Genomic DNA, 62,913 nt, shown 5'->3' with positions numbered 1-62,913 from the left:
TTACCTTGCAAGCGCAGGCGGCGGCTCTGCCCTGCCCCTCCTACCATGCCCATGTACCACTGGGTCGCGGGTCTGCCCACCTTGCGGGTGCGGGTGGCGGCTCCGCTCTGCCCCCTGTCCAATTGGGGTCACGCGGTCACCACGCTGGCGAGCCGCTGGGCCTGCTCCGGGCGCTGGCGGCGGCCCAGCTCCTCCCCTCTGGCTCGACGACAAATTGAGGAGACTCGGGTGTCTGTGCCTCACCCCCCCTACCAGGAGACCAACTCAGCAATTAGTTTAATTACAAATATATTTACAGTGATAAAAATCAAACAAATTAATTTTGAAATGCATGTTTATAGTATATACTTTTGTCTGTGCAATATAATTATTTTAAAATAAGCAATATGGGAAATTGTTTTAATTGGTCAAACTAAAAAAAATTATGTTATGAATGTTATTGTTTGCATTCAAACCAATATATTATAAATATATTTAATAATAAATTGATCTAAGTGCATTTCTTCAAATTATTTCATCATGTACTATGCAAAACATAAGGATTTTAAGGCCTCATTAAGTAAATTTAATTGTGAAAAGGAATTGTAACTCAAAAAATTTATTTATGTATTACTTATTTGTTTTTGACTCAAGTTTTATGAAGTACTAAGTGAAATGCTCTTCATTCCTTTCAACTGTTGGTGAAACTAATAGTTCTATTATTTGTAATTACATTTTATCATTCACATATTTCATAAAGTACATTTTGAAAGTGTAAGATTTTAAATTTTCTTTCTTTCTTTCTTTTATTTAATAAGTATTTTCTGCTGGACACAGTGGTGCATGTCTGTAATCCTTGCTACTTGGGAGGCAGAAGCAGGAGGACGGCAAGTTCAAGGCTAGCCTTAGCAACTCAGGAAGACCCTGTCTGAAAATAAAATAAAAAATTAAAAAGGCTTGAAATGTAGTCAGGGGTAGAGCATCTCTGGCTTCAATCTCCAGAATGGAAAGAAAACACACACACAAAACCCCAAGTGTTTTCTGAATAGTAATTATATGCCAGGAACTCCTCTGAGCATTGAGCTATAATAGCAAACAAAGCAGATGAGGTCTTTCATGAAGCTGCCATTCTTGGGGTGAGGTGTGAAGATAATGATGAATGATTAGACATAAATAAACAGCAGAGTTGTGACCAAAGCACATCCCAGAAATAAAGACATATGATAGAGAACATCTGAGTCATGGAGTGAGGGAGACATTCTTTTTTTGGGTAGGTGACATTTATCCAAATTTTCAGTTTTTTCAAGAGGTGTTGGGATCATTGGAGTCTCATCCTTCCTTTTACATTGCTGAAACACTATGGAGAAAACACAGTAGCTCAACAACTCGAGCACATTGAGAGCCCCCAATGGAGCCTGAACACAGGTAGTAGAAATCTTTTGGCATGTGCAGCTCAGCTCACAGTGACTTCCTATATCATCCCTTCTTCTTTCTTCAGGATTTGGCCCCACAGTCACATTTGTAAACCAAGACATTGAATACCAAGACACTGAGCCCAGTTCCTTAGACAAGACCAAGACAGTTATTCCCTGCTTGTGCTTGCTTAGAAACTGAAGAGGAGAACCAATTTAGACCCACATTTGGACCCACATTGTTAAAGTCAATTTAATAAAAAAAGAAAACTGAAGTAGATGTGCAGAGAGAAGCACTGAAAGAGAGGAAACTCTTTCTGGGTTACTAGATTCTCAATTGCTTTCAGGTGCTCAAATTCAGCCTTTCTTAGCCACTACAGCTACATTCCAACTCTGAAAACTTATCAGGAAGAAAAAGCTTAAAAATTAATTCTAGCTTCCACTGGTTTCTACGATTAAAGGTGACTGAAATATTAATGACAATGCAGACTTCATCTGAATATCCAGTATCAAATAAGCAACAAATCTTCACATGAACATAAAAGTCATGAGTAAGTCACACCTAACCTATTCATCACTTAAAACTACAGAAATATTTGTAGGACTTACAAAATAGCTCTACTTCATATGATTAATGTTGTATTGTTGGATTTTATTTTATTCCCATAAATAAGACTAATCTATCTCCAAGATCAACACATCAGTATATATAAATTATAATGTCTGGTGCAATAATTCCTGATGAATCCCTAAACTGATCTTTAGTTAAACCATATTTTAAAGGTGTGTTTTTTGTTTATTTGTTTGTTTGTTTTTGTACTGGGGATTGAACCCAGGGATGCTTAACCACCAAGCTACAACTCCAGCCCCTTTATGTATTTTTTATTTAGGGACAAGTTCTTTCTAAGTTGTTGAGGCTGGCTTTGAGTTCATAATCCTCTTGTCTCAACTTCCCAAGCCTGGGATTACAGACATGCACCACCATGCCTGTCCATCTTTTAAAGGTTTAACGTATGAATAAGTGAAATTGCTTCCAAATATGTAACATTAAAATCAGAAATTTTGCTTATCATCTATAATGTTCTAAATATCATTGTGATAATATATAAATAATGTAAAATTAACCATGCTACTCATTTTTAAGTGTACATATCGGTGGCATCAAGTACATTCACATTGGTAGTTATATTGAAACTTAACTCATATGCACTACATGCACATAGACTGGTATTATTATTATTACTTTTGTTGAGTATTTTTTAACAAGTAACAATGTTACTCATCTGTAAGAGATAAAATTTTTATTAATGCATCAAACATTGGCTATTTTGTGTATGTTCTTGTGCTAGAAGTTAGAGATATGAAAATAAGTAACACATCCCTAAAAAGGTTTGATACTTGAAGAAATACTTGTACTAAAGTTTAATAAGTGGCAGTTTATACAAGGTACAATAAGTTAAAATAAGCAAAACCTTCACATTGAAGGAAATGCAGAAGCTAAGTTTTAGGGGATGGATAGGAGTTCATTGAGTGGAAAAGGCTGGGGGGAGATTTCCCAGCTAAAATATCATCACAGCAAAGGTGTTAACAGTTGGTAATAGCAAAGTGCCCTGTGGAAAGGCAAGTGAGTGGGCTCTATAGGAAGCATGGTCCTGTTTCCCAAACTTAATCATCTGTGTCTTAGGTTTCTGATTTTTGCCATATTCTTTTCCATATTTGTATGCCATCTATATTTCATAATATTGTTATTAATTTACTCCATCTATTTCTTTTTTTAAAAAAATATTTTTGGTTGTAGATGAACACACAATATCTTTGTTTTATTAATTTATGTTTTATATGGTGCTGATTGAACCCGAGCCTCACACATGCTAGGCAAGCAGTCTGCAATTGAGCTACAGTCCCAGCCCCTTATTCCATCTATTTCTTTTAAGATAAATTTATCTTAAAAGTTCTGCTTCACTGCTCCAAATTTAAAAACAACACTTTTTTAAAAAGTTAAAAGTAATAACATTAAAAAAAAACAAAATTATTAAGTTCTAGCTACATACCATTAGCGGTGAAAGAGTCTAAACAGATATCTGCTAGTATTTGTTTAAAGGACATTAATGCTAAGGACCTTTAAAAATGTGCAAAACAGAGACTTTTCTCCTGAATTAATTAGAAAATATGAAAGAATTAAGGGGAATGTTTTCTCACTATGTGATTTTATGTTGTTTAAGATCATATCTCCCAAATCATTTTAAGTACTATCAGTGGGAAATAATGCTCACTTTATAAAACCTCTATTATACAATTCTGACAGCAGGAATATCAAGTACAGAGGTAAAAATATTTAAAACATTTAAGACCTGTGGAGTCCCACCTACCCTGTGCAGCTGCACTCCTAAGACTGGAAGGAGTCTGCGGGTAAAGTTTAGAGGTACATGAAGCTGTGAAATGACTGCAGACACTTCCACAGTTTGCTGCAAAATTTGGCATTTATGTTTTGATCTTTAAAATATTTATTAAAAGTGGAGAAATTATATTATCCCATACTGAGGCCTGGGGGGTGAAATACCCCTCTCCCTTGAACAGTATAAAGGGGAATACCTGTTCTCTGGGGAATACTATGTAAAACTTCTTGGAATTTCCATATGTGAGTTACTGACCTCAAGTACAGGAGTTCAAATAATATAAATTCAAGAGATTGACTGACACTTTGGGAGTGTGGGCTATGGCAGGACTCCACAGGGCCAGGTGGTTCTCCACATACCCAAGGCTACGGGCTCAGGCTGCAGGCCCTAGAGCTTTGGAAGCCTCACCTGCCAAAACACCTCTAGCATGGATCTTGTTATTGATCACATCTTCCTAACTGAATAGCTCACAAAATACCTTTGTACAAAATTGATTTGTGACTCACCTTTAGCAAGTTAATGGGCCTCATTAACTTCACTCGTTTATGTGGTCTACTTCTGGTTCTAACTTGTCTTGCTATAACACCAGTATTTTCCAGTTGGCTCTTTTCTTCTTTCATTCTTTCTAAAAGACTTACTATAGTTATTTAATCTCTTAGAAGCCACCTTATAACTTGAAAAATTGTGTTGGTGTATAAAAATAAATAGATTTCATTCAATTTACAAAATAAGAATCTGTACTGACTTTCGGTATAAATGTTTTTCTGTATCTCCATATCTGATCAAACAGTAAATATTGCTAATTCTATTCTCTTAGTGTCTTTCCAATCTATTCTTTTTACCTCAACCCACATTTTCTGCATTTATTATGCATTCAGTTTTCTTAAACAAGTTGCTAAAAGAGTTTTCTAACTGGCCAGATGGCCTCTACATATTCCTGCAAGCTTTTCTTCTCAGAGTTTCCAGAGTGAATTATCTTAAAATAAAACAAACAAAACTAACAACTCATGAATATATTACTGTTCTGCTCAATATTATTGAATGACTCAAGATTTCAAAGTCAGGTTTAAACTCTATACCATAACATACAAGGCACCCAAGAATTTGTCTTCTACATTTCAATTTTGAAAGTCACCTTCTACATTTCACTGACTCAGCCTTTGAACTTCTCCAGCTTCATTTCTCATAATAAGCCTCTTAAATACTGTTTTACAGACCCACTGAGCTATTTGTGATTTTTCGCCATACCACACATTCTCAACTCCCTCTAGCTAGACTACTCTTCCAAGGTTGTGCAGAGCCTGGGCAAACTGTCCTTGAACTACTAAAGTATCAGAGGGTTTTATTCATAAAGATTGACCAGTCAAACAGCTCTGTGAACAGGGCCATCTATGAAGGTAAGTGTCAAAATAGATGGATGAGCTGTACCTTGTCTAAGATGCTAAGAAGATATGAGAGAGAACAGCGAGTCTCAACATCTCCTTGTCTCGGTCAAGAGAGTTATTGCAAGTTTGTAATAGAATAACCACTTCTATCACCACTTGCCACTGGATCTTGTAAGTTGTTGGCAGATGGTCTAGTGGTTATCTGAACAACAACATAAATGACTAGAACTGCAGATCAAATGAATATCCTGACTTTCTCAGTCTAAAGATGGTTTTCTTTCATGTAAAGAAGCAATAAGAAATCTTAATTTCTGAAAGCTTTGCAATTTCTATCTAGAGAAAGTTTGTGTAAAAAGAAAAAAAAATTAGGTGGTCCATTCTACCCAAATCTGGGGAGTGCAGCTCAACTGATCTCAAAAGACATAAAGAATATTTATTATGTAAAATAAAGCTCAACATGGTTTGGATAAAAGCTATAAAAACTTATTAATTATTAATATCCAATTGCCTCTTTGCTTTCTGGCATAGAAGACCAACTTTAAATTTCCTTGAGAGAATATATAGATTCTTAAACAGCATTATCAGTGGCAAAAAGAAGAGCAGTAATTATTTTGAAACAAGAAACTGTTCCTTCGACAAAGGAGCGGATGTTGGATTTAAGCAAAGGACTCCATTTGAGAAAAGTGTACCCATTAAAAAATCAATACTTCTAGCTCTAGGGGGGTGACAGTGAATGTTTTTAGATCCAGCCAAAAAAAATATTAAGGACCCAGAAGCATTTCACTAGGCAAACATTTTAAGCTTAATATTTGTCAGACTTTCAAACTTAAGAAGATGTTAAAAAAAAAAACCTCTAAATATCGATTGGCAAAGGATTTTCAGAAACAAAATATCATAAAAATGGTAACTATAGAAACAAGCTGCACAAATTCTATGGTAGAACTGCCCAAGTCAGAAAGGAGGGTGCATATTGTTTACTAGTGCACTTTTCCTCTATATACTAGAGACTAAGAAAAGAAATAAAGTATCCTTAATAATACAGGTTGAATGAGTTCTTATCCTGTATTGGTACTGAGGGTTTTTGTCTTTTGGATTTTTTTTTTTTGCAGGGGTATGGAGTCTCAACATTTTAGAGTGTAATATAAACTACTAGAGGTTTTATCACTCTAGAGGCATATTCGATAATTTGGTTCAAAGTCAGAGATAGTTTAAGCCTTATTAATAAACTTTCAATGTTTCTATCTGAAACACACATAAAGCTGAGCCAACTACAAACAGTAACTTTTGTTCTGAAAATTTTATTTTGAATCCCCAGCTGGAATCATTTTGAGCTAAGATAAGGAATGAAATGTCCAATTCTTCTAAACTTCAACCAAATAGCTCCACATTAGAGATTCATCAATGAAGAAACATATTTGGAATTAGTGAACTTATATTCATTTTCCCCTTTACCCACCATAAATTAATTATCTATCCCTTACAATTCCTTAGAAAGGAACCTTCCACACTCTTTCATCCTGTAATTTTAAGAGTTATAGAAGATAAATGCCAAACAGCTTGTAAACGTGAACTCTGCATAGAAAGTTGAATCACCATGGCAAGCTAGGGGAGGGAATTATACGGAGTTCTTCCCAGAGTGTAAGGATTATTTTATTCTGATTGGACAACTGCCTGATTTATTTGTTCATAAAATATAGGAGGGATTGCTAGCAACCATAATGATATCTTTTGCTCGAGAGTTAAAAAATAAATAAATAAAAACTGTAAGCCACTGATGCTTTTAGTACAGAGAACAATTAGGATGGCAGAGGGAACAAAGAAAGCGTCGGTAGGTGTGGCTGCTTCCGTTGCACACAAAAAAACCTCCTTCAGTCTGTACACTTAATATCTGCTGCTAAATTATCCTAAAAGATTCAGAGCTTTCAATACATTTTCTTTTAGAAATTTCACAATCCTTTCCAAATACTTACAGACATTCAACAAATCTATATCCTTCCAACCATTCTTTCCTTCTTTCAGTACGATTTTTCTTAGAAGCTCATAAATATTAGTGCAAATTCTCACATCTATTTGATTCCTGATTTGGGTCAATTTTTAAAGTCACCTTTGTATTTCTCCTTGACTTTGCTTATCTTTCCTAGACCTTCTTTCCCTAAATCACTCTTTCTTGGATTGTTTTCCAATAAACTGAGCTCTGTATCATTCTGTTGATATAAAGGGCTGCCTTTGGAAGACAGCAAAATGGCAGTTAAATATAGATTTTTTGATACACTGGAACTTTACTACCAGATATCTCACTAATCTCAGACTTCTGGGACATGATGGATTCCAAACTTGTTGATATTGTTTTTATTAAATCAACTCTGCAAATAGTAACACCCACATGTGCCAAACAGTTACAAAGGGCCAATGTACAGATGGGACCTCAAGAGTCATCCACTTGAATCCCTCAGTTCTATAGATGAAGAAATAAACTAAGAGATATTGGGTTACATGCCCAAGAATGAATATTTACTTTGTAGCAATGATAGCCCTTAAACCTGAGTATTATGAATTCTTTTCCAGGAAAGAATACAAAAAATGACTTTCTCAGACCTAAATAACAGCCTACATTTATAATATATTTCCTTTATATGGATTAATCAAGCATTTGTTTGAAAGCAATTCTATTCTTATTAAACCTAAAACCAATATTGAAGAGTATATAGAGAATTAAATATTCGTATTTTCATTGGTGTCTGGAAAAACAGTGACTTGTATTGAAGTCTAAGAAGGACTTAAAAAAATTGCTCAGTGACTTGTACTGAAGTCTAACAGCTTGATTTGAGAAATAGTATCATGTTGTATTCAACTTTCTTATAGTTATTCTCAGGTACATCTCATAACTACTCTATGGGGCAGGTGTACATATTATTTCTATGTTATTTATGGGGTTTAGAAAAACTATCTAACTCACTAAAGATTACACAGCTATTAAAATTGTGTAGTCACTTAGAGCAGGCAAAAGTTAGATTATTCTGCATAATCATCTCAGTCTTGCCCCAGCCTTTAATTCACTGTAAAGGGGAATTGTTCCAAGGAATCATATTAATTTAATTTTTTTTTGTGAAATGTCACTAAGCTGAATTCAGTGACCCTGGATCACATACCTCAGGGCCTGTGTATGGCTAGACAGAGTAAGTCCTGCAAAATGTCAGCGAGAGCCACCACAGAGACACCGCTTGTGATAACCTACCTCTTGGAAGTATAAATTGCAGAAGCCCTACATGGAGGTATGGAGGCAGAAACTACTATGAGATACCATTACTACATTTATTACAGGAAGTTGTTGAATGACTTATTCTCATACAATGAACTATCTTCTTTTTTTAAAAAAATTTTTTTTGAGAAAAATACTTTCCTGAAAACTAGGAAAAGAACTTTTTTTCTAAGGAGTAAGTCTACATTTTCCTCATGGAAAATTTAGATTAGCATTCACCATTTGTGTTTTGACTGCCATGAAGATCAATTTAAGGAATTTGGCAGCACCACAACTAGTATATCAGCAGACTAAACTTTTGCTTAATCTTATTTTTTATTCTATCTTTATATATCCTGGTCTCTCTTGTGTTTCATTTTATATCTCATCCCACTAACCTGAACATGAATATTTGGTGTGCTTATAGTAGAAAACTGGAAGCACAAAGCCCAGATTTGTCTGCAAATGGAATATGTAAAACTAAGCACAGTTTTCAACGATGGGTACTGTGTAAATCTCATCTCATTGCTGAAAGGGATCCATTTTCCTCTGAGCCCTAACACATCAAATACCTTTCAAACTTAAGGGAGTCCCTCTAATTCATAGGTGTTTGTCTTATTCTGTACCTGTTTTCCTCAGATGACCCATGGACCATTTAAAACAGAAAGGAAGACTTCTTTCAGTATTCCTAAGAGAGCTTCAAAAGAACCCAAAGAAGTAAAAAATATAGCAAATTGAGTCAAGAAAACTGGTCCCTTTTATTCTTCCCATCCCCATCATCTCACTAGTCCTATTTTGGATACAGTTCAGAGAGCCTCCAAGGGAACTATATAAGATTAAGTAAAGTGAGAGTTGAAGAGGTTTTTTTTTTCTTTTCCACACACCATATTAGTCATTGTAGAAAGAGTGAAATGAACAAAAAATAATAACTAAATATAAAAATCATACCTTTATATTTTGCCTTAGAATAATATGAAAGTCAAATTTCCAACATGTCTTTCCATTTAGAATACCAAATTATATTTGTTAATAAAAATAATAAGGAACATTCCATTTAACTCATTGTAACTGTGCTTGGAGTAATGGTCTATGTAGTTCCATCATTTTATTACCTGTGGACTCCAAAAATTTCTAGAAGTATTTATATTTTGAAGCTAATAACTTGTGATAAAAATATGAAACCAAAAAACCTATAAATGAATTGAATAATATGATAAAATATCTCAAAATATGTTTGTATAAATAGGACTACAAAAAGCCTCACGTTCTTCTCAAACATAGAGGACCTTTTGATAAAAATTAGCATATAGTAGGATGTAAATAAGTTGTGACAAAATCCAAAGAAACCTTCCAAAAAATCCAAAACCATACTGGCCTCTGGTCAAATACAACCACTACCCATTTTTATAAAAAAAAAAAAAAACTTTATTAGAACAAAGCTACTAGCATTAATTTAAATACTGTATATGGTTGCTTTTGTATTAAAAATGGCAGGATTGAGGAGTTGGATAGAGACCATATGGCTCACAAAGCCCAAAATGTTTACTATCTGGCCATTTACCAAAGTCAAAATCCAATTTGAAAGTTCTAATTATAAAATTGTAGGTTAGAGAAAAGATAATAAAACTGAGCTTGAAAAAGAAATTATAATGGAGAAGGAAAATATTTAAAATTGAACACTAATGAAATCCTGATATGTATCAATGGTTATATATTGAGATGCAGCTAAATATTTCTCAGAGGGAATAGTACTAAATAATTCACTACAAATAATGGATAAAGAAGGAAAGAAAAGAAAGAAGAGAGAGAGGGGGTGGGAGGAAGCCAGGAAGGAAGGAAATACAAAAAGACTTGTTAGATAAAAATCGAGTACCTAATAAAAATGGGAGATATAAAGATATTTTATTTACTACTGGTATTTGCCACATCAGGAAATATTAAACAGAATTTGTCATATAGAAATATAGAGATACACTCAGAAATGAAGAGCCTCGGAATAACAAAAATTAATATACAGAAATAATTTAAAATGCACTAAACAAACAAGAAACAATTTATAACATGGATAACATAGGCAAAATGAAAAATATGAGAAAATGCACATAAGATGGAAGAATTGAAAGTGTATTGTTACATCTTCTTAAGGATACCTGAAGAGGTACTATAATATTTAAAACCGTGTTTTTATAAATTAACAATGTATGCTGTAAACATTTGGGCAAACACAAAGAAATTGTCAAAAATGATAAAATTTATTGCAGTTCCAACACAAAAGTGATGTTATGAATAAGGGAACAAAAAAGAGCACTGGAAATTTAAAATATGGCAATCAATATTTAAAAACTTCCATGGGATGCCAAAGATACTTTCAAATAAACAAAACTGAAAAAATGTACATTTTTTGAACCATTTATTTGAATGCCAATGAAGGATGTCATCCAGACAAATAAGACAATAAACCAAGAAAGAGAAAGACATGGACTCCAGGAAACAGGATTCAAGTACATAAATGCAGAAAGGTAAGTCCTCAAAGGAGCAGCTATGCAGTGGACCTACAGAGAAACCTGTTCAGAGCAGAAGATAAATGTTAGGCTCTTGAGTACATTCTCAAGAAAGAAGAACAAGGAGGAGGAGGAGGGGGAGGAGAAGGAAGAAGAAGAAGGAGGAGGAAGAGGAGGAGGAAGAGGAGAAGAAAATTATTATTATTATTATTATACATGAGTTATCTAACGACGATTAGTTGTCTAAATATTTGGAAAAATATATGAACTGGTTGGTATTCTTAGGAAGAATTAGCAATAAATACATAAAGATAAATAAATGCAAAAGAAAGGGAATTATTAATGTGGAGTATATAAAAGTTAATAAAGGTTAGTCATGATAGGGTACTTGGCTCTACAATGAATTATACCCACACTGGCATAATGTGGTAAGCACCTAGAGTGGATAACCAAATGTTGCACTGTAACTATTTTTAGAAGAATGGTAGAGAGGAAGAATCAATGAGGGACAGGAAAACTAATACAAAATGAAATGTCTAACATATTCAAAAGACTAAGTCAAGTAATAGCAAAATAAGGTTATTATTTACAGGTATCTTTTCTGATATTTGTAAATATCCTAGGGATGATAAATTGGATAAAATTACTGTTTTGTTTTAATCTGACTTTTAAAAAATCTTGATGAAAATCTACTTTATTTTAAAATGCAGACTAAATAAACATTCTTTTTGCAAGTGACCTCAAATTCTTACGGGAATCAGATGCGTGGGAATTATAAATAAATAAATAAATAAATAAGGAGCACCATGCATTCATTTAAACACCATTGGTTATCGATTTACTAGATAATGAATGGTCCTTGAGCCAACAATTATGAAAACGCACATCCCTAATGCTTCTTCAGAGTGATCTAAAAAGGCCACTGTTAATCTGATACAGAATTTCATGAGAAATGCCATCTGTACCGTAAATGTTTTCAAACCTGCTTCTGCTATATCTTTCCATATCTTATGAAATGGTTTTAGTTATCCTTATGAGAGCTGGGTGTTTTGTTTGTTCTCTTTTTAATCAAACAAATGTAGGCATTCCCCTTCATACTGTTGGCATGGACAATTTCTATGAAATGCAACATTGACTGAGTGTACAGCTCATTCTCTCTTGTATTCATCTTCTGCTTCAGCTTTGCAAGAAGTGAAGCTAATTGTGGCAACTTCTCCCCTGCAGTGCTGCTGATTAGCTGGTATACACTGAGTGCCGATATTGCTGCTGCTTGTCCCCTCCTGGCCCCACTGCCCCCGCAATACTTTGTTCTCTGAGTTTGGCTGGAGTATTAGAAAAAGCCTCATTTCTGGAGATTTTATGGCACCACGCTGACATGTAGAGCCTTGATGACCCTAATTAAGCACAAAAGTCAAAGTCAAAAAGTGGTGTGCTTTAAACGTTTGAAGAAGTCAATAGGTCCTCTCTGTCAAACACATGATTACCCTTGGAGGAATTCTGATCTTGAATCCAGCAGGTAACAATACTTGACTCATGCAAACTGTGCTTCATTCCTCTTTCTGTGATTGCTGGCTACCCTGTCTCTACTGTCTATCCCTCCCTCTTGAACTCTGGGCCACTTTATTCAGTGTCTGTCACCCAAGATGCCCAAGAAAGTCAACACTCTCTGCCTCATTTTTTCCTATCTTAATAAATGTTCCATAATCTACGTGAGTCCTTGCTAGTTCTTGAGTGTCTCCTAGTAATTTACTACTCTTATTAATAGAATTATCCATGAAAATTTTTAAAAATGCAGATGCTAAGTTCACACCCATTGAATCAGATTCACCAGGGATGAGTTTTAGCATCTGTAATTTCTAAAAGTGACACACTCCTATATAGGGAACTAAGTTTGAGAAACACTGCATTTCTGTGATCTCTTCTCTCATTCCAGCAATCACTGTCCACCTAAAGTGCCTCTTAATTTCTTGCCTAGATCATTACTGTAATTTCCTGTTTAAATCCCTTTAATATTTTTTGTCCATCTCATTTAACAAATATAGGTTGGTGCTCTTATCAGGCATTGAGTTTTCCTCTACCATATTGCTGAAATCATTCTTCTGAAATACAATCCTCATCATGACATCCTGGAATTTAAAATCCTGTAAGTTCTTTCTTCTCTCTCAACATAAATTACAAAGTCATTACTGGAGCATTGATCTTGCCCCACTTCTCCTAACTCATTATCCATTCAATGCCTTAGTCATGTATTTGCTGCCTTCTAAGAAACTGGAACATCTAATGATATCCAATATTAGAGTCTATGAGCTTATTCATGGAATCATTTAAATCTGATTTCAAAACACCACTCTGGGGCTTACTACCTATGAGTCTATAGCAAATTGTTTAATTTTTTAAGCTTCAATTGTTTTCGGTAAAAGTTACCTTGATTACCTTGTTAAGAATATTAGGCTAAGTAAACTCAATCACTTGTAAAGTAAGTAATACAAAATAGGTACTCTGTAAGTGAGAAGTTTCCCTTTACCACTCTTCATAGGAATTTTGATCTTCCATCCATCACACGGATCACCAAATGATGGTCCATGGAACAATCTTGGCCACCACCTGTTTTTCTACAGTCTATGAATTAAGGGTGTGTTTTACATTTTTAAAATGTTTGGAAAAGAAACCAAAGGCTGATATGTGGAAATTATGTAACATTTAAATCTCATTGTCCCAAAATAAAGTTTTACTGGAACATAGTAATGCCCATTTGCTTTATATTGTCTCTGACTGTTTTAGCCAAACAGCAGACTGGAGTCATTATGAGAGAAACTGTAATGACCCACAAAACCAAAAATATTTACTGTCTGGGCCTTTTCAAAGTTTTGATTTCTACTCTGTGTTACCATTTGTAGCTATCCCCCTGTTTTGCTGTTGCCTTACTTGTCTCCCTACAACCAGTGAACTCTATAAGTCAAAGATCATATTTTGTCCTCACCCTAACATTTAGTACATTGCCTGACAGAAGTAAGTGCTCAGTCTGCCTTTGCTGAGTGAATCAAAGAATTATTTTCCTAAATTACTTTTTTTCTTATCAAATATGGCAACAGTATATGACTAAATATTCTGTAAGAATTTTGTTATAATGAGATGCCTTAATTTCATTTAGGTGCTACCAAGATGGCACCCAAGTTTAAAACAGAACATATTATCTCATAAATAAAACCCCTATGCAGGAACACCTTCACTTTATATATAATAAACCAGAGGTACAAAGAGTTAAAGTAATTTGACCAAGGTCCCAGAATTAGAAAGTAATAAACCCAGGCAGTCTGATTTAGAGCACTTTCCTAAATACAATGTTATATTAGTATCCTAAAATAGAAAAGAAGAGAGGGCTATCAGATGAATAAGGTTTCTACTGAATGTATATTGCTTTCATACCATCATAAAGTCAAACCCTGGTAAGTCAGGGACTATCTGAATGTTGAAAGCACTTGTTTGTACACTAATAGAAAATGACAAAAATGAATAATATCTTCAAACATAGACAAATTGAGATTTTTATTCTGATTGTAACTCACTGAGGATATATTTCAATTCTTTAAGTTTACTGGAAAATTTTACTGTAATGTTTTGATTAAAATTTAAACTCTCTAAACTTATTTCTTATAGCCTTCATTGTATAATTACTACATTTTATGAAATATATAAGTCTGTCTACACTAAAGTAATGAGTATACTATTATCAACTTTTTAGAACTAATGAGAATATTTTTAAAAATTGTAGTGATGAACAAGAATTTGTAGCAAGGAAAAAGTTGCCCAGGAGAGTTGTATTATTCTAGATATTAAGCAGAATTATTAAATTAAAAAATAAGTGTTATTTTCCACTAGAAATAATTTGATCTTAATATGTACATAAAATACAATGTTTTATAAATGCTTCAACAGATATTCAAATAACCTGTCTCACACAAGCTGGATGAGAAAATAGTATGTGTAGTCCACTAGTCCTCAATTATGTGCCAGACAAAATATAATCTCTGAGGCAAATCAACTGAATGTAGTAGAGGAATTCTCATTCCCTCCTGGGAGAATGGGAGGCAAAATCTAAATTAAAAGGAAAAGAAGATTATTTTCTTTTAGAAAAACTTTATATTTATTTAGAATGTCCTCTTTACTTTTTGAAGATCCATGCTTAGAGGTTGAACCACCCTCCTTTTAAATAAAAATTATCAAAAAGAAACAGTACATTTTAGCTCTTATCAGAAAACAATGTATATTCTCCTGTCATCTGTGAATGAAGACCTATTTCTTTTTTTCTGATGCCTCTTTTTGGTTTATTTCTTTTTGCATATTGCACTAAATAAGCAGTTCAATGTTGAACAGCAGTGATGAGAAGACAATTTTGCTTTGTTCCCAATATTAGTGGGATGCCATTCCATCTTTCACTGTGTGAAATATGATGTTAAGAATGGGTTTTTGGTTGAGAATAATTGAGGGATTTAATATGACAAATTTAGCACAAAGGTTTACAAGAGAAAACAGAAGTACATACTTACAAAAGTCTTGTTTTACATGTGAAGTAACATGATTTTTTAGGTAGATTGTGAGAAGTAATATTATAAAACCTACAGGAAACAGGGAAAATTTTCTTATCTAAATATAGACTTAAAATCTAAAATCTCATAACAAGACAGTTTATGTAAACCCTACCATAACAATAAATACATTTAATAAAAACAACTGCCTAATCAGTCAAGATAAAGACAGATTATCAGACTAGATTATTTTTAAAAAAACTGCATGAAGGCTAAAGCAACCATTAAAATATGAAAACACAGATAAAATATGAAAAAAATATTATATTCAGGCAAAACTAAGAATATGAATAATTTGACAAGATAAACCAGTATTACTAGGGAAAAAAATGTACATATGTACTGATAACAGGATTGATTTTCCAAAAATATATATGATATTAAGTGTTTTAATACCTAATTACAGAGCTTCACAACAATGAAACAAAGATTGATGGAACTAAAGGGAGGAGGAATAACTAAATCAACAAATTTAGCTTGAGTGTTTTGACCCAAGACCTACCTGAAATATAAGATGGATGATAGATGTGAATCATGATGATAGAAAAATCATGAAATGATAGGTGCTGAGAGCCACAGCCGAGTCGGAATGGCCCCTGGCATTTTGCCAATAGTATTGGTTGAGAGGCAAGCCATTAAGATGATGCTGGATTGATTCGGTTGTATATTAGACCTTTACTGTCCGCTAAGGCCTGCTACTTTGGAGTTCTCGTGGGGATTCTCGGAGAGTTCCCATTGGTTGGGGAAGTGCGGGAGGAGGGATTTCCGGAAGAGGGATTTCTGGTTCTTGGTTCCTGGAGGAGCCCTGTGGCCTTCGGGAGAGTTCCCCAGGGGAGCGTGTGTGGAGTGTGCTGGTGGAGTTCAGAAATAAAGTTTGTTCCTGCTTCAGTGGCTCCTGATTTGTTCCCAGCCAGACTGCGGCAGATAGGTAGGTAAATGTCTACAAATCTGTAATAAACAAACACCTAAATGTAAAGGAACAAGGGATCAAATGGTGTGTTGATCAGCTTTTTCATCACTGTGATCAAAATATCTGACAAAAACAACTCAGGCAGAAAAGCTTATTTTGGTTCATGATTTCAGAGGATTAGTCCATGGTTGACTGACTCCATTGCTCTGGACCTAAGGTGAGAGAGAACATCATGGCGGAAGTGTATGACAGAAGAAAACCACTCTGCTCATGGCAGCCAGGAAGCAGAGAGGAGGAGGAGAGGGGCTACAGGGAGGATGAATCCCTTCAGTGTATGCCATAGTGGCCTACCTCTTCCATCCATGCTCCATATGCCTAACATTAGCAACCAGTTAGTCCATTCGAACTGGAATGAACTGACTCGGTTACAACTCTCCTAATCTAATCATTTCACCTCTGAATATTCTGTATTAACATGGGAGCTTTGGGAGGGCACCTCATATCCAAACTATAACAAATGGCCATTCATAGAAGAGGTTATCAGATGGCCAATGCATATAAGTGAATATTCTCAATATTCATTATCCTCAGGCAAATACAAATTAAACTGTAATAAGATAGTATTAAATATTCAAATGACAAAAATACAAAAGACTAAATAATTAGTGATGAAAATGTAAAATTATTCACCCAATTTTTTCTGTATATCAATCTCTTAAGAAGTTTAACCCAGCAAATCTACTTTTAAGTATTTACCCTAAACAAAGAAAAACATATGCATATATGAAAACTGTAAATAAATACTTACTGTAAGTTAATCCAAATATTCAAAAGCTACAAATAATTCAAATAGCCATCAATAGGTACATTAATAAATCATTTGGATTTTTTTACAATGGAATGTTACTTCACAATAAAAAACCAAAATGACGGTACATATAAAACTTGATTAAATCTCAAGATCACTGTGTTGAAGAAAAGAATCTAGGCAGAAAGAAGTATATTCTGTTTTATTCCATTTATGTGAAGCTTTACAAACAATGGATTTAACATCAGCAAAAAGAAGGTCAAGGTCCCAAGCTGCCAAGAATGGATAGGGCCACCAGTTGGGTAAGGCTCAAGAGAAGATTTATTTTAAAGAAAATATTTTTATCTTTACTGTAGAGGTAGTTATACATATGTATGAATTTATCAAAGCATCTTAAAGTGCATAATTAAGGTGAGTGCATTGCATTTTAATATGTAAGAAAAAACAATATAATATTTTATGTAATTTATCTCAATAAAGTAAATATTAAAATATAACCAAAAATATAGTTTTTTATTTGTCAGTATAAAAAATCTAAATTTTTGATAACAGCTTGTAGAAAAATAGGTACTTTAAAACATACAGTCATCTGAAATATATAACTTTTATCCAGAGAAATTTCACAGTATTTTTCAAACAAATTAAATGTAGGTATGCAACTTCTAACTCAGTATTTCCACAACAAAGAATATGTTCTAGATTTACAAATTCTTATGTTCAAACAAGATATACTTACGAGATCATTCATTCCATAATTGATTGTTATGTAAAAAATGAGGAAGGAAGAAAGGAAGAGAAGAATGGGATAAAGAAAGAAAGGAAAACAGAAGGAACAAAAGGGAAATTATCTATTGATAAAAGATTGATTGGTTAAATAAATGAATCAATATGCAGCCATCCGAAGACTACTTTAAATGTGTTTTTGTTTGAAGTGGAACTATCTATAAGACACACTATTAAACAAAAGAAGATCAATTTTATAGCACCCTGACTTTATGGCTTATACGTGCTTGAATGTGCTTGAAGTTCTCAGGAGGATACAGCGCCTGTCAAGCCAATTGTTCTGAATGAGAGACACTGTGATTGGGTGCTTGTAGTGAGTTGAGGAGAATTTTTAATGTATACTGTTTAAATTTTTCTGGCTTTGAACCATTCAAAAATAAACAGGATCAAAAAGCCAGTGTAAATTTAAACAATAAGAGTACTGTTTTGTAGAGGGATAGATAAACCAAGAAATGGATTTGTGTTAAGAAACTGACTCAAGTTTTTATTTTTTCCAAATTGAGGTCAAAGCAAAGGAGGCATTTCTGGCATTTCAGGTGGTTGTAGTTTGGATGTGAGGTGTCCCCCAAAAGCTCATGTGTGAGACAATGCAAAAAGGTTCAGAGAAGAAATGACTGGGTTATGAGACCCTTAACCCAATCAGTGGATCATCCTATGATGGGATTAACTGAGTGGTAGCTGAAGGCTTGGGTGTGGCTGGAGGAGGAGGAGCATTGGGGCTGTGGCTTTGGGGTATATATTTGTATCTGAACAAGTAGAGCCTCTCTCTCTGCTTCATGATAATCATGTGAGCTGCTTCTCTCTGCCACACTATTCCGCCATGATTCTCAGCCTCACCTTGAGTCACAAGGAATGGAGCCAGCAGTCTATGGATTGAGATCTCTGAAACAGTGAGCCCCCAAATAAACTTTTCCTCCTCTACAATAGTGCTGATTGAGTCTTTTAGTCACAGCAGTGAAAAATCTGATGAAAACACAGGTCATGAAAATAGGATTAACTATTTGATAGAACAACATTGGACAATGGGGAAAAATACACTTGAGCAAAGTTTCAAATAAAGTATCAAAAAAGCAACCACAAATTGCTTTTGGCAGAGGGAATTTATTGTCTCACCCAGTAAAGGATTAGGGGACTGATTCTTTGACTGGTATGGTGACAATGCATAAGACGTTGATATAACCAGGGCCCACCGGTGCTCGTCTTATTTCTGTACTGCTTTTGTTGTGGGTTTTCCTCATTTCCAGAAAAGATCTCTGCCTTCACAATAACAACTCTACAACTCATGTGTTTTTCCTCTTCACATCCAGTGAATACTGCCATAATTTAAAAAAAAATGAATTTTATATATAATTTGCAATCTACTATATTAATAAAGAGAAAATCTGTAGTTTTCACAATTAAGGGTAGAAAGACATTTGATAAGGCAAGTCTTTTTTTTTTCTTTTAAATAAAAGGAGTTAGCAAATTAAGAATGAAATGGGATTGATTTAACTAGGTAAAAGATATATATTAAAACCCAAAGCAAACCCCATTCTTAATGGAAAACCTTTTAATGCATTCCATTTGAGATTAGCAATAAGACAAAGGTTCACTAAAGCTACTACTAAGTAACACACTAAAATTAAAAAGCATTGGCAAGAAAGACATAATGCTGCCATGATTTTCAGATACTATGAACATCTTTTATAAGAGATTTGTTTCTCTGCACCAATAATAACCCACCAGATAATAATATTTAAAGGAAAATATTCTCAACACTACCTAGAGCAATGAATTGTCTAGGAATGACTTTCATAAGAAAATATAAGACTTCTATGGAAAAAAGTTTCAAAACTCTAAATAATAGAGATGATGACCTGAATAAACTGAGGGACATTCCATGCTCTTGGTCTCAATATTATAAATCTTTGTTCTTTTTAAAAATATTTTATATTTTTTATTTGTTCTAATTAGTTATACATAACATCCGAATGCATTTTGACAGATTGTACACAAATGGAGCACAACTTCTCTTTCTCCTGGCTATACATGATACATAGTCACACTGGTGGTGCAATCATATAGGTATATAGGGTAACAATGTCTGTACATTCCACCATCCTTCCCATGTCCCCCCTTCCCCTCCCTCTGCCTAATCCAAAATTCCTACATTCTTCCCTTGCCCCTGCCCCCCAATATGGGTCAGCATCCACTTATTAGAAAACATTCAACCTTTGGTGTTTTTTTTGGATTGGCTTATTTCACTTAGTTTGATATTCTCCAGCTTTATCCATTTATTTGTAAATGCCATAATTTCATTCTTCTTTAAGGCTGAGTAATATTCCATTGTGTGTATCTACCGCGTTTTCTTTATCCATTCATCTGATAAAGGGCATCTAGGTTAGTTCCACAATTTAACTATTGTGAATTGAGCTGCTATAAACATTGATTTGGTTGTGTCACTATAGTATGCTGATTTTAGATTCTTTGGGTATAAACACCGGTGAAGTGGGATAACCGGGTTAAATGGTGGTTCCATTCCAAGTTTTCTGAGGAATCTCCATGAAGAAGAACTTTGAAGTTGGAAAGTTTTTATTTTTTAAATTAACCTAAATGTTCAAGGAAACTACAACAAAAGGGAAGTTATTTTACCAGATATAGTAAGATATTCTATGTAACTTAGTAATAAATATAAAGTGTTATTGGTGCAATAGCTGATAAATAAACAAGTGGTCATTTCAATGAGTCCAGAGAACTACCAATCAATCTATTCTATCCATTCATCTGTTGACATATGTATGAACACTTCATACATAATAAAGGTAGCACTACAAATCTTGATAAAGTCTGCCAATATCAAAAAGTGGCAGAAGATTTGAATCAACAGGAATTCTTATACTGCACGAGTATCAATCACTTTGGAATGCAGTTTGGAATGAATATTCTTGTGTTTAACAAGTTTTGCACAGGTTCCTCTAGAATATTGCATAAGTATCTTCATAATTCATAATACATAATAGGAGGATTATAGAAACAATCTAAATGGGAATCAGCAGGAAAATTAATAAAAAATTTTGATTCATGTTGTAGTCACAAGACAGCATACATAGCAAAAAAAAAGAAGAAGAAAAGAAAAGAAAGAACACTACAGGTACACTCAAAAGCACAGATGAGTTTTGGAAACTTAGCGGTGAATGGAAAAAGCAAGTGCTAGGAAGCTATATAATGTATCATACCATATTTGTGATGCCACAAAACTGAACAATATCTTGTTTAGCAGTGTGTGCATGTGTGTGTAGCAAATTAAATTATTTTAAATGATATTTAAAAAACAAAAGTATGCTCTTTAGAACTGTGAGTTTGCCTCATGCCCTCCAGAGAGATATCCTGGACAGAGGTGCAAATACTTGCAGTAAGACTCCATCTGCATTGTGTGAGGGGTGAGGGCTATCAGACTTAGATGAGGCAGTGATAATGTGCTGCAAAAAGAAACATGAACAGAACATTCAAGCCAGTAATTGCTCTGGACTGAAGCAGGTGTCTGCACTAAGGGAGAGAACACAGCTGGTAAAATGATATTTGTGACCTTCTAGTCCTTGAATTTCATCCAGTAAAAGTAAGTTTCTCTGGTTAACCTTATTGTTATGCTTCACAACTTACACATATTCTTTTAACACTTCATCAAAATGATAAAGGGAGAAATAAAATATCTGAGATGAAAAGAAAATAAGAAAGGTAAGAAAAAAAAATGTTCCCAGTTACAAAAAAGCTATGAATTGCAGTCTGTTTCTGAAGAATATACATATGAAAAATATTTGCTTTCTTCAATAATTACTCTGCTTATTCTTCCATTTCTGCCTCTTAAGACATCTTGGGAAGAATGCATAGTTATTCATTTTTTTCAGATACTAAAAAATCTTGGTGGCTCCATCTCATAGATAATTCACTGCTTACCCATACTCAGTGCATAGCAGATATCAAGTGGGAAGGATGTGCCCTGGGGTGGAAATTTTCATTCCTCTTTCCCTTGTAATCCTTTTCCTTCTCATTCCAGCATCTTCAGGCTAGGGAAAGGAGAACTTTGTTACAGGGAAGGGGTAAAACTCTTGCTAATTGAGCTATTACATTCTGCTTTTGGGTGACATTGTCCTCTTCCCAAGTGCATATCTCCATGCTGCTTTCTAAGTTATTTGAGAACCCCCAGGAGAAAAGTAAAATTTCCAAAGCTCAGTTGCTTCATGTGGAAGATGTAGTCTCCCTCCTACCCTCTATGTCCCCATTGCCTGCTTCTTCCCATAGTCTCTGGCCCCTGGAATCTCCCAAGTGGCAATGTTCTTAAGAAGGAGTGCCAATTTTGGGCACTAATAAAATAGTGGAAATTCAGATACCTACCATGTCCATTTTAATGATGGAGTTGGCACTTCAGTTTATTGACCTGCATTCCTATTTAATTATCCTAAAAATCCTATGAAATATGTACTGTTCTTAACTTCATTTTACAAATTAGGAAAGTGAAACTCAAAGATGGTAAGAAGGTGGCACCTAACTAATTGAATGCTGGGGCCAGACAGAATTGTAGCACTCTGACTTCAAAACCTGAAGCCTAATTATAATCAATAGGATGCTTGGAGAAAATAAAATCAGACAAATGGCCGTAATTTCATCCAGGCCATGTTCAGCTGTGATGAATCATTCCTGTCCACAGCAGAAACCTTATTCATTTTCCTGGAAGTTCAGTGTTCATCTTCCCTGAACTGTGCTGGTTGTTAAATTACTAATCTATAAATGCCCATACTTTGCCCTTTTGGTGTATCTTTTCTAAATTCCATACCTGTTAAAATTATCTTTAGATATGTTTAAAAAACCACTGAAGCAACATACATTGTATGATTAAAATTTTGAGACCTTGTTCTCCCAATTTTTTTTCTTTTTTGGGGTACCAGGAGTTAAATTCAGGGGCACTCGGCCACTGAGCCACATCCCCAGACCTATTTTGAATTTATTTATAGACAAACTCTCACTGATTTGCTTAGCACCTCACTTTTGCTGAGGCTGACTTTGAACTCATGATCTTCCTGCCTCAGCCTCCAGAGCCGCAGGGATTACAGACATGTGCCACTATGCACAGCCAATTTTTTTTAACATCATGGATATCTTTGTATATTAACTGAAAAGCAAAAATTATTTACACACACATAAAATGTATATGCAGTATAAAACCTAATTTTTTTTCAACTTTTTAAAAATATTTTTTAGTTGTATTTGGACACAATACCTTTATTTTATTTATTTTTTTTTTCATGTGGTGCTGAGGATCGAATCCAGGACCTTGCACGTGCTAGGTGAGTGTGCTAACACTGAGCCACAACCCTAGCCCCTAAAACCTAATGTTTTGATATATATGTATTCATTGTACTATGGCTTAATCAAAGCAACAAAATGGAATGGTTAAAACCATTTAAAAAATCAGACTTAGAAGACTCATGCTGCCTGGTATCTAGAACATAAAAGTTGTAGTAATACAGAATAGAATGGACATGGAGTATTTGATTCAAGAAACAGATACATATTCAGTGAAACAGAACAGAGAGCCTAGAGATAGACCTTCCCAGTATTTGATCTTTGATACAGGTACAAAGACAATTCAATGGAGAAAGCAGTCATTTCAACAACAGTTGTTGGGATAATTGGTTGTCTATACTTAAAAAACTGAACGTGAACTAAACATCAAACCAAATACAAAAATCAACTCAAAATGGAGTTATAAGTATAAAAAGTAAAACTATAAAATTTCTAGAAAAAAAAACTGCATGATCTTGAGTTTTACAAGATTTTTTTGCTATGATACTAAAACCAATCTTTAAAAGATAACCCATTGGATTTTATCAACACCAGAAAGTTTGGCAATTTCTTAATTGTTATTAAGTTAAACATACCATACAAATCTAGCTATCCCATTTCTAGGTGTTTACCCAAATGAATTAAAATCCTTTGTGAATTCAGAAATCTTGATGAGAATGTTTCCAGCAAGTTTATTCATAGTCATAACCCAGTGCTGGAGGCAGTGCAGTAGTCAGTCCTCCAGTGCACAAGTGAACAAACCATGTTGCACTCACACACATCTGGGAAGAAACAAGTGAACCTGGAACCTCTGGTGGTGTCAGAAAGAAGAAAAAAGAAGTACTTTAAAGTTCATAACCCACTTGAATCAAAGTGTGGAATATGATATGTCAAGAAATTTGTAATGTTTTGAACAACCCACAATAAAAAAAATTAAAAAAAAAAAAAAAAAAAAAGAAAGTGTAAACAAATAAACGTGAAAGGAAGGAAGGAAACTAATGGAGCCTTGCCAATAAAGTGCCCCTCCCCCACCAAGGTGGGACAGTTTACACAACAAATTGATAAGGTAGCCTTGAATTATAACTGAAAGTAGAAATAAATATTCATGAGTTAAAACTAAAATAAGTGACTAATACATTAAAGTTGAAATGAAACAAATGATTGTATAAATTAGTGAGAAGAGACAACTGAAATTATTTCAAAATAAATAGTCAAAAAATTCCAAGTATAGCCTCATACAATATTTGTGATCCCTGGTTTGATAGAAATGGTTTTATAATATATTAAATTAATAAATAAGAAATATATAAAAAAATACATAATTCATTTTGAACTAAGTCTTTTTTTTCCTTCAGATATATTTTATGTCCTTTCATTTCTTAATTTTTTTTTCCTTTTGTGGGGAAAAAACCTAGTTTATTATTGAGATCCTATTCACTTGGCTCTTATTTTCTTTCAATTTTTCTTTTTCCTTTTAGTTTTATTCATAGCTTTATTGAGATATGTTAGACCCAGTACAATTATCTTCATAGTTTAATGCTATTATAAATGACATTTAAAATGTTTAATTTCTAATTGTTCTTTCTACTTTATATGATACAACAAATTTTTATATATTGACCTGGTACACTGCAAACTTTATAAACCAATTTAGTAATACTAGTCAATTTTTGGTAGATTCCATGGTGCCTTCTACATACATTATTATTTTGTCTGTGGATAAAACAGATTTACTCCTTTTGCTACAATCTGCCTTTTATTTTGTTTTTTGGATGAAGGCAGTGAAGATTGCTGGGGACTGAACCTAGGACCTTGCACATGCTAGGCAAGCGCTCACTTCATCACTGAGCTACATACCCAGATTTTTTTTTAAGATAGGATCTCTATAAATTGCCCAGGCTGTCCTCAAACTCTTAATCCTCCTGCCTCAGCTTCCCTGTAACTGGGATTATTGTCATGTGCCATTGTGCCTGGCACCTTTAATTTACTGTCTCATCTCACAAATTAGATCTTCTAGAATCATACTTATTAGAAATTATGAGAGCATAAGATCCATGCTTTCTTTCAGATTCTAGGGGAAAATAATTCAGGCTTTAAAAAATGAGTATGATGTTTTCTGTAGGTATTTGAAAATGCCATTTATCTGGTTTAGAACACTTTTCCATTCCTAGTTGCCCAGATTTTTTTGTTTTTTAAGGAAGAGGTATTGGATTTTATCAGATGTCTTTTGAATATTCACTAAAATAATATTTTATTACTATTGTTGTTGGCTAATGTGGCGTGGTCCATTACTTTCATTGATTTATGGATATTAAATCAAGATTGTACTATCGAGATGAATTCCACTTGGCTGTTTTATATATATATGTGAATATATATTCACATATATATACATATATATATTCTTATATATATATAAGATTTGATTGGCTATAATGTAGCTCAAATTTTACAATTTTCATCTATATTGTTCTTATATCTTTAACTTGGTATAATACTGGACTCACAGAATAAACTGGAAAGTATTCCCTTTTCTTTAAATTCTTAGGAAAAATGGTATATAATTGGCATTATTTTTTCTGTAAATATTTGGTAGAATTTATCTGTAAAGCCAATTGGATCTGAATTTTTCTTTGTGGGAAGAGTATTAACTATGAACTCATTTTTTAAATAGATGTATTCCATCTATGTATTTGTTTCTTGAGAGCCTCTCAAGGAATTCTCGCCTTTCATCTGTGTTGTTGATTTGCTTAACTTCAAGGTTTTTATAAAATTTCCTTTTAATATTTTTAATATCTGGAGGAACTATAGTTAATCAGTTATCTTATCATTGATATTGGTAGAGAGGCTTATTGATCTCAAATGCAAACTTTAACAAACATTTGGTTCTGATTTCTATTTTATTGATTTTTACAAAGCTTTTATTATTTTTATTTTTTCTTCTGCTTAATTTGAGTTTCATTTGCTCCTTTTTTTGTAGTCTTTCAAGGTGGTAGAATCTGAAATTAGTGATTTAAGATCTATCTTCTTTTCCAGTATAAATACTTAGTGGTATATAGTTTTTTTTCCAAATACTGTTTTTTACTTTACCCCACCAATTTTGGAATATTGTACATTAATTTTCACTCAGAAACAAAATTGATTCTGAATTATCTTTCAATTTCTTCTTTCACCAATGTGTTATATAGTTTCTGTGATGGTTCATCATTTGTGAGTGTAAACTTGCCTGGAGGGTGGTGACCAATTGGTCAGACACTAATCCAATTGTTGCTGTAAAGGTATTCTTTTTTAGATATAATTAGTTTTTAAAATCAGTTGACATGAAATAAAGCAGATGACCTTCCATAATGTGAGTGGCCCTTATCTACTCAGTTGAGAATCATAAGAACAAAAACAGATTTCCCAAAGAAGAAATAATTCTGCCTCCAGCCTGCAAAAAAAAAAAAGTACTGGAGATTGCAATCTGTTATCTATCTGTTATGATTTAGATATGCAGTATCCTCCAAGAGCTCTTGTGTGAGACAGTGGGAGAAAGTTCAGAGGTAAAATGGTTGGGTTATAAAAGCCTTAACCTAATCAGCATATAATCCACTTGAATGGATTAACTAAACAGGAGCTGTAGTAGGTAGGGTGTGGCTAGAAGAGATAGGTTACTGGGGCGTGCCTTTGTAGTCCCCTGTGAGGGGACCTCCCCACCCAGCTCCTGGTGCCATATCCTGAGCTGCTTTCCCCCACCACAAGCTTTCACCGTGTTGTTTTGCCTCACCTCCGACCTAGAGCAGTGGATTCAATCATATTTGGACAGTGACCTCTGAAATGGTGAGCCCCCAAAATACTTTTCCTCCCCTATGCTGTTTTTGTCAGGCCTTTTGGTGACAGTGGTGATAAAGCTGACTAAAACACTATCCATCTATCCACCTGTCTATCATTGACTCTGTTTCTTTGGAGAATCCGATTAGAAGAGTTTTCAAATATTTGGAGATATTTTAGAGATCTTTCTATTTTTTATTTCTAATTAATTTCACTGTAGTTGGACAACATACTTTATATGATTTGACTTGTTTTAATTTAATAAGACTTACATTATTGCTCAGAATAAGGCCTATCTTAGTAAATACTATTTATGCAGTTAAAAATAACATGCATTCTGCTGCTATTGTGCAGAATGTATCAGAAATGTCTTTTCGGTCAGTTGATTAAAGTACCGTTCAAGTTTCTGTACCTTTGCTTTTTTAGTATTTTATATGATTAACCATTTTACAAGAGGAGCACTGAAATGTGGCACTGTAATTATAGATTTGTCCAATTTTTTTTTTACAGTTTAATTTGGTTTTGCTCTATTATTTTCAAACTCTGCCAACAGATTCATAGGATGTTTTGGAATGTAATGCCCTATATTTGACCTTCATTATTAAGAAATTAGTTTCTTTATCCATGGAAATACTTTTATTGAACTAAAATCTGTTTGTTTGCTTTTTGGTATGGAAACAGCAACTCCAGCTGAATTGTGATAACATTTACTTTCTGTTTATTTCATCATTTTCTTTTTTCCATCTATTTGTCCTAAGTGCTTTTTCTGCCTTTCCCCTCTTTTTTCCGTTTTTTATGGATTCCATGTTTTTTTTTTTCCAATTTGATCTTTTTTGACTTATTAGCTATCACACTTTCTTTTGTTACTTAGTGGTTGGCTTGGTATTTTCACAGTACCTCTTTTTCTTATCACAGTCTACATCTAGTAATATTATCTCACTTCGCTTGGGAATAAGCTTACCTTCATTTTCCATCTCCATCCTTTGTGTTGTTCAAAATTCAGTTCTACACATTATAAACCCCAGTACACAAAGCATGCGCGTTCTCCAGCTGATTTACATTCACAGGCTCCACTGCTAGTCACACTGTTTCTTTTTACTTTGGCAGAAAAAATGAACTCTTCCTACCTGAGCTGAGAGGTACCTAGGCAGAAGAGAACAAGCTTAGATTTTTAATGCCCTCAGTAAATAATATTCTATTGTAAAATAACTATTTTAATAACCTTATGTCTGTTTTGGCACATTTCAGGTAAGATTTTCTTCCTTTGCTCATGCTAAGCAATAATTGTACTAGCATGTAATGACATTTGGGGGAAAAAACCAAAATGCACTTGTCATTTTATTTGTTATCACTAACAATTAATAGGTGATAATTATGAGCACATATAGATATGATCTTTGTACATGGATATTAAAATTCTTACATTGCATAACATTAACATCCACTATTTTGCATCGTAATGTAATGCATGTCACGTTTATAAAAATTGCAGGCATACTAGCATCTCTTGGTTCCAATTCTTGATAAATTGCCCTGTCTTCTTCAAAGTGGATAAAGTCACTGACGAATACATGGCAACATCTGAACTAGTGAATTATTAGAGTTATTAATTATTATATGAGAAGACAATGAAATATATAAACAGGTAAATAAATCACTTCCATACTTTAGTAACTTATGATCTAATTGAATGAAATATTCTATAACACATTGAGCTATTTCAATAAGGAAAATAAAATTAATTACAGAAATTTTTCTTTAAAGATGTACTATATAACCTGAATAAATGCTGAAATATTTCATGTTCCACTATTATTCGATATAATATCCTTAAAACATCTACTTTTGGCTGGTGAGGCACATTGGTACACACATACAATCCCAGTGACTCAGGAGTCTGAGTCAGAAGGATTGCAAGTTGGAGGCCAGCTTGAGCAAGTTAGTGAGCAAATATATATCTATACACAAATATCTATTTACAAATGTAAATATTATCTGTCTATATCTATATATGTAATATATGTGTGTATCTATGTATCTATCTATATGTATATTTAATGGAATTAAATTACATTTGATAGAATTTTTAAGAGAATTTTTTGAACTGGAAAAAAATCATCTTAAATTTCATAATGAAGAATAAATTTATGAGAATTTACAAGGCATTGCATTACTTAAAAAGAAAAATGTATATCTATGTTACTTACATGTAAAGGAAAAACATGGCATTTTGGTTAAAGGAGAACTTTATGCTCACATGTTTATATGACAATATATTTTGTATATTTCTTATATAAAGATGTATGTGTATTTGGATACATCTGTACATACTAGAGAAAACTTGGAAAGATTATAGATCAAATGCTTAGCAGCAGTTACACATGAATTATTAACCTATATGACAAATAGTTGAGATATTTAAATTATTACTTAATAAAATCTTTTAAAAGCTTGTTGGAAATGCACTTGGTTGGTTTTGTTTGGGAGGAGAGCATACTGGGGATTGAACACAGGACCCCTAGCCCATTTTTTTTGTCTACCACATTTGGGCTGGGTTGCTTTTTGTGTGTAAAATTTTAAGGCTATTGTTTAGATGGGTCTAAACTAGTGGTATCATCAAAGACACAGCAAGAAAAACATTACTTTCAAAATAAGTTTTTCCTTATTTGCCTTTGTTGAAAACTGTGAAGGAGAAACATGGATCAAAGTCACACTCCTTAAAATCCCTTCTGCTTCACTTCCTCATACGCAGATGATTCTGTGCTTCTTTCCTTGAAAATCTCCCAAACGTAGACTTTGAGCAAAAATCATACGATTTTTGCTCAAACTGCCACATTTCTCCATAACCAAACCCTAAAGAACCAGTCTTGCAAGCAATGGCTTCACCACATGCTGCATATTTGGTGGTATGTCCATAATATCCCTTCCTAATCCCAACAATGACATGAGAGATATATATCCCCTCAGGTGATGAAATTGTGCTTGCCAAGTGACAGGTTTTGAACAATGGAATACGTAACATGTCTAGGCTTTAAAAGGCATCACCATGTTTTCACTGTGACTACCTGCATCCTTTACCACAATTAGATCATATTAGAACATGTCAGTGAAAACTATTACCCTCCTTCTGGGACCAAACTGACACACAGACCTGTTATGTGCTAGATATTATCTTAATTGCTTTGTATACATTAAGCAAATTCCATTTCAAAACACTACTGGGAGACAGGTCAGATTATCACCTTTATTTTACAAAAACTGAAGCTGAAGCAAAATCACATTAGGAAATTACCTAAGTTTATAACAATGAGTTTTTAAAAGAGCCTAGCTCCCTTGCTATTATTTGACTGCACAATATACTTATTTTAATAATGTTTTCTGCTATAGAGTGCATGTGTGTGTCCCTTAAAATCCTCAGGTTGAAACCGAATCCCTGGTGAAAGGATACTAGGAGTCAGCACATTTTGGAAGTAATTAGGCAATGAGAGCAAACAGGATTTAAGTCCTTAAAAAGACCCAGAGAGCTTCCTTTTCTTCTCCACCATGTGACGACATGGACACCCATGAATCATGAAGACCCACACTAGACACTCATTTTGTTTGTTTGTTTGCTTGCTTGCTTGCTTGCTTTTATATTAGAGATTGAACACAGGGGCAATTTACCACTGAAATACATCCCCAGTCCTTATTACTTTTTGAGACAAGGTCTCACTAAGTTACTGAGGCTGGATTTGAACTTGCAATCCTCCTTCCTTAGCCTCCAGAGTCACAGGAGTACAGGTATGCACCACCATACCTGGCAGTCATCCATTCTTCTGGCACCTTGATTTTTTATTTTCCCACCTCCTGAAGGGTAGAAATGAATTGCTGTTGTTTAAAAGTCATCTACTATTATGGTCTTAGTATAGATAGACTAAGGCACTTGCCTTTTCCAAAATATTACAAAAATATTGTTGTATGTTTTATTCTAATTTTTTAAAAGTTTTGTATTTCAATTTTATGTCTTTCTTTCCCTTTTACCATCTGAGACTAATTTATTTCTGTAAGGAATGATGTAGAATTCTCTTTTTACTTGAAATGCCATTTAATACTGAGTATCTGAAACTTATTTTTTATATAGAAAGCAATCAACCAAATCTCAGTAGAGTTAAAATAATGTTTCTTTTGGTGTTTGAATTTTCTCCATTTAGATAATCATTTATAATTTATAGTGTAGCACATTAGTAATTGTCTACTCCTGATTCTCTATAGCACCATTGTTCTGATATGTATTCACAGGGGTAAATAAGTGGATACTAATATTATATACTATGTATAAAGAAAAATATTCAAAGTTGATACGAAAAATTTTTTTGTTTCAATTTTATTACCTGGAAGCAACATGAGTAATCAACATGCTTGGATTTGTCATATAAACCAGACCACAGAAAGTTTCTTTCCACATAGCTAAGAGAATACTAACAGGAGAGATCAATGACCAAATTCATCCACAAATTATGATTTAAGATTATTAAGAACTTGAAATGAAGAAGAGGTGAAAGAGAGTTAAAAAAGTGAAATGCTAATATGACTCATGTGCTTTATATAATCCACTTATTAAAGTTTATACTTGCTTATTTTATTTTTGAATGACAATGAAAAAGAGAGCAAGTATGATATATAAGAGGCCAGAGTGCAGTCATCTGTCACTAAGCCTTAAAAATACATTAAACTAGATTATAACTCATTATAGAGAAGAAATAATTGATAGTTTTATACTTACTATCACTAAATTTTAAAAAATAAAAGGTGAGTTAAAATACAATTTAGATAATTTTTTAAATTTGATTTTATGAATTATTTATATTCAACATATCAGTAATTTATATTGTGCCTGTTAAAGATAGAAGATTAATGAAATTGCTTTGGGAATATTCAAGCTTGAGGGAACATAACTTTTAATGGAAGTATAGTCCCAATACTCTTTATGGATAATTCATTGTTTTCAGCTTTTCATAGCATTTGTGTAAAGGTATATGCTTAAGGTACCATGCAATTGTTTCTAAATTTTGCCTTATCACTTTTCAATGATCTAATTCAGTATTTTCATCTCCATATAATTGGAAGGAAATGTGAAGTTGGGGATTAATTGAAGTACGTCAGCTTTCCATACAAAATTAGAAAATTTGGTATTTTATTTCTAGATCTTTTTGATTTAGCTATGAACTTATATCCCTCAACTCAGGGTATTTCTGACATTGGCACAGAATGTGCTCAAGCAGGAAAAAAAATGTTTTAGTAAGGACATATCAAAAATATGGGCCAAATTATACCTCTACCTTTTAAAAATATTTATGTGCACATATTTGTATGTGTATGTATTTGTGTACAATAACCACTCACCCCCAAAGTTTCTTCCTAGTTTTCCCTGTTGTAGTACTTTTCCTAACATGACTGTAGTTTAAAATATAATTCAGAACATAATGTCTAACTCACCCTCAATTATTTCCAGCATTTGCTTCCTGTAAATTGAAATCTCCAAATGGTTAAATGAATGGAGTAGATGCTGGAGCAGTAAGGAAATAAGGAGAAGGGAAGAAATGAGATATTAGTTTGGCAGGGATGTGAACGTCAAAGAAGATATTGGCATTTATGCATGACTTTTCACCTGATGTATGGATCAGAATGATCTCTGAGGCCAATTAGGTGCCATCTCAACACTCAATCTTTTATTCCCTTTTTTGACCAATAATACTTTTTGGTTAGAATGTTAAGCATCCATATAGCTAACTTATTCTTTTAAAAAATCCTCAATGAGAATTTTGCTAATAAAAAAATTCCAAGCAAGTCTATCTTTAGACCTTATTTTCAAGTACACCTGCAAGATGTTTGTGTGTATGCATGTATATCTTTACACATGTTTTTTACAGAAAGTTTAGGAAAATGTTATTGGTCTCCAGATTTGCTGCTCAAACAATCACTGTCCTCAATATTTTTGGCATTAGAAACTTAACTAAATATTGTATAAGAGCATTAGCCTGATTTCCAGGGCTAGATCTGAGAAAGCAAAGTCTGCCAAGTAAATAAGCAGAATGGGAACTCTTTTAAAATAAATAGGAGGAAAAACAAAAACCACAATGATATCAAACTTTGTCAAAACACTTTGCTGCAAAGGAAGATGGATTACTGAAAACACTAACTTTGCAAATGCCTTCATTGGGCATGGTGGTGTATGCCTCTAGCCCCAACTACCTTGGGAGGCTGAGGAAGAAGGATTGATTGAGCCCATGATGTTGAGACAAGCCTGAGTAACATAGTAAACTTTGCCTCCTAAAAGGCAAAGGGAGGAAAGAGAAGGGGAGGGGAGAGGAGGGGGAGGAAATGACTTTACATAGAAAACAGAAGAAAATTTTAGAAACATGTTTCATAGCTTGCGTAAACTTAAATATGCATCTCCACAATGTACACTAAGCAAGAACAGCTGACAATAAAGTTAGAAATGGAAAGAAATGTGACCGAATAAGAAAATGATTCTAGGAACAAGGCAGCAGCATGCGAGAGAGGAGGAGAAACTGTGGAGAGAGGGCTCTGACCTTTCCCTTCTTAAGAGAAACACTCAACCAAATTACCTCCCACAAAAGCAGAGTTATACCAGATTTCCCTGGGTTAGAGCTCCATCCAGAGTAAATAGGGAGAGAAACGTTTTTTTTATTGTCCCCAACCAGCTTAACACAAAAATGTTAAGGATTGATAATGCCAGTGGGTAACAATGCAAAAAAAATCCAAATAAAATATTGGCAAGTAGAATTAAAAGACTATTTTGCTCTGATAAAACAGTCTCTTTATATGAATGCAAGGATGATTCGATGTAAAGCAATCTATTACCACGATCCCCCAGAGGGAAGGAAATGAAAATCTTCCTAGGCTAAAAGGCATTGGGTAAAATTCAAACACTCAAAAAAAAAAAAAAAAAAAACCTCCTATTAAAATAAGAGAAATACCCCCTATTATGATGAATGAATATGCATATACCTCCAACTATGTGATGTGAAGGCTTAATCCAAGTGCATGTGAGTTAATACATCCCTCTAGAAGTTAACATCAGGCTAAAGGCAGCAATAATATAAACAGTCATATTAAAGACAGAAATGGGAAATGTTCATTACTGGTATAATCATTAGGCAGATTTAACCAAGGTAAATAACAAGAGAAAAAATGCATAAATATTTAAAACAAGAATTCAATATTATTGTTAAATGTACAGCTGTAATTATTGTATACTGAGAAAATTCAAGAGAATACATTGTCTGGCTATTAGACACAACCAGAGAATTCAGTAAGTATACTGAATATATTAAAAACTTGTTGCATTACTATATATAAACAGCAGACAATTGGAACATATAATGGAAATAAAGTCACTTTATATGAGTAAACTTCTATATGAAATACCAAAGAAAAGCATTAATATGAAAGGTTTTCATTTTTTTATATAATGAAAAATTGTGAATGAGACTGAGAAACACTGAAAAAAAACCGATTTGAATAAATGCAAGATTTATCCTGTTCTTGAATAAGAATAATCAACATTGTAAAACTGAGAGTTGCAGCCTCAGCAACAAAGTGAGACCCTAAGGATGAGACCCTGAAGAACTCAGTGAGATTGTGTCTCAGAAGAAAATAAATAAAAAGAGCTGGGAATGTAGCTCAGTGGCAGAGTGCTCCTGGGTTAAATTCCCAGTACCAAAATAAAAATTAAAAAAAATTTTTAAATAAATTGTATAAGTAGGATCCAACAGTCTGGCAGTGACTAACTGTTCTTAGTAAAGTTCACAGAGAATTGGCTTAAAGAACAAAGATTTTATGTTTTATCAAGATAACTTCTTATGTTTTCTACTGATATTGTTACATTTTTAATTTAATTAAGTCCTACAATGGTTAAGATTTATTAAAATCTTCATTTGTTCTAAAGTCTCTTTTTGGTTTATAACTCTAATTACTACTAATAACTACTTTTAAAAAAGCAAAGAGTTGTAATTTTTTAAAAAATTAAATAAACTTATTTTACTCTTCCAAATAGTAAATACATTTACGTTATATAAAATACAAAACGGAAAGCTATTTCAATCTATAATCTCACCATTGAGATGGCCGTTGTCAAGATGTTGTTTATCCTATTTCCTCAATTGTAGGATACGAAACTTTTCAGTTTTTAACATTGCTATGGTTTCCCACAATTGCTTCTGGCCTGCACCGAGGTCTAGTTTGCAGAGATTTCTGTTTGCCTTAGTCAGCCATCTGGAGGCACCACCAACCTGAGACAACTTTGAGTTAAATTCTCTGCCTGTGAAATTCTTGGGACTACTCCAGTGGTGTGAATTCAAAATGCAAGCTAGCTTGAACACTGGCTTGTAGTTCAAGTTCTAAAATTCTCTAAAATTAGAAACTCAGACAAGCTAATTCTAAAGCCTATATGGGGGGGAAAAAACGATAGTGAGAACAGGCAGGCAATTTTGAAAAAGGAAATACATATTCTAAATACTAATTCTACCAGACATTATGAAGTTATAGTAATTAAAACTACTTATAAAATACATATAATAAAGGTACATAAAGGATGTATTATTCAATAAAAAGTTATTAAAGTAATCATTACCACATTCCTTTTATCAAATTCCTTTTATCCAATTAAGTTTGAAACAGAATGATTTAGTGAAACCATAATGGTTCTAAAATTAAATATGGAAAGATTTCCTTCCCCAACAATCTTAGAATTACAAATGACTTTATAAGAAATAAAACACAGAAAGCATCAGGGAAAGATCGATCAATTTGACTGCATGAAAATTAAAACACCTGAAAAAAAAAATCTGAAACAGAAGACAAAATGTAGGGAAAATGCAGTATATCTCACAAATAGTTAATTTCTTTGATCTTTGTAGAGACATTTCAAACACCAGCAATAACCGAAGCAAAGGACAGATATTTAGAAAATGAAGGCTATCAAGTGTCTAAATATTTTTCTTACATTGCTTTACCTTACTTATAAACACATGCAAAAGAAAAATGGAAATATCACTTTATCTGTTATTTTAAGAACTGAGAAATACTTGAAAAAATCATACTGTTAGAGAGAATAGAGGACAAAAGATGTTCCCCAACACTGCCAGTGGGAGTGTAAATTGACATAAACTTTTGGAAAGCAATTTGGCAATGTCTATTAATATAATAAATGTATATACTCATTTATGTAAATTATCTATCTTGAAGTTCTACCTCAAGAATCACCAAAGAGGTAATAGTAAAATTACCAAAACACATACAAGTTTATAATTGAAGCATATCTTAGTAGCAAAATCATAGATTATATAAATGTCCATCAATGGTTAAATAAATTATAATTCACCTATACAATGGCACAATTAATAATAATGAAAAAGAATTAAGTATATCTATATCTCTATGTGTCAATATAGAATATCTTAGAGATAGATTTATAAAATCAAAACTGTGATGCAAGACAAAGTAGATATTTTGCAGTTAGAAGTAACAAATTGTGAATACAGTTATTATATATGTTTCTACTTGCATGGAATATTCTTGGGATGATAGATGCTAAAAGAATCTGATAGTAATTATTGTGAATGTGTCAATAATCTAAATGACTGCTCAATATAGGACAGGAGATAGACTTTTCCTTATATATAGTTACAACAGTTTTTATACTATTCTAATATTTGCCAACATTATTTAAATAAAGCTTTAAGAAGTGGTCCTGAATGTATGTGGGTACATGTGTGTATATCAAGCAAACACATGATAAAAGAAAAAAGTAGAACTATTATCAAAATTTTTGTCAACAATGGAACAATGAGTCATTTTATGCTAACAAAATTTATAATTTAATAAAGTTACTCTAGTTGTTATTCATGATGAGGCAAGTTATTTATCACTGAGCTCTTTAAATTATAAAAACTTAAAAAGACAAGTGAGAATTTTTAAAGATGCAATTATATTGGGATACTGAAGACACTAACCAGTCCCTCAACATTTGTGTGAAATTAATTTGACCTAAAGCTGCCCCCATACCTGTAAATCCTATATAGAGAATGCAACCTAACTTATTATGTAAAACAAAACAAAACAAAACAAAAAATCTGCAATCTAATTTAAAAGTAGATTTATGTAAAAAAACAATAATTAAATAAAATAGTTAATTCTTATCCAATCACAGGAGTTGTGCTTCACAGTCAATCACAAGCTGCCAACTAATCAGGCCGTATGCATATAAGGCAATGCCTCATCACATCATACCTAAATAAGACAACAGAAATGATTTAGTGAAATTGACCTATAGCCAAACAAGTTTTATCTCTATGGCATTTCTTTTGTCTTGTTGGGTCTTATAGTCACAGCAGCAAAAGAGCTGACTAAAACAAATTGCTATCAGGAGTAGAGTTCAAACCCATGCAGACATATGTCCTCAGAAATGTTGAGAATATGGGAACTCTTGGAGATAGACTAAATGAATTTCACATTGTGAGATGGTCATGAGCTTTTGGGGGCCAGGGGCACAATGTTGTGGTTTGGATATGAAGTGTTCCTGAAAAGCTCATGTGTGAGACAATGCAAGAAGATGTAGAGGACAAATGATTGGCTTATTAAAGCCTTAATCAAATTGGTGAATTAATTATCTGATGAGATTAACCGAGTGGTAATTGAAGGCAGGTGGGGTGTGGCTGGAGGAGGTGGGTCATTAGGTGCATGGCTTTTAGATATATATTTGTATTTGGCAAGTGGAGATCTCTTTTTGCTTTCTGATCATCACGTGAGCTGCTTCCCTCTGCCACATACTTCCTCCATGATTTTCAGCCTCACCTTGAGCCCTAAGGAATGGCGCCACCAGTCGGTGGATTGAGATCTCTGAAACCGTGAGTGCTCAAACTTTTCTTCCTCTACAATTGTGCTGTTAAAATCTTTTAGTCACCACCACCACCACCACAACAACAAAAAGTTGATTAAAACAGAAGCTGACTAAAACAACTCATAAATAAAAATTGTTGACTGAAACACAGTAGAAAGAGATAAATTTGTATACTGAAAACATAGAATATGCCCTTTCCCCAAAAAACATCCATTTAGCAATTTCAAAAAAAAAAAAAATGGCCTATTGTGAACTAAAAGAAAAAGAATTCCAAGGAGTAATTTTTTTTTCTCTGATCACTTGCAATAAAATAGTAAGGGATATCCCTATCCAAATATGGGGATAATGGGGCTTTGGGGAATTGAATGGATCAAGGGTCTCTGATCTCATCAAACTCATCAGTTGATGGGTTCATAGCTAAATGGGCTTTGGGAAGGTGGTGAAAACTTGAAAGTTTGGGACCTGGTGAAAGGGAGTAGGTCCTTAAGGTTGTGCCCTTAGGGACTATATCTTGTTCTGGGTGAGCTTCTTTAGCTCTTTCTGTTTTCCAGCCACCGTGAGGTAAGGAGTTCTGCTCTACCATGCCCTCTCCACCATGATGCTCTGCCTCACCACAGGCCCATAGCAATGAAGTTAAGCAGCCCTGGGTGGAAAACTTGGAAATCAAGAGCCAAAATAAACCTTTCATCCTTTCAGTTGATTTATCTCAGGTTTTTGTCACAACAATGAATAGCTAACTGGCACAAATAATGTGTTATCTAGGATCTTCTTTCAGAAAAAAAAAACAACAATCACAAGTGGGAGACAGATACAGAGGAAATATTATTGGCTATGAGTTCATTATTGTTGTAACTGGATGGTGAATATGATTGATTATTATGCAATTTTTCTACTTTATAATTCCTTAAAATTTTTCATAGTGAATAATTCTTAAAACATCATGCTTGCTTGTAGTTTTATCTCTCTTAGTTAATTATCTTTTGTTTAGTGTAGTTTGAAATCATTCTATTTGGTGCTATAAATTTAGATCTCATTTATCTTCCTGGCCCACCATATATTTTTATATTATGAACTTTTTAGTAACACTTCTGACCTTAAAGTCTGCTTTTATCAATATGATAACAACTACAGTTTACTTGGCTAATAATTGCATTTTTTTTTATCCTGTATAGTTTAGATATTAAGTTCCTCCAAATATTCCTGTGTTAAAGATTTAGTCTCCAGCCTATGGCACTCTGGGGAGGTAGGGGAAACTTTCAGGGGTTGGACTAAGTCAAGGGAAGTTAGGCCATAGGGGGCATGAGAGGAGGCCCTTGAAGGGGATATTGAGGCTTTGGCCCCTCCTCTGTCTTTGCTTAACAACTGCCATGGAGTAGGCCACCTTGATCTACCACACATTCCCTCCCAAAGGCCCAGATCCATGGAGTCAATCTAACCGTGGACTAAAACCAATGAAACACTGAGACAACATAAACTTTTCCTCCTTTTAAATTAATTAACTAATTTTTTTGTCATTGCTTTAGAAATATGCCAGAAACCATAGCATTAAAACATTTCTGGGTCCTGCTGGGTACAGCAGAGAAGAAATGGTAATTTAAGACATATATTAAGAATCTAAATGAGACATCATTGTGGATACCTGTAATTCTAGCTACAGGAGGCTGAAGCAAGGGATGATCACAAGTTCAAGGTCAGTCTGGGCATCTTAGCAAGACTCTATCTCAAAATTAAAATACAAAAATAAAGGCAGAGGATTTAGCTCCGCGGTAGTGTGCCTATAGGTTCCGTATTTGGTGCTACATAAAAAAGCATTTTGAGGGCTGGTGTTGTGGCTCAGTGGTCAACTATGTGACTTTTGTAAGATGTATGAGCTTGGATTCTGTTTTCACCTAGACTGAAATCTGCATCACTTAAAGTATTTGACTTTAGTGGTATTTTTAGGTAAACTTTTGACATATTTAAAGGTAAAAATTATCTTATTAGTCTTCTTCCTTTTCTTCTTCTTCTATGTTTCTTCTTCTCCAGTGTCTTGACTTTTCTTAGATTTAATCCACCTCCTATGAGTTTGATACTTATATATTATTTGGATATTTAGCATACCAATTACAGCATGCATTCTTTAGAGTTTAATATTACTTTTTCTATTTTTTCTTTTTTTTTAATTTTTTTTTTTAGGAAAACAGGTATTTTATTAAAGAAAAATAAGTTAAAACCCAGTATACAATTTGTGAGCTACATTCTCTTGTTTTCCTTTCCTGCCACACCTAATGGTGATTAAATCTCTATTTTCCTTCATAGGAGAACACTGTGAAGAACATGTTGCTTTTTTCAAACAGGTTTTTGGAGACCAAGCTCTAATGAGGCCTACAACATTCTAGGCTCGCTCTCTCTCTCTCTCTCTCTCTCTCTCTCTCTCTCTATATATATATATATATATATATATATATATATATATATATAAATGTNCATAATACTGCTTCACAAGTCACATTCGCATTCCTGAGTTTAAAAGCAGGACATCCGAAGCTCTGTTCAACAGCCCCAGGCCTGGAACATCGGGTGTTCAGCTCAGTCTTGACGATGCAGTTAGATGCAGTTACTGTCCAGTGGTAAACGGACCGACCCCTTGACACAGTTCAAAGTCACAAACCCTTGAAGAAGGCTAGAAATTTAGGAGTCGTTCTCGCTCTGTGCCTTTGTACCGTTCTTGGGTGGTGCGACTTTTGGCTTTATTTACTGATGGGCCTATATACCTAAGTAAGACAGGGAGAAATATTAGTCCATGAGTGGCTCCCAGTAAGACCATAGCTAAATACATCCTGAAGTAAAATATCTGGAAAATCTGGGATTTGGCAAAGGCCAACACCACAATTCCTCCAAATTTTGTAAGTGTGATTCCACTGAATACAGAACTGCCCATGAGAGAGCAAGCGCCTCTTCTGCACGGTCCACGTGGCTTCCTTTTGCACTCACTGTGAATGCTCTTGTTATGTGGCTGCAGAACTCCACGGAAATGCCACAGCTCATCACCAGGTTGACTAAGGACACTGCGTTCAGACTGATGCCCCACAGCCACATTATGCCAAACATGTTGACCAGGATCATGGCGATGGTGACGCACATGATGACTGCAGACCATAGTTCACAGCCCAGAACAATCACGGTCACCAGAAATATGGACCCCAGGGACACACCAAGGTTAAAGATGGTGTCATCAATGATGGTCAGGTACTGTTCGTAGAAGACGTAGAACACACTGTATGGGAACACCCGGTAATTACTGCCCTTCGTGCTCATGGTTTCGGTGATGTTACTGGCCACAAGTCGGGCTTTTTTCATAGCATCAATAAAGTCAGCGGACGTCTGCAGCACGGTGTGGTAGGTCATGAAGTATGTGGCTCCGATGCCAGTATTATTGCCAAGGATGTTAACTGCTGAGCTGTAAGCTGCATGTCCCCCTTTGCCACACTTGGGGTTAGGGTTATCAGAGAGAAACATGGGCAGGAATTTCATGAAGTCTCCACCCTGAGGTCTCTGTTTGCCCTCCGGAGTCAGAGGCCTCCAGCGGACGCAGGAAGGGTCAACCACTGAAGCATTGCAGAACTGGTCAGTGATATTGTAGACTCTACAGCAAGAAGACTGGGGCTTAACCCAATCAAAATAATCGTCAATCCAGGACGAGGGAGCAAAGCCTATCCGGGTGTAGTTGTCCAGTTGAGCCGCGTTAAATATCTGCTGCACCAAGGAATCGTTGTCACAGCCCACGCCGCCGCACACCATGTTCTGTCCCTGTAGGGATGTATAGTTGTGCCCTTCCTCCAGGACAAAGTACACAGGCGGACCCGCGTGCAGGTACTGACCAAGGGATTTGAAGTAATCTATGACGTAAGAGTCATCTGGCATTGAAAGAGACTGATCCAATCCAATTTCTACTTTGTTCAGGACCGCAATACTAAATGACAGGACACCCACAAATACGGCAATCACAATGGGTCGCATCCAGTCCTTCAGCAGAAGTGGAGAGTAGGAGTTTTTGAAGAAGCGAAACAGGCAGCTTTCTGAGGCCTGGACGCTGCTTCCATCTTCAGCACCTTTCACACAGCAGAGGATGTCCAGTCGATTTTTCTCTTGACGTTGAATGTCTAATCCCAAGAGACTCACGAAACAGGTAATCTGAAGTAGGAAATCAATGAAGACGGCCAATCCCGCAAACAGAGAGAAAGTGTGGACGGCCGGCATCACCGACAGGGCTCCAAAGAAAAATGCTGAAGTCTCGCAAAAGGATGACAGGAACATACTAGGAGCCACTTCTCCTAGGACCCTGCCCAGTTGTTGATCCAGGGTTTCCCCTTGAAGACGTTCATCTCTCTGGTAGGTCTGCACCAGGATGAAGATGTTGTCCACCCCCACAGCCAGCACCAGGAACGGGATGACTTCAATCACTATGAGGGTCAATGGGGTCCCCATGTAGCTGAAGATACCCAATGAGCAGGCCACCGAGCTCAACACGATCATGATCCCTGTGATGCCTAGGGAGATTTTAGAATCCACCAGAAGCCTGCGACAGCTTTTGATGTGCCCCAAGGCTAGGGAAATATACAGAAACATGATGGCGTAGCTAATGACAACAGTGAAGATATCCCCATTACTTTCACAATTTAGTTCATCTTGAATACTTCATTCAGTAGTGAAAGAAATGGTCAGATTTGGATTCTTGTAGTTTTTCACAAAATTAATAAACTCTTTTTCCCAGGCCTGGGCCCTCTGGAGCTTCTCTGTATCATTGTAGTAATTATTGACAGGGAAGGTAATCACGAGAGCAGTGGCATTATTGTAGTTTTGATCATCGTAGCCTCCCAGCACAAGCCACGGGAACACGGGTCCACCGAATGTACCGAGGCAAGGATCATGCAGCAGACTTGTATCATTCAGAGAGGCAGGAGCCCGTGTACAGTACAGAAAGTGCGTGTGATAATCGGCATACACAAAGAAGTCATCCCCTACTTGATGGTCCAGTGCAGAATGGCTGTTCTGGAAGTAATTTAACACACTCAAAATGGTGCAATTCTTGTTATAAGGTGAGAGAGGGGCCAAGCAGATGTCTTGAAGTGTCACAGTCTCGTTGTTATAATTTGCGGTAATACTTTCAAGGGCTGTTTGTAAGTCAAGAACCTGGTGCAAAATCTCTTTGTCAAGTGGGGGTCCAAAGGGCACGTCGGCTCCTGCGGGGTATGGCTGGTAAATGTGTTTGCTGGTATTGGGGGCCCGGATGATGAGCTGCTCTGTCCGGAAGAAAGGCCCAAAGTGTGTGTCAAAGTACTCTTTATCCTGGCGGGCCTGGCTGCTGGCAGATGACCAGAGGTCAACTGGATTGGTGGTGACCCGCACAAATGCCAGGCCTGAAGAACATGCGGCGATGAAGACCAGTGAGAAGAAAATGACGCAGCCAGGGTTTCGGACACAGTAAGATCCCCACTGGGTGAAGAAGCGCCTCAAACAGCCCTCGAAGGCGGCACCAAGCCGGTCGCAGCAGGACGCCTCCCCTTTGTCACTGGCATTAACAGAAAAGGCTATATTGCTGTCAATGGGAGTGCATTCGGAGACAAAATAACGCTTTCTGTAGCACCACAATGCAAAAAATGCTCCAAAAAACACAAACAAAAATGCCATGTAGGTGATCCACATGATGACATACATGGCATCCAAACCAAAGATCCTCCAGGGAATAGGAGGTGCTGGGGGCTGGGGCTTGGGGCCACAAACGATGGAGCAGTCCTGGCAGCTGCATGGCCCAGTGACCTCATCTACAGACTCATTACAGCCTTTGGTGGCATTGTTCATGGGCTCCATCCCCTGGACTGGAAGATCTGAAAAAATGGGAGTGATGGTAAATGGCGCCTGTCCATTATTCTTATCGAACATGTACTCGATCCAGTTGGTGGCATTGCAGGCATCAGCATCCCTCCCACAGAGGAGTCCCAGGGCTTTGTCATTACTTGAGGGGGCTTCCACATCCCGGCAGGCATTGTACATTGCATTGGCAAAACTCTGTCCGACATAGTATTGTAATTCTTTGACATTCGTTTTTGTCTGGTTTGTAATAGGATCAACATAGTCTTCAGTTTCTGTAACATTCAGAAACTGACTCTGACGAGGGCTACATGTCAGCTCACAAAACAGGTTCATTAGGTTATAAAAACAGGATGGGCATCTGGACAGAAACTGCAGAGGCAGCTGCAGGTTGTCTTTCAAAGTCCGAAGCTGCTGAACAGAGACTGACATTGTCGAAGAAGAATCCAGGACAGAGTTCCTGCACTAAGTCATACCCATCTTTTGGCAGTGGTTTTGGTGGCCCAGAATATCTGCAATTGTATCTCTTATCTCCAGATGCAATTCCACACTCTCCATACCAAACACAGGACTGTAAAAACACCTTGAAAAGGCTTCCAGGAATTTTGCAAGAGATTCACAATCTTTGATCTATTCCAATTGCCCTAGAGTGGAGGCACCCATCAGGGCTATTAGCCTTGAGGTAAAAGGACTGCAGACCTGGGTGTATGCCTGTAATCCCAGTGGCTCTGGAGGCTGAAGCAGGAGGATCCCAAGTTTGAAGCCAATTTAGTCAGGCCCTAAGCAATTTAGTGAGACCCTGCGCAGGACAGAGCAGCAGCAGGAAGAAGCACAGGGCTGGACCGCGCGCGCTCATGCTGCGGCCACGCGGGGCTGCGCACGTCTGCTAGGATCGCTCCACAGAGCGCCCGGCTGCTTCTTCACTTCCTCTATTTTTTCAATAAGTAAAAATATCCTGTCATGCTATTAATTGAATTCTTTTCCATCTTTTAGTATTATTATGTGTTTTAATTCTACACATTGTTTGTAAATGTATAAGTGGAATTACAGTATTACTCACCTGACATTCACTTAGATTAACCACATTTTATATTCTCTTCATAATTTTTGTTTCTTTCTACACTTTCATGCTCTTATTGGGCAGCATATTTGTAGACTTTAAGAACTTGTTTCAGTATTAGTATTGTGTGAATGTACCAGGAAAAATTTCTCTCAATTTTGCTTTGTTCAAAAATGCCCTAATATAGGCTGGCTATGGTGGTACACTCCTATAATCCCAGCATTTTGGGAGGCAGAGACGGGAGGATCATGAGTTCAAAGCCAGCCTTAGCAATTTAGCAAGGGCCTAAACAACTCAGTGAGACCCTGTCTCTAAATAAAATGTAAAAATTGGCTAGGGATGTGGCTCAGTGTTTACGTGCCCCTGGGTTCAATCCTTAGTACAAAAAAAAAAAAAAAAAAAGCTTTAATTTCAACATTCATTCTCATGGTTTCTAATTTCCTTGGGTTACAGCAAGTATTTTTCAACATGTAACACTTTGCTTCTGGTTTTGATTTATTCTGTAAAAAATAAAAAATAATAACCTAAAGGTCATTATGTTTGTTTGTTTTCTCTTTTAAAGTAATATGTCTGTTTACTTTTGATAACTTCTATATTCTTTGTCTGATGAGCCTTAATGTGATTTTCTTATAAAGAAAATTATTATAAAATTATTATAAATCATCTTGATTAGGATTTGCAACAATTCTTGAATCTATCCTTAATGATTTCAATTTTCAGTTTGCAACATTATCAACCACTATATATTCCGATCATCAGAAAGGGAAACAAGGAAAACTACCCCAGTTACAATAGCCTCAAAATAAAATAAAATAATTGGGAATCAACCTAACAAAAGAAGAGAAAGACTTCTACAATGAAAACTACAGAACACTAAAGAAAGAAATTTAAAAATACCTTATAAGATGGAAAGATCTCCCTTGTTCTTGGATAGGAAGAATTAATATTGTCAAAATGACCAAAATCACTATACAGATTTAATGCATTTCCAATCAAAATCCCAATGACATTGCTCATAGAAATAGAAAAAGCAATTATGAAATTCATCTGAGGATTTGTCACTGGTATACAGAAATGTCTTTGATTTATGAGTGTTGATTTTGTATCTTGATACTTTGCTAAATTCATTTACTACTTCTCGAAGTTTTCTGATGGAATTTTTTGGGTCTTCTAGGTATAGAATCATATCATCCGCAAATATTGCTAATTAATGTTCTTATTTTTCTATCTGTATCTTTTTAATTTCTTTCATCTAATTGCTCTGGCCAGTGTTTTAAGAAGTATGTTAAATAGAGGTGGTGAAAGAGGGCATTCCTGTGTTTTTCCAGATTTTAGAGGGAATGATTTCAATTTTTCTCCATTTAGAATGATGTTGGACTGAGGCTTAGCATAGATAGCTTTTACAATGTTGAGATATGTTCCTGTTATTCCTAGTTTTTCTAGTGTTTTTAACATGAAAGGGCGCTGTATTTTGTCATATGCTTTTTATGCATCTATTGAGATGAACATATGGTTCTTAACTTTAAGTATATTGATGTGATGAATTACATTTATTGAGTTCCATATGTTGAACCAACCTTGCATCCCTGGGATGAACCGACTTGATCATGGTGCACAATATTTTATTCTAATAATGTGGTATCTTGATTTGTATGGGGCACTTTCTTCCCTTGTCTTTTCATATTGTTTGTTTCACTTCTAGCACTGGGGATCTGAGGTGTCACTTTTTTTTTTACCCTATAGGCTTATAGTATCCTGTAGGGATCCAATATCTCTCCTTTGAGGTGAAAGACAATGTTGACAGATCCCAATATAAACAATATACACCCTAAAAACAAATGTTTGCTGTTAAGACGTTTACAGTTTGGTCACAATGTACAGAAATGGTGAATTCAATTATTATCTACAATATACTCAGTAGGTTTATAAAATAATTTACAGTTTCTGATGGTGTACAAAGAACTGGGGATGAGGAGGTAGGAGGTGAGGATATAGAGTTATTAATTTTAGGAAGTGTGAAAGAGAAATCTAAAGATTAGTAGCAGGACAAGGCAGAGGAAGTAATTTTGGGAAGAAAGTAGAGTTCATAAAACAAATACACATATATTAAGAAAAATTAAAAATATCAAAATAGTAGAAATTGGTGGAAAAAAGAAAAAGAGAATATACAACACAACTATAATATACTATTCAGACTTCCCAGTCCTCAAAATCCTAATTCATGTCCTTGGTTTCACATATGTTAAGGGATGTGAGGGCAGGAGAATAGAGAGGCAGAGGGAAAAATAAATCTTGAAGAAAGAAACAGGTATTATTTTGGTTGGAGATCAGTATCTTTCCTGCTTCCCTTCTCATCCAATAGGTGGGGTCTTCTGTTGTTAGCTGGTATCTCCACCCTCAGGATGGTGAAGGCAACCAGGTTGTTACTGTGCCAGGGTAGCAGCTGCTTTGAGAGGGGGGTAGTTAGAAACTGGGTACCTGGCCAGCTGGAGTTCCAGCCTGGGAGTTGCCCCCACTGAAGACGGTGATGAAGGTGGCCCAACATGAAGGCGCCTGTTTTCAATGATGGGGTGTCCGATTGACTGGGGGTAGCTGGGCGATGGTGTTGGCCGATGAGTTCAGAGACAGCTCTGTGGCATGCAGTGTGTGGATGTTGGCTGACTTCAGAGCCTGTGTGAGGTTATCGGGTGAAGGCAAGTCATTGTGCACAGGGGACTATCTCTGTTACTGCAGAGTCCCAAGATGGGGGTGACCAGGGGAGCCCCATGTTGGTAAATAGGAATCCACATGAGGGTGGCAGCAAGAGTTCCTACTTGTGGGAAGCTGCCAGGTGTCCTGTGTGGGAGTAGCGTCTGTGCTTTCTGCTCCGGTGGGTGGCCTAAAGTTTTTGCAGATGATGCTGCCATCAATGGTCTCACTGAGTACTCGGTAGTCCCGCATGGGTGAGTAGTTGGGAGACCTACTGTGAGGCTAAGTCCTGGAGCCCTGGAGGGCACTGTGCTTCCTGTGCAGGGGGAGGAATATCACTCACAGAGAAGCAATATTGTCAATACTTGAACCCTAGGTCACAAAGTGATTCAGAATGCTGTCACCTTCTGGCCCACCATCTTGGATCCCCCCTTCTTGCTCTTTTTAATGAATTTCAGTTTTATTTAAAAAAAAAATATTTGTCATCTATTTAAAAAAAACAATTTATTTTAAAGAACAATTATGTTAACTTCAATATATTGATCATATATAGTTCTACTCATACTGCTTATTTTTTCTCTTTCAATTATTTCATACTAAAACTTTTTATTTAAGAAAGTTTGCTATACCTTTTGTTTTTAATTCCAATGTGTACACACATATTTAGGCTAATATGAGCCAAAGATATAGCGTCTTTTTCCAAAAAATATGTGTTTGTTTCTAACTGTTAGCCTAACTTGGGAGATAAGCACCTTATCTCAGATGAACAAGTTGTTGAAAACATAAGTTTCAATTCATATGAGGGGTAATCTATTTTCCATTTTTTGGTATTCCTAGGATATAATGTTCTGGGATCCCAATAGAATGTCTGGGTTATCTTCCACAGCCCTCATACTTGGTAGGTCTTCAACTGAATTTTGTCTTCTCATACAATAAGACTTCTGAAAATTCTGCTAATTTTTTCCAAATTTTAGCTGCAGTTTTCTGTTTCGCTTCTCAGACTTTCAGCTCCAACCTCCAAATAACAAATACTTCAAGGGGAACAATGACACTGCATGTTAGGCTGATGGCATATTTTTCTTCTCTCTAGGGTTTTGGTCACTCAAATTCTAAATGTTTTCAGAGTTTCCTAATGTTTACCACAGTTTTGGGTTTTTTTATTCATAAAACTTTTTTAGTTATTCAATGGGAATGTAGGTCTTATACAAATCAGTTTTTTTTTTTTTTTGCCAAAATTGGAAGTCTGAATTGGACATTTCTGAGGTACTGAAATTGTGAATAACTTTATTACTATTATAATTAGATAAAAGCAATAAATTCAGTTTGTCTTACAGTATGTCTATTATATAAAACATTTGCACAGGTTAAATATAGGAGGAATACATTTACAGAGGACTAAAAAGAATTATATAAAGTAAAATCAAAAGGATGTATACTAGTGAAAGTCAAGGTGCAAAGATTGTTAATCAAGAATATGGAAGATATTTATTGTTGACTGATATTGGAGAATAAGTTAAAGAAAAAAAGCAAATGTGTAAGGATGTCAATGTTGGTTACAGCTATTGAAATTAATTATTAAGCCATGAATATTATAAGTGTGGTACTGATGTCAGATCTAGCAATTAAATAAAATGAAAAGCCGATAAACAGACACAAAAATCTATACTAATACAAATGCCATTATTTTGTAATAAATGTGATGTTATGAGTCAGTGAAAATATAATAATTTGTTAAACAAATAGTATCACAACTCCTAAGTGCACTTAATGGGAAAAAAATTAGAATCTTAATCCATATTTTCAATCAAAAACAAATTCCAGATAGTTCAAATTCAGAAATAATGTACAGCATCATATGACAATAATGATAAATAGGTTTTGATTATTTTCTTATTAGGGTGAAGAAAAAAATTAATTCATAAATATTTAATAAGACATTGTTTTCAAAACTTTAAAAACACTATGGAAAATACTTTGGAAACAAAATAACATTGTAATGAAATAAAGCTAGAATTATATAAACAGTTATATAGAGGGACTTAAAAGTAAAATCAAGAGAAAAACAGACAGAAACCAGAAAAACATTAGAATAATTAACTATGAAATAAGTATGACTAGATAAATCTAATTATGAAAAGTGAGAAAATAAAAATAATATGAAAAATAAATAAATGAATAATAGTTGGTGGCTGTAATTTAAAATAATATTATATACAAACCTAAACTAATAAATCTCAATGAAACATGTTCTTTTTTTTTATCAATCTGTGAGAAACAGAAATTATATTAAGACCATCTCTGATATGGCAGAGAAGAGCAGGACAGGGGAAGAGTCTGAGGGGAAAGAGTCTCTGATGTCGCTGGCAGGTGGGGGCAGAGGAGAGTCCCTGTGGATCAGGGTGAGCTCCTGGCTGGAATCCACATGGAGAAGCTTCCTGACCGGTGGGCGCACCACGATGTCCGGATGCTCAGACATGCCAGGGTCTTCTGACTGTACAATGGTTGGTCTGTCTCACGGAGGCACGTTCACTGGGGCCATCTAGGGGGTCTGTGGCCTCTGGCCATTGGAGCCACCCTTCTTTGGCCCATGGGCCCTTGGAAGCACGGCCCACAGCAGCAGAGCTGATGCAGGCAGGTGGCCATCGTCCTGATGAGCCCCCTCCAGCCCCTGCTTGTCTCATGGGCTTGTCCAGTGGTTAGATCCTGGGAGGCCGAGCTGCCTCCTTCTGCCACCTGCCCTCGAGGGTTGGGCCTGAGGTACACACGCCACTGGGGCCGGAGGTCCTGCTGGGGGCTTGGGCTGGCAGAGGATGTCTTCACGTGGAGGAAGCCAAGAGGAATGGAAGGCACGCTGGCACTTGGTGCAGTGCCCTTCTGCCCTGAGGGCCAGGCCACCTCCAGCCGCTGCTGCTCACGGGGCAAGGCAAGGGCAGGCTCGCTGGGGCGGACACTGGGAGGATCTGTGGCGGGGCCTGGGCGAGGCCCAACCACCCCAGGACCCACAGGCTTCGCCACCCAGAGCCCGCATCCAGCTCCCTGGCTTCTCTGGTGCTGGAGGAGGAGGTAGGTGGCCATGGCCTCATCAAACTGGAGATTTGCCAGGGACAACCAGGACTTATAGGGGTTGTAACCCATGTAGAACATGAGGGTCATGATGGTGGGATCCAGCTGCTACTTGGGGAGTGGCTGGCTGCGACGACTGGGTGAGGAGTCCTCCACCTGACTCAGCCACGGGTGCCCCATTACCTGCTCTAGGGTGGGCCTCTGCGTGGGGTCCACCCTCAGAATTTGCTGGATGAGGCTGCGAGCTGGATGTGACACGTGTCGTGGGATGTGACAGCTTCCCTGCAAGATCTGCCTCCGCAGCCTCTTCCTGGTGCTCGCCCTGAAGGGCCTTTTCCCAGTGAGGAGAAAATAGAGGGTGACGCCCAGGCTCCAGACATCCACAGGAGGGCCCTTGAACACCTTCCTTTTTAAGATTTCGGGGGCAGTACGGGGAGCGTGCCCTGGAACTCCTTCAGCTTCTGCCCAGGCATGAAGCTCATGCTCAAGCCAAAGTCGATGAGCTTGAGGTAGCGACCCCTGGCATCCACCGCGAAGTTCTGTGGCTTCAAGTGGAAGTGCGCGAAGCCCTTCTGTGGCAATGATGCCCGACTTGCACCATCGCCCTGAACACTTTGTGGACCTTCTCCTCCAGTAGGCCACCGGGCTGCGGGATGTGACGCTGGAGATGTCCCCCACCTGCATGCTCCATGACAAGATACACATTGTCCATGGTCTCGATGACCTGGAAGAGCTTGATCACATTGCGGTGCTCCATGGCCATGAACCCCTCCCGTTCGCCTAGCCTAGCACCTGCTCCTTCCTCTCTTGTCTTTGGCAGGACTTTCGCCACCACCTCTGTCCCGGTCAGGATATGGCGGGCTAGTACCACCTGCCCAAAGTTCTCCTCCCCAGTGGTCCTCAGGACTTGGTAATGGTCCGTCAGGGCCCTCTCATAGCAGGAACTGGGCCCTTGTGTTCCTACTCTACTCTCACTACTCTCTCTGCGCATCCCTAAGCTGGAACACCAACTAAGGATGCTAGCTAAAAAAAGAAAATAACAAACCCAAACAAAACACCAAAAACAACAACCAGATAGCAAAACACAAGACAAACAAACAAACAAACAAAACACTCAAATCAAAAAACCAACAGCAAATCACCACAAACACCAACCACCAACCACCAAAAGCCTAACTATCTGGGAGTCCGACAGGTCACTACCAAGAGCTTCCTATACTTATGGACAAAACCCACCCGCAGCCATGCACGTATATAGCAGGTGTTTGGGATTACCTCAAGTGGCTCCTTGTGAGGTCGGAGCAAGAAATGACCCAGTTGCACCTGGGCATAGCCCCCAGGGGTCATCTCACTTTGGGGTCTCCAGGACCTCTTTGACTTCCATGATAAGAAGAAAGGACCCAGAAGGCTTTTGTTTCCCTGGGTTGGGCAGACTGATATTTGCCTGTTTAGGGACGAAAACCACTAGGATGCTTTGATGGTCTTTGCATTTGAAGTCTGAAAATCCATAATAACTTTCAGCTTTTAAAGACCTCATCCTCTGTACACCCAAAGTAATCAATTCCTCTTTCTTCCAACTCCCAATGACTGGGGGTCCAAGGGACAGGTGGTGCTTCACCCACACCGGGATGCTGTAAGGAAAACTCTCTGCTGCCTAAGACGCTCTAGAGCTAGGCATTGACACCTATGGGGTTGAGACGGAGGGAGGGAGGGAGGGTTCATCATCATTTCCCCACAATGTCCTCATCCCATTTCTCACTAGAAAGCCTGGAATGCAAAAGGCATGGGTTGATAGGTTCAAAGTGATGGGGGATCAAAGGAGAAAGGCCATAATCCTAAAACCAGCTAAAGTGTCCTTCCCACAGGGCGAAGAAATGGAGATGTTCCCATACACCTGGGTCCCTTCCTGCTGCTGTTAACAAAACCCTTTACACTGGGTAGATTATTAACAATAGAAATCCACTTCCCACCATTCCAGAGACTGGCAAGTCCAAGGTCAAAGTGCCTTGCTGCCGTATCCTCATATGATATGGGAGGGGCAGAGAGTTGACCACCTTCTTCTCTCAAGAGGCCCTGCTTTTTTGTTTGTTCTTTGGCCGAGTACTAGCCATTGAACCCCGGGCCTCCCGGCACGTGAGGAAAATGCTCTACAGCTGCAGTACTTCCCTAGCCTCCCAAATTTCCTTCATGTTTCTTTGTTTTCTGAAGACTTGTCTTACTAAGTTGCTGGGGTAGGGCTTCAATGTGGTGTCCTCCCGCCTCTGTGTCCCAGATTGAGAGCATCACAGTCTATTATGGCTCAGAGTTGAGGTGTCCCCCGCACAGGCTCCTGTGCTAATGCAGGAGTATCCAGAGGTGAAACGGTGGGACTGGGAGAGCTGTAACCTTATCACTCCACCCTACATTGAGTGGGCTGCCTGAATGCTTACTGTAGGCAAGAGGGACATGGCTGGAGGAGGTGGGTTACTGAGGCCTTGCCCTGGAAGGGTGCCTCATCCCTCTGGCCCTCACCCCACCTTCTTTCTGTCTCTGGCTCTGCCTCTGGCTCTGGCTCTGCTGCCCTCAGGTGAGCAGATTTTTCCTCTGCTGGGCCCTTCCCCCATGACAGGCTGCCTCACCTTAGGCCCAGAGCAATTGAGTCATCCATCGATGGTCTTATTCCTCCAAACCCCTGATCCCAAGTAAACATTTCCTACTCTGACTTGCTCTTGTCCGGTGTCTTGGCCACAGTGATGGGAAAGCTCATTAAAACACTGCCACACAGCTATGCACATTGGCATATGCCTGTAATCCCAGCAGCTGGGGAGACTGAGGCAGGGTGCTCCCAAGTTCAGGTCCTTGCACACAGGGGAGAAGCATTCTTCAGGTATGCCTTCCATCTCTGAGGTTGGAGCCTCATGGACTAACCACCTCCTTAAGACCCAATTCTCAATGCCATCACCTTGAGGCTGAAGTGTCAACAGGAACTTTGGGAGACATACACACATTCTAAACACAGCACCTGATACACAAGAGCCCAGATCCCTGTCTGAGGGGAGTCCTTCAGGTTGGACACCAGATTAGGAACTCAGCTCTCCATGAAGGCAGAAAGTTCTCTAGTAAAGCAAATTCATGGCAATCATAAAAGCTATAGTGCCACTTCTTTTTCCTACAAGATGTAAGAGATCCACATAACCAAAAACCCCAACTGTGTTCTACGCCACTGAACACACAGTGCCTACACATGTGACACTGTGACATCAGCAGCTGAGGGGGCAGGGATGCAGAGGCACAGCAGCAGCATTCTCTGCACTACTGAAGTTACCCTGCTGCAGATTCCTAACAGGGTGGTGTCCCATTCTCATGTTAAATGGATCTCTCAGTGGAAACCACAAAGGAATACCTGTAGCATATACCCAATGTGAGAGGTACAGGAATTAAAATGTTTCACTACAAATATCAACTAAATAGAAGAGAAGATAGTCATAGAACAAAATAAATCACACTATCAAAACTTGCTTTGCTCTCCTTATGAGGCAGCAATCCAGACAGAACCTTTATATGCACCCTGCTCTCTTTATATGGATGAAAGCTAGTCCGAATCATTAGCTCACCCTAGCCCCTAGGATCCCTTAGTAGGTCATTACTTCATAATAATACCACTTCTAAAAATAAAGCCTTATCCTTAAATTGGATATTTGATATCTCAAATATTTTAGTCTTCTTTACTTCACAAATTGTTGTAGCTTTCAGTATATTAGTGTTTTGCTTCTTTTATGAAATTTATTTCAATGTATTTTTTTTCTTCTTAATCCTGTTTTGGATGGAACAGCTTTCTTCATGTTTTTTTCAGAATTTCCACTACAAGAATATAAAAATGCAATTAATTTTGGTATATTGACCTTGTATCCTGCAACCTGACTCTATGCACTTATTATCTCTACCAGTTTTTTTCACACTTATTATTTTTTTCTTTAATGTAAAGATATAAGGAGAAGGATATTATATATAAGATCATGTCATCTACAAATGAGGGTAGTTTTACTTCTCACAATCTGTATGCTTTTTATTTCATTTTTTTTCCTGATTGTCCTGACTACAGCCTCCAGCCAAACATTGAATAAGTTGGTGAGAGCAGTCATCCTTGACTTATTCCTGATCCTAGTGAGAAAATATTCAGTATTTCTCCACTAGAAATAATAATAGTTGTGGGGTTTTCAGGATACCTCTTTGTCATATTTTGGAAGTTTGGAATCATTTTTCTCTAAAATGTTCTTTTAGAATTTTGTCTGTTACAAGCCTGCTGTTAGAGAATGCTCTTGGTTGTATTTGTTTGGAAAATATTTTTCTTCACATTTCCTGGAAGATTTTTTTGCCAAATATAAATTCTAGATTGGCAGCTTTTTTTTTTTTTCAGCACCTTGAATATGACAGTCAACTGCTTTCTGTCTTTCATGCTTGCTGACAGGCTTACTGCTACTTCTTTGAAGGTAATCTCTTTTTTCTGCTATTAAAAACTCTCTTTGTATTTCATTTTTGGCAATGTCATGAGTTGGCTATAGTTTTATCTCTTATGATTTATCTCATTTAGGATTTGGGCAATTCTTGAATCTGTGAACAGATGCCTTTTATCATTTCTGGAGAATTCTTAGCAGTTATCTCTTCAAATTCACATCTGCTGCATTCCCTTCCTTTTCCTCACAGGTTGTCAAAGCAAAGGTCCTAATGTAGGCTCAGCAAATATCCTCAGGTAAAAGTGACTTCCATCCTCATTCACATCTCAGGGTTTTGTTTTTCCTTCACTTTTAACCAACATGATTTGTATCACAGGCCCATCCATGATGCAAACACTGTGGCCAAGTGGGCAGGCTTCAGCCATATGCCCACCCCCAGAGAGAAAGCCATCTTGCTGGACCTAGTAGACTGGATAAGAAGTTGTTCCTTCAGCTCAAGAGTCACATTTTTGGCTCCCATACTCCAGCATAGGTCTCCCTCAACAAACTTCAGCCATGAGCCTCTCACAGGCTGTAGGACAGCAACTAGCCCTGCGGCTCCAAGATTCTGCACCCACGATAGTCCATGGATTAGCCTGCTCCAAGATGATGGTTTCCCCACCTTTCTGTTGTATTCTCTTGTTCTCTGCTCTGTCGTCTTGTGCTTTCCAAGGATAGTACGATTATACTGCACCTCCCTGGATATTCTCAACATCTTTCAAGGATAAGCAGGGGCAATTCTGGATGTTGTAATTGTCTTCTAGTGTGCACAGACTCATGTATGAGTTCAAGGGAAAGTCCAATGGCAAAGGATCAATATTTTCAATACATGAAGAACTCCTGGGGAGGCTGCTGAGGATGGCGGAGGGATAATTTCTGGTGCTGGACAGCTGAGGCCATCTCCTGGGCCCGCCTGGTGGCCACTGGGCTCAAACAGGTACTGCTTGACTGCCAGGTGGTGGTGGTGTCCCTCGAGGTATGTTGATGCCACGAGGGCATCAACATTTCTGGAAATTTCTACAGAAACAAGTTGAAGTACCTGCCCTTCCTCCATAAGCAAATGAACACCAACCCATCCCAGGACCCTAGTCACTTCTGGGCCCCCGAAACATATGTTCTTGTAGAAATTGTACATCACCATAATCAATTCAGGAAGATATCTACTAATTAAATAGACTATTATTTATGGGAAATGCATTGTATCATTTGCATTCCTCAAAAGGTTGGAGATCTACAGTTATGTTGATATAGGCATTCAGTATTTTGAAAGTATTGTGGTTTGGACATGAGGTGTCCCCCAAAACTCCTGTGTTAAAAATTTGAATAGACTACTGGGTGGTAACTGTAGACAAGCAGGGTGTGGCTGGGGGAAGTGGGTCACTGGGGTGTGCCTTGGGGATTCTGTATCTTGTTTCTCGCTGCTTGCAGTCTCTGTGCTTCATAGCAGATATGAGCTGAGCAGCCTTCCTCTACCACACCCTTCCACCATGATGTTCGACCTCACCTGGGCCCCACAGTGATGGAGCCAGCTAACTATGGAGTAATCTCTGAAACCTTAAACCAAAATAAACCCAGGTATCTGGTTGCGGCAATGAAAAGCTGACTAATCTGAACAGATTTTTCTGATAGTAACATAATTTATTCCAGGCAAAGGAAAATGAGAAAGAGCTACCAAATTAATTGGATATAACCAGGATTATTCTAAACCAAAATCAATAAAGGATGCAGAATACAATAATAAGGGGGTGGGGATGTGGCTCAAGCGGTAGTGTGCTTGCCTGGCATGTGTGCGGCCTGGGTTCGATCCTCAGCACCACATACATAAAGTTGTTGTGTCCGCTGAAAACTAAAAAAAATAAATATTAAAATTCTCTCTCTCTCTCTCTTTAAAAAAAGAACACAATAATAAAGACAATTTGGTTTGCATAAAGATTCTAATTTAAATAAATTATTCAATTTTAAAATAATTTCCCAAATCTTTAGATTTTGTTTAAATGATCAGGTACTCAATAACATTCTATAGCCATTGCTTATTCAAAATGTGCTTTAGAGGAAGTATGTATTGTAGAATATATCCTTAACATAAATACAATCTTATATCAATGGTCGAATCATATTTAAGCGTAATTTTAATAGTGCCATTTATTTTGCACTTATGTCAATCATCTCAGCAATACTTCCAGGTAAGTTGTTATCTTTATTTTAAAGAAAACTTTAATTTACATGGATGGTAAATGGATGACCTGGGAGAGGAAGACTGTAATCTTTATAGTAAAACAATAGAGGCGATCCTATTCATTGGAGTCCATGACATATTTCTTCATGAACAATAAAAATCCCAAGTCAGAGAGAAAAACAAAAAGTGAAAGATCATTTGAATTCTTGGGCATAACTCTTGCAACTCATCTGACAGAAAATAGGTTAGTCTCATTAATGTAAAATTCAGGAAGTTTTTTAAAATAGAATACTTTCTTAAAAAGAATCATGAATTCAAGTCTAACTCTGGGTGTTATAACTGTTTTTCTTCTGATAACATTTGAGACTTCTTTCCTTCTTCCTCAAGCTTTTTGTCTTTTCTGGAGAAAAAGAAAAAATAAGCAATGCTGAAATTCTTGATAAAAATTACCCTGTATTTAATTTCTATTAAGGTGCATTAGCTTTGATGATTCAATTCACTTTGACTTAAAAGTATTTTTAAAATATTCATGGGCTTTGTAGTAAGATACCATCACATTTGTATTTTTTGAGTCTTCAAAACATGCAATTAACTTTTCTCACTTTCATATATTGAGTCTATTCTTAGCCTGAATGTGTCCTAACTGCATATTTCAGAAGACTTCTGTCTTGAGTCATTGAAGAAATTTCATTCTCTTTGATCAGTTAACAAGGTTAAATAATTTCATCAATAGATAAAATTTTAATTAACAAAAATGCTTTGGAATTGAAAGAAAAAAATTTGTTAAAACAAATTTAATTTAAAATGTTATCCATCTTTATTCATTCATGTAAAAACATTAGCTGAGCATATATGATACAGCAGGCCATTCGAGGATCCTTTTCTTGTGTGTTTTTAGTAATCCTTTTACTGAAAGTTTGATCAGTTGCCCCTTCTCTGTGTCACTTAGTTGCCAGGTATCATTGTATTTGCTTCACTACCTTGAAAATATCAAGCCAACCAGGCACAGTGGCACATGCCTGTAAACCCAGCAGCTTGGGAGGCTGAGGCAGGAGGATGGAGAGTTCAAAGCCAGCCTCAGCAATAGTGAGGCACTAAGCAATTCAGTGAGACCCTGTCTCTAAATAAAATACAAAAAAGGGCTGGGGATGTGGTTCAGTGGTTGAGTGCCCCTGAGTTCAATCCTTGGTACCAATAAAAAAAAGAAGAAGAGAAAAGGAAGGAAGGAAGGAAGGAAGGAAGGAAGGAAGGAAGGAAGGAAGGGAAGGAGGGAGGGAGGGAGGGAGAGAAAATATCAAGCCAAGACTGTAAGGATAGAATTATATCATGTTCATCTTTATATCACTACCATTGACATAATAGCCATTCTTTAAGTGTTTATTGAACTCAAGGAACCATACTGAACTAAATTAGTGAGTAAAATAAGTAAGAAGGGATATATTGTAAAATAAAAATATGTGCAAGGTAGGGACAAAGTGTTACAGAATGAGAATGCAAAGAAAAGGAACTCATTTTGTTTTATATCTATTACCTCTCAGATCCAATCTCATTGTTTTTCTCAATGATTCTGGGCCTGCCATGTTGTTTTGTCAAAAGCAAGAAAGAAACATAAAAAGCAAGAATGTGCTAAGCCAAACCATTTTAATAAACTAATCAATGATTAAGGTGATGCCATAGAGTTGTGAAAATGTCATATAATAAGAGAGTTCTTCTGAAAAAAAATCAAATTTGAGAAACAATGCCCTAGTCCAAAGATATGAATCCAATTAGGAACACATATGTGACCATTATGCTCAATCCTATTAATGGTACACTCCCTTGTTCTTTATAAGTATGATCTGCTTTTATATTTTTGATAACAATGAAAAATAGCCTATGAAGATATTATTTTTATAATTTTACATTTGAAAAAATATTTCAAGTAGATTTTCTAAAGTCATATAATTTATGAGGCATTCTATTAGAATGTAGATTTTCTAATGTAAAATCTAATGGATTGTTTGTTACATTACGTGGTCTTTTACTGCAGACTTTGTTGTTTGGAAGCAGAGGGTGTGTGGCACTGTCATATGACAGCATGCTCTTGGGGGGCACTCTATGTGGGGGAGTTTTTTGTAGTAATAACTAATGCTCATTTAGACTTATTATTTGAAAGTGAAGTATTTTACTAAATGATTCTCATGGATGTCTTCACTCAATTCTTACAACCATTATTACCTCCCTTTAGACATGCGAACACAAAGGCTTGGTGATGTTAAATAATTGTCTTAGAGTTGATAAGATCATAATAGATACCAAATATTCTGAACCTAGAACCCATGTACTTAATCGTTATACTTTATCTCCTATATGGATTTTTTTTAAAAAATGATGTTATGGAAAGAATATTTTTATTCTAAATGTCTGAGTGAATAAATAAAAAAATTATATCACAAATTAAAACTGAATAAGTTTAGTTAATTTGTATACCTCTATAAGTTTGGAACAAAATGAATTTGTTATAATGGAATATTTAAAATTCTGTAGAAGGGGCTGGGTTTGTGGCTCAGCAGTAGAGCATTCGCTTAGCATATGCGGGGTGCTGGGTTCGATCCAATCCTTGGAACCACATGAAATAAAATAAAGGCAGTGTGTCCAACTAAAACAAAATATTTTAAATATTTCTGTAGAAATCTTAAACAATCAAAACAAAAAACAAAAGCGCAGAAGAAAATTTTGGGAGGTGATGAATATGTTTATTATCTGGATTGTAGTGATGTTTTCACAGGTATATTCATGTATCTGAACTTACCAAATTGCACATATTTGAATAGCTTTTGTGTATTCATTATACCTCAGTGAAGTGAAAACATAAAGCTGTTAGAAACAACTAAATTCTAACACTAAACTGAAATTTCCTTAATTTTCCAGAAGAGTTACTAAAACTTACTAATACTGGAAAGTTGAAATCACCTAGATATTAATTACTGAAGTAGATATGTAAATTTTCATAATTATTCTAAATTAATGTGTTTCTTCTGTGAATTTAAAATGTGATAGCATGTTCTAAACTGAATTCTGTTGAAAAAATTGCTATTATTTTTCAAAAAGCTTTTATATTATTGTATATATTAGAAGCTAGAATATGCATCATCTTCTTATCCTGCCTTCTTCCATTCATAAGTATAATGAAAGGCACGAGCCACTTTATTTTCTCTCACATGATCTGTCCATGACACTTCAATTTCTAAAGCACATCAATTACTTTTTAAAAGCTATTCAATTGTCAATTGAGCTGACAAATAGAATTAGGCATAAAATATATCACTTTTATAGTCTAAATTGATTTTTAAGAACACTAATAAAGAAAACATTCATAGAAATTTCCTTTTTGAAATATAAATGAGTGCCTAGTAATTGCGTCAAATAACAATGTAAGTCACAAAAACATTTTTCATAAAGATTTGTTAATGATCACAATGAAAATCACCATATTTGAATATATGGATATGCAATACTTTAAAACTTGACCTTATAAGGGTAATCAAATCTTAGTTGATAATAAAATTCTTTCACTTTATTTGTCCAGTATGTTGAGTTTTAGATTAAACCATATCAAGAATGATTCATGATGCCTGAAATACTTCAGTGAACAAATTCACTATGCCATCTACTATATTGTTATCCTATAATTACTTTATAATCTCCCATGCTTTATTTCTAGATTGAATCTGAAAGCTGAAGAATAATAAATCAAACTTATAGTACTATGTCTATGTAAATGTGATTCACCTCAAGATAAGGTACTTGCTAAAACTGCCCTCACTGTTCCTTGAAAAGAACAGCCCAGATCAAGTAGTTTGTTCTCTCAAATTAATTTCAAATGTTTCACCATATTTTAGATTCCCTCTTGTCAGTACCACTTAATTTTACCTCCTCTGTATACAGTTTCACACTTTCTTTCATGTTTCTGCCTGGCTTCCTTTTTTTCTCATCATGAGAAGAAACATGTCTTATTCCTCAAAATCCCCTGTATCTGATGTTTTATTTATGCTGTATGTCTTTGATATTCACTGTAGTGGTCTTCCTGATAACACTTTTTTCTTATGGTACATTTGTCTTCTGATATCATTAGGACCAGATATTCTCGCCAAACTGTTATCCCAGAGATCCTGTGCACTGGATTCTTGGGTTATTTTCACCATTTTTAAAATATATTTCTCCCTTTTAAAATTTTTCTTTTTCCTTCGTTCAGTATAATCTTCTGGTGAATAAATGATTAGAACCCTTGTATTTCACAAAAGGCATATTAATTGTTGTGTTTACATCCCTGACATTTCTGGCAAGGTGACGAATATCCTTAAAGATTTACATGCTCAGATAGAAGCCATGTCCTCAGTAATGTTGTCGTGGAAACAGTATCTTAGCCCCTGGTTCTTGGTACTTCCTGGTGGAAACATTGTTAGTCTCTGTCTTGGCCATTGTACTCATTGGCATATTCCTGTGCTGTGACATTTATTGCTGCATCAATATGGTTCCAGTACTAATGAATTCTTGTTTCTCTTATAGACCACCTATCCCTCGAATGGCCCTCCAGCCTAATACTTCTCAATTGGACTTTTATCATGGACCACTTGATAGACCCGATATTTTTAAAGGGGGACTCCAAACTGCTTGCCCCATACCGACCCTTTTCAGCCTGAAGAAGCCAGAAAGATCCTCTTCGCCCCCCCTTCCTTACAGCAGTAAGGAGTTCCCAAATTAGAGGGGGGAATGAAGCCAGATTTAAAGTTAGGTAGTCAGTGTAGTTAGATAAATTGGGGTCTAATACCGAGTGGAATCTAAAATGGAGGCCATGCTGAAAATGATTCCAGGGAACACAAAACAACTCATGAAATGTGAAACCCTTCAATAATTATGATTCATTACTTTTAAGATTAAAAGTAGTCAGAAAAAGGAGTGGGGAATGTAAGGGTAAAAGAAATTGAAGTTAAAGCGTAAAAGTTAATCAATCAACAAGTACATGAAAAAATCCTCACCATCTCTAGCAGTCAGAGAAATGCAAATCAAAACCACCCTAAGATACCATCTCACTCCAGTTAGATTGGCAGCCATTATGAAGTCAAACAACAACAAGTGCTGGCGAGGATGTGGGGAAAAGGGTACACTTGTACATTGCTGGTGGGACTGCAAATTGGTGCAGCCAATTTGGAAAGCAGTATGGAGATTTCTTGGAAAGCTGGGAATGGAGCCACCATTTGACCCAGCTATTCCCCTTCTTGGTCTATTCCCTAAAGACCTAAAAAGAGCATGCTACAGCGACACTGCTACATCGATATTCATAGCAGCACAATTCACAATAGCAAGACTGTGGAACCAACCTAGATGCCCTTCAATAGATGAACGGATAAAAAAAATGTGGCATTTATACACAATGGAGTATTACTCTGCATTAAAAAATGACAAAATCATAGAATTTACAGGGAAATGGATGGCATTAGAGCAGATTACGCTAAGTGAAGCTAGCCAATCCCTAAAAAACAAATGCCAAATGTCTTCTTTGATATAAGGAGATTAACTAAGAACAGAGTAGGG

The 62,913-nt window shown here is 36.2% G+C and overlaps 1 protein-coding gene and 1 long non-coding RNA gene across 2 annotated transcripts; both read right to left on the bottom strand.

Annotated features, from left to right (window-relative positions):
* Positions 1-19,093: 19,093 nt before the first annotated feature.
* On the bottom strand, positions 19,094-35,580 carry LOC125620137. The gene is made up of 3 exons (XR_007351722.1): positions 35,247-35,580; positions 21,932-22,041; positions 19,094-19,311 (listed from the first exon to the last, which is right to left on the bottom strand). It is a non-coding gene; the product is annotated as an uncharacterized LOC125620137 (long non-coding RNA).
* A 4,932-nt stretch (positions 35,581-40,512) lies between these two features.
* LOC107155078 (NPC intracellular cholesterol transporter 1-like) lies at positions 40,513-44,751 on the bottom strand. The gene is given in 4 exon segments (XM_015500852.2): positions 40,513-40,953; positions 40,956-44,298; positions 44,300-44,462; positions 44,679-44,751. Coding segments are annotated over 4 exon segments (3,825 nt in total). The 5' UTR covers positions 44,737-44,751; the 3' UTR covers positions 40,513-40,692.
* Between the last annotated feature and the right edge of the window lie 18,162 nt (positions 44,752-62,913).

This window comes from Marmota marmota, unplaced genomic scaffold (assembly GCF_001458135.2).
Source record: "Marmota marmota marmota unplaced genomic scaffold, marMar, whole genome shotgun sequence".
Lineage (NCBI taxonomy): Eukaryota > Metazoa > Chordata > Mammalia > Rodentia > Sciuridae > Marmota > Marmota marmota.
This window is presented reverse-complemented; position numbering and strand designations above follow the sequence as displayed.